This window comes from Nicotiana tomentosiformis, chromosome 2, assembly GCF_000390325.3.
Source record: "Nicotiana tomentosiformis chromosome 2, ASM39032v3, whole genome shotgun sequence".
NCBI lineage: Eukaryota > Viridiplantae > Streptophyta > Magnoliopsida > Solanales > Solanaceae > Nicotiana > Nicotiana tomentosiformis.
In genome coordinates, this window is record NC_090813.1 from 49,002,202 (window position 1) to 49,074,290 (window position 72,089).

Consider the following 72,089-nt stretch of genomic DNA (forward strand, 5'->3'; position numbering starts at 1 on the left):
CCACACATGAGACTAAGCACTGTCTACATTATTGCATAAGGCTAAACACTGCCTTCCTCGCATGAGACTAAGCACTGTCTCTCTTTCTCTCACAAGGCTAAGCACTGCCTCCATTAATTCATAAGGCTAAGCATCTCCTTCCCTTGCATGAGACTAAACTCTGTCTCCGCTACACTGCAAAAGATTAAGCATTATCTCTTTTCTTCGCAATGGGCTAAGCGTTGCCCTCATCTCAAATAAGACTAAGCCTTGTCTTGTCTCGTTTTAGCGAATGACTAAGCATCACTTGTTTCCTTGATCAAGAGATCGATATTACCACACACTTGCATTTCATGGGCTGAAACACCGCCACATTGTCCGAAGGCGTCATATTCCAAAGGCACCATCCTCATAGCCTGAAGATACCTCGCCATGGCCTCAGGATCTATCGAAATTGCACATCATTATTCAAAGGCGTCATAGTCCATAGGCACTATCCTCATGGCCCGAGGATATCATTTCATTGCCTGCAAATCCCTTATCAAACACTTTATGGCCCAGGACATCATGGTCTAAGGACATCATCCGCATCTTCCAAAGACAACTCTTATGATTCGAAGTGAATTTGCATCATGTTTAAATTTTCGCAATAACCCATATATATTCGCATGCATCGCGTTTTAAGTTTTGCAGATAACTCGGGAGGTAACCGTTCTACAAACAAGAGTAATTCTCGCTCCAGTTTGCGTTCACAACGTTCACATCCTTCGATCACCTCAAACGCAACCGATGATTAGTAATTGATTACCTTTTGTTCTATAACCATTCAAATATCTGCCTTGCACATCTGTAACATTCAATTTGCATTCATAACCCCACCTGAAATTATATGTTACTCACGACACTATCCTACTCAAAAAATCCTTTTTCGAAACACACGACCAATCTTATAACAACTCCATCGGTTTTGTTCGCCGTTGAATCCAGAACTACACACGGCATAATTCCCGTAACACTAGTGATATGTAGACAACTCAAGAACTAGGGTTTGGCCCCACGTTTTTCAAAACACATCATTCCTCACGCACTTCGGACAAAATTGGTCATCACTTTCTTTACCCGTTAACTCTTTCGTCATTCCCGGATAAAGAGGGGCAGCTGTTGATACCCAATATTTCCCTCATATTTTTCAAAAAATATATATACTTTAAAAACATTATTTTTGCATCATTACTCAATATACAAGAGTCATACAAGTATTTTCTATAATCTTCCATAATTGTTAAAGCTTTAAAATTGATTGTTTTGCATTAAATTACTTGAATATGTATTAATTACCCCTTTAAATTATTTTGTGATGCTTTAATCAACCAAATTTATTATTTAAAACAACATATATGCTTTACAATATTTTATTTCATTTTATATAATTTCATTTGCATTGTTTGTGCTATTTACACATTTTTGCGATTAATTGCATTTTAATATTTTATTCAAAGTCAAAATAACTTTTATATGTTTACAACCTCTAGATATTATTTTAAAATGATTATTTTCTTCAATAATATTTTTTACACTTATTTAGATAATTTTTATTAATTTTGTTTTCCTTAATTCCTTTATTTATTAAAGCTGGCCCAAACCAGGCCATTTTTCGGATTAATTGCCGGCCCAAACACCCCACCTTAGCCCAATAACTCCCCAGACCAAATCAAACCACCCACTTTTAAATAACTCGGTTGTGACCCGTTTAAACAACCCGCCCCATTCCCTGTCGATACCGGTCGTTGATCTCAAATGATCAACGACCCATAACAATTCCCTACCTTTCCTTATATCCCCCTAACCTAAACCTTAGGTACATTCCCACCTAAATAGCCGCCTCTGAAACCTCTCCATTCCACTCGTCTATGAGAAACCCTAGCAGCCATACCCTCAAATCCTCTCCGAATCCGGCCCCAAAATGGAATCAATCCATGATTTCTTTACCTTATACGTTCTGTCATCTTGTTACTTACATGATTTTGACTTCACCTAGTACTCGCCTATTCTTGGCAAGTACCAGGCCTTGAGTTATGAACAATCGTCCTCAATCTTAGAGACTTAGATGATATTTCATCTATATACACTCACTACCAGATTATACGGGTCCGATTACCAAGATCCTCGGCCAATCTTTGATTTCCGTCAAACTAGGGTTTGAAATTTCAATTTGTTCCTTTACTAGTTCTATTATCGATTGCATGTGATTTTCTTTCCTTATTTTTGTTTGATTAACTATTTTCCATATTTGCTTACTCGATTTCTGTAACCCCTCCCAAATTTCCCTTTTGGACAGACTTTAAATCACCTTAAGAACTATTCTTTCACTATCATTTTATTATGTACTATTCTGAAATTGAGCTCTCGGCTGGCTGAAAGCCAAGTCCACCAAATTTTGTTCACCTTCCTCCAGTGCAAGCACCGCTGGGAGTCCATTTTGAGGTTCCTATGAACTCTGAAGCCCTGGTGAGTTGAGGTTTTACTGTCCTTCAATAATCACAGCTATTCTGATAATTTTTGAGTTTTCCATCCTTTGTTTAGTTTGTCTGCAATTGGTTAGTGCCTTATACTCTCGCACTTCTATTTTTTTCTGTTCGTGTTCGTGTTATGTGCATTAGTGCTATTTGGATTTGCCTGATTTAATTTTAATATTATTTCCTTCGTATACAATTCTACTTGTTTTAGCACTACTCTGTAGTTCCCCTAGCTTCAATTCTATGCGAGTTCTGATTTTAACTCACATGTGGATAGCTAAATTGATTCATGATGTCTGCATGATTCGTAATTGAAACCTGATTAATGGTTGTTGAACTTTGTTTTGATTTCTTGTACCAAAACCCTTATGAAACTATGTTCTTGCTCAAATTGCTTTCTTCATGTTGAATCCTTTATGCATAATTTGCTATTTCTCTGCGAGTCTATCTAAATAATTAGCCTAATATGCAAGCCTTAATGCATGCTCATTAGGTGTGTCCAACCTGAATAATTTCTAATCATTATGCTTATGAATATTTGGTTACTTATACCTGTTTCTTATTCTGAGTTTGGTTCCTTGCCCTGTTATGTACTATTATGATAACCAACTCATGCCCAAAATGTGTTCTAATTCCTGTTGAGATATTCATGCCAACTTTTATCTTCCTAGAGTTCTAATTTTAGCTATGACCTGTTCCCATGCTATTTGTAACTCTATTGTGTGATTTTCCTGACTTGCTCCATCCTTTGTTTTTTAGTATTAGTTAATACTTTTAAAGTAAATCTCATAATCAACATTTTTGCCTATATATGGCCAACTAATACAAGGTTTGATGCTTGTCTGTCCTATTAATTTGAAAAATGACATGTCTTCTGTTTACTATAAGTTCTACTGGTATTGTAACTAATATTCAGCATGTTCCAGTTTTCTTATCCTCTACTAAGTGATTGCTTGATCATAAACCTATTCTATTATGTTGTTTTCACTAGGTCTTCGTGTTAAAACTTTCATATGAAGGCTATGCTCTACTTATTCTTGTCTATGACTATATTAAATTTCCATGTTTAAATCTTGTGCCTAAAGGTCTTTTAGGCTAATTCTGAATCAATTTTGAAACGACCCAACATGTTGTTTTTCCTTCTAGAACCCTATTCCCCTAGATAAGACTCCTCATATGTGCTTTTACTGTTATATGACTTGCGGAGATGGTTAGTTCGGGATTTTGAAAGGTTCGGGTTGAAATCGGAACACTTGGTTCCTTAGTTGGCTTCAAAAAGGCTAAGTTTGACTTCGGTCAACATTTTGAGATAACGACCCTGGAATCGGGATTTGACAGTTTCAATAGGTTCGTATGATGATTTTGGACTTGGGCGTATGTTCGAATCGGGTTTCGGACGACCCCGGAGTGTTTCGGCACCAAATAGTGAAAGTTGGCTCTTTGAAGGTTTTAAAGTTCTTTAAATTTGGTTTGGAGTAGGTTTCGGAATAATTAATGTCCGTTTGGAATTTGGAGCGTGGTAATAGTTCTGTATGGTGATTTAAGACTTACAAGCAAAATTTTGTGTCATTCCGATCAGTATAAGTATGATTCGGCGCATTCGGGGAAATTTAGAAACTTGAAGTTCATATTTTGATCCGATTCAGTTTTGTGGTGCGATTTTTAGCTTCGTTGTTGAATTGTGTGTTTCGAGAGTTTGAGCAAGTCCGTATTATTTTTACACATTTGTTGGCTCTTTTGGACGAGGTCCCGGGGGTTCACGCATTCGCGAAGGGCAGACAAGGCAAGCCTTCGCGTTCGCGAAGGGCATTTTTGAGGCCGTAGAATTTCTCCTTCGCGAAGAAGGGGTCAGCAGTGCTGGGCAGAATTCCTTAAAAATGGGGCTCAGCCATTTTTAGCCCCATTTCTTCCATTCTTGGGCGATTTTGGAGCTTTTTGAGAGGAGAATTCACCTAGCAACTTGGAGGTAAGTTAATTCTATCTATTGTGAGTTAAATACATAGATTATGGGTAGATTACAACATGTAAATTGTGGAAATCAAGGGTTTAGATGAGAAACCTAGGTTTTGATAAAAATGAGATTTTAACCACGGAAATGGTTATGGAATGAGATGAAGATTGTATATTTGAGTTCTTGAGATTATGGGTAACGATTTCCTCCGAATATTTCCGAAATACGGGCACGTGGGTCCGGGGTGAATTTTAGGAATTTTATCAATTTGGGTTGGATAATTAATCTAATACTCTTATTTTGAATTGTTAAGCATGTATTAATTATTTTATATAACATATAGCTAGTTTCGGATTTTTCGGCACCAAGTTGAGGCTTTAACGCAAAATTTGTGACCGAAAAGTGAACTTTGAGACGAGGTAAGTATCTTGTCTAACCTTGTAAGAATAAATTTATCCCATAGGTGATTTAAATTAATAATTGTTGCTAATTATGGGGGCTACGTACGCACGAGATTCTAAGAGTCGGTGCGTAGCTACTAATTATGCTATGTCTGGGTAGTTTATGACTCAAATCATGAATTACTTACAATAATTGCATCCTTTATTTAATTAAAGTACTAGAATTATATTGGAAATTGTTAGAGGAAATAGTAAAAGACCGAAATTTCACATACTTGAATTTTTGTGCAAATTACTTGATTGTTAATAGAATTTTTACATCCTTATGTGTTAGCCTTATAATAACTTCTCATTCTGGAGGTTCATAAGATAATGTCCTCCTTTCTTGTGGAGCGGGCCGAACGCCTCAGTAGTATAGATACATCTATGGATCGTTCCGCACTTCCCTCAGCAGTGTACACGACACTCTGGATCGGTCCGTACGACCTCAGCAGAAATCGTGCTTAATAATAATAATTACACGATACCTTGACATCCTATTGCAGCTTGTGAAGATAATTGATTAATTGGAAATTATTGAATTTGAAAGAATTATTAATTCCTGCTTGTTAAGAAAATTATTGTTATTCACATAAACCATGTCTATTTAAATATTTCTATGTTAATATTATTGACCCATAGTGAGTGTCAAAGTCGACCTCTCATCACTACTTCTTCAAGATTAGACTTAATACTTACTGGGTACATGTTGTTTACGTACTCATGCTACGCTTGCTGCACTTTTTGTGCAGGATCTTAGGCAGGAACCTTAGGCAGTCCTACCAGTGCACACAGATGCTATCCCGAGGCCTAGTGGTGAGTTGCTTCTCCTGAGCCGTTCCGCAGCACCTAGTGTCTCCCTTTGTATTTGTTTTCTGTCTATTTTGTGTTCAGACAGTATTTTGGATTTCTTTTGTATAATATACTAGATGCTCATATACTTGTGACACTAGGTTTTGGCACACACACTAGTAGAATTGTAGATTAAGTACTTTCTTGGTTTTATTTAATTAGATATTTTTTTATTTTTCTTAAATCTTGAAAGTAAGAAGAGTTTAATTACTCCAAAATTTATTAAAAGAGAAAATATATGTTTAATTTACTAGTTGGCTTGACTAGCTGTGATTCTGGGCGCCATCACGACCTATAGGTAAAATTAGGTCGTGAGAACATGGTATCAGAGCACTAGGTTCACGTAGGTCTCACAAGTTATGAGCAGGCCTCATAGAGTTGAGCACTATGAGGCGATGTTCTCTGAGTTTGAGCAGCTCTAGCAGGGTCAGATGTGAGTGACCGACTATGAGGCGATATTCTCTGAGTTGTCTCGCCATGCACTTATAATACTACCTACTGATGCAGTGAGAGTACAGAGGTTTGTTGCGGGTTTGCACACTGGCATTCAGGCCACTATGGCCCAAGAGGTTGAGATTTGGACTTCATATGAGTTGGTTGTGGAGACAGCCGGAGGATTGAGGGGGTGCGTCAGTGTAGCCGAGAGCAGGTAATGAGAGATAAGCGGTTTAGATATTCTAGAGAGTTCAAAGTTGGCCCGTCTTGGGGTTAAAGTTCAGTTCGTGAGAGGTCAGTCCAGCAGGCCCCTGTACCCAGCACCACCGCCTCCTCGGGATGCTCCAGTGTGACCTTATTTCAGTGCTATGCCAGAGAGTTCTTACCGCCCACCAGTTATTCAGAGTTTTTCTAGTGGGTATTCAGGTCATCAAGGCCAGACCTCAGGTCAGCAGTCCACCGTACCGAGGGGTTGTTTCGAGTGTGGAGATTTCAATCACATGCAGAGATTCTGCTCCAGGCTTCAGGGTAGTCCAGTGCAGCAGGGTCAGCAGACTGTGATTACTGCACTAGTTGCTCCACCAGTTGTCCAGCCGCCTAGAGGCGGAGGGAAGGTGGGTAGGGGCCGTCCTAAAGGTGGAGGCCAGCAAGGTGGAGGCCAGTCAGGTGGCACACCAGCTAGGTTCTATGCTTTTTTGGCCAGACCATATGCAAAGGCCTCAGATGCCGTAATCACAGGTACTATTTCTGTTTGCGGCAAAGATGCCTCGGTATTATTTGATCCAGGGTCTACATATTCTTATGTGTCATCTCTATTTTCTCATTTCCTGGGTGTTTTTCGTGAGTACTTGGGTACTCCTTCTTATGTGTCCACTCATGTGGGAGATTCTGTTATTGTGGATCAGATCTACTAGTCCTACATTGTTACATTTTGTGGTTATGAAACTAGAGCATACCTTTTGCTACTTGAGATGACCGACTTCGAGATCATTCTGGGCATGGACTGGTTATCTTCATATCATGACATCCTAGATTGCCATGCTTAGACTATTACTTTGGCGATGCCAAAGTTGCCTATATTGGAATGGAAGGGTTCGTTTGTCAGTATATTTAGTCGGGTTATTTCCTTTCTGAAGGCTCGACACATGGGCGAGAAGGGTTGTTTGGCTTATTTGGCTTATGTTAGGGACACTATTGCAGAGACTCCGGCGATTGATTCAGTGCACATAGTCCGAGAGTTCTCCGATGTGTTTCCTTCTAACCTTCTTGGCATGCCACCAGATCGTGATATTGACTTCTGTATTGACTTGGATCCAGGTACCCAGCCTATATCTATCCTACTGTATCGCATGGCTCCGAAAGAGTTGAAGGAGTTAAAAGAGCGGCTTGAGGAGTTACTAGCCAAAGGGTTCGTCAGATCGAGTGTCTCGCCATGGGGTGCACCAGTATTATTCGAGAAGAAGAAGGATGGAACTATGCGGCTGTGTATTGACTATCGCCAATTGAAAAAAGTTACCATTAAGAATAAGTACCGGTTGCCGCGTATTGATGATCTATTTGACAAGTTGCAGGGTGTTAGGGTGTTATCTAAGATTGACTTGAGATCGGGGTACCATCAATTGAAGATTCAAGATTCTGATGTTTCGAACACTGCTTTCCGGACTAGATATGGTAATTATGAATTTCTGGTGATGTCCTTCAGATTGGCTAACGCCCTGACATCATTTATAGTTTTGATGAACAGGGTGTTCAGGCAATATATTGATTCGTTTGTCATTGTCTTCATTGATGACATTTTGATCTACTCGCGTAGTAAGGAGGAGCACGAGCAACATATGAGTGTGGTGATTCAGACCTTGTGGGAACAAAAGCTATATGCTAAGTTCTCCAAGTGTGAGTTTTGGCGAGACTCTGTAGCATTTTTGGGGCATATTATGTCGGGAGAGGGTATTAAAGTTGATCCCAAAAAGATCGAGGCAATTTAGAATTGGCATTGTCTCACTTCAGCAGTTGAGATCAGGAGTTTCCTAGGGTTAGCAGGCTATTATCGTCGGTTCGTGGAGGGTTTTTCATCTATTGCAGCCCCTTTGACCAAATTAACCCAGAAGGGTGCTCCGTTCCGATGCTCCAATGATTGTAAGGTAAGCTTTCAGAAGCTCAAGACAAGATTGACTACAACACCAATGTTAGTATATTGCGATGCTTCACGCATCAGCTTGGGTTGTGTATTGATGCAGGAGGGGCGAGTTATTGCATATGCCTCTCGTCAGCTAAAGCCCCACGAGAAAAATTACCCAGTACATGATTTGGAGTTAACTGCGAGTGTTCACGCTCTTAAGATTTAGAGGCTTTATCTTTATGGGGTGTCTTGTGAGTTTTACACTGATCATTGCAGTTTGCAGCATTTGTTCAAATAGAGGGACCTAAATTTGAGGCAGCACATATGGGTTGAGTTACTAAAATATTATGATATTACTATCTTGTATCATCTGGGCAAAGCAAAAATAGTTACAGATGCCTTGAGTAGAAAGGAGGAGAGTATGGGTAGTTTGGCTTTTATTTCAGCAGAGGAGAGGCCATTAGCTTTGGATATTCAGTCCTTGGCTAGCAGACTTGTGAGGCTGGATATTTTAGATCCCAGCCGAGGTATTGCATGTGTTGTTGCCCAGTCTTTACTATTCGAGCAGATCAAGGCTCGCCAGTTTGATGATCCCCACTTATTGGTCCTTCGAGAAACAGTACTGCGGGGTGGTGCCAAGGAAGTTACTATTGGCAAGGATGGTGTTCTGTTACTCCAGGATCATCTATGTGTTCCTAATGTGGATGGGCTGATGGAAAAGATCCTAGAGCAAGCACACAGTTCTCGGTATTCTATTCATCCAGGTGCTACAAAGATGTATCGTGATCTGGGACAACACAATGGGTGGTGACGGATGAAGAAGGACATAGTTGAGTATGTAGCTAGGTGCCTAAATTGCCAGCAAGTTAAATATGAGCACCAGAGGCCAGGTGGCCTACTTCAGCAGTTGACAATACCGGAGTGGAAATGGGAACACATTACTATGGACTTTGAAGTTGGGTTGCCGCGGACCTTGCGGAAGTTTGATGCAGTTTGGGTCATTGTTGCAAGGTTGACCAAGTCGGCACACTTAATTCCGGTTGTGACTACGTATATTTCAAAGAGGTTGGCCCAGATTTATATTCAGAAAATAGTTCGGTTGCACGGTGTGCCAATTTCCATCATATCAGATAGAGGCCCTCAGTTTACATCACATTTCTAGAGAGCAGTACAGAGTGAATTGGGGACCCGTGTAGAGCTCAGCACAGCCTTTCATCCGCAGACCGACGGGCAGTCGAAGCGGACAGTTCAGATTTTGGAGGATATGCTCAGGGCATGTGTGATTGACTTCGGAGGTCAGTGGGATCGTTTCTTGCTTTTGGCCGAGTTTTCTTATAACAACAATTACCAATCCAGCATCGAGATGGCTCCATTTGAGGCTTTGTATGGTCGGTGATGTCGTTCGCCCATCAGATGGTTTGAGCCTAGCGAGGCTAAGTTATATGGTACGGATTTGGTGAAAGATGCCTTGGAAAAGGTAAAGTTAATTCAGGAGCGACTTCGTACAGCACAGTCTAGACAAAAGAGTTACACGGATCAGAAAGTGCGTGATTTATCATTTATGGTGGGTGAAAAAGTTCTCTTGAAAGTTTTGCCGATGAAGGGAATCATGAGATTTGGGAAGAAAGGAAAGTTGAGCCCAAGGTTTATAGTCCCACTTGAGGTGTTGAGACGAGTTGGGGAGGTTGCTTACGAGCTTGCGTTTCCTCCCAGTCTATCGGGAGTTCATCCAGTTTTCCATGTATCTACGCTTCGGAAGTATCATGTCGACCTGTCACATGTGTTAGATTTCAGCACAGTTCAGCTAGATAAGATCTTGGGTTATGAAAAGGAACCAGTTGCCATTGTTGATAGACAGGTTCGTCAGTTGAGGTCTAAGAAGATTTCTGTAGTAAAGGTCCAGTAGAGGAGCCAACCATTCGAGGAAGCGACTTGGGAGTCTGAGGAAGACATGTAAAGCAGATATCCACATTTATTCAGCACTCCAGGTATAATTCTAAACCCGTTTGAGGACGAACATTTGTTAAGATGTGGAGAATGTAACGATTCAACTGGTTGTTTTGCCTTCTAGAACCTTTTTCCCCTAGATAAGACTCCCCTTATGTGCTTTTACTATTATATGATGTTACAACCCAAATTCGCATACCATAGATCACGTCGTAAGTTAGTCGATGTAAATCCAAGAAGAGATTATCTTTGAGATGATAAGAAGTTAATCCTATTGGTCTTAAACGATACAAGGGTGTATAAGAGTGGTTAACAAATATTAGAAGTTAAACGAATCAAGGATTTTGTAACCCGTATTTTCGGGTAACACTAGAGGTGATTAACTGTCCCAAGAGGTCTTGTTTTAATTTATTTGAATCATATAATATCCGCATCATAAGTCTTGAAGTCAAGCGAGTTATGAAACAAAAGTTGATAAAAGTTGTCGCAACTTAGGTTTATAATTTTACTTAAACTTTAGGTCAAATGTTACTGCATTTTTCTCCCAATGTGCTTAGAATTATGGGGTTATCTACCTATCAAATTGAAGATCTATGAGTCTAGTTTCCAACGCATTAAACCGTTCATTGATACGATCTCGGAATAGAGAGATATTCGCGTTTTCGCGAGAGTGCGCCAAGCTGCTCTCTATGGGGCCCACAAAGGCGGTTTAAGACATATGGACATATATAAGATACCTCAACCCTGTTTTAAGTCATTATTTTTCAGTATATTCAGACCTTATAACCCTAAAAACAGTCTCTCAAGGTTCTCTCATGATCCAAGACCCAAACAAAGGGCAAACAACACAAATCAAATGTCGGGAATCCCGTGGCGCTAGTAAGTTTCTTGGTCTTCTTGTTGTTGCTGCTTTTTGTGTTGTTCCAGCTCGTGTGGGAGGTTGTTTTAAGTGTTTTATGTCCTGTAAATACACCTTCAAGTTTTTAATATCAACCCTAGGTGATTTGAAGTCTTCTAAAGTAATTCTAGTGCCGAAAAACCCGAATTAATTGCTAGTTTCGCTTCCTTGTTCTTGTGGCAGAATTGAAGGGATATTTCGTGGAAAATTAAGGACAAATTGGAGTTGTTCTTTCTGTTTAAAGGTAAGGAATCTCTTACTCTATATATATTTAAGATTATCCAAGTTGCAGCTAAGTCGTTGAAGCTAGAACTTGTGAAATATATATCGAAAAGCTTGGTAGTAATGTTGTTGGTTGGTGGACTATTTTGGAGGCTCAATATGATTATTAATGATGTTGTTTGGGCTGTTTGGTGATTGTATTGACTTGTGGAAGTCATATAAATAGGGGAGGTGCTGTCCGTTTCATCGTAAAATAGGTTGTGGTCGATACATAATAGTTACGACGCTTAAACGATAATGATAGTGTCATTTGTCTTATTGTAGACTAAGGAGTCGTGATATTTGCATAGCTTGAGGTTGGGCAGTATATACAAGGTATGTGAGTCTATCCCCTTCATTCTTTTGCACGACTCCGATTGTACATAATGTAATGAACGAGCTCCCAAAGATACTCTACTCTTAGAAGCTAGCAGTACTTACATTGCTGCCCTTCTTATGAAACGATTGGTATTGATGTTACTTCTCTTATTCTTATATTATCAATGTTGTTGGTAGTTCCTGATTCTTATAAGTTTCTTGATGAAGAGTTAATCCTAATAACGTGTACGAAGGATACCGACCTTACGTCACTCCGAAAGGTTCAAAATGTGATTCCAATGAGTCCAGCATGCATCATATATATGTATCTATTTTACTCTACCGAGCCGCGCTATAGTTGGCCGGGTATGGCACCTATTGTGCAACCACTGATCAGTTGGGTTTTACCGAGCTCCACGTGGCCGGGTACGATTCTACCGAGCCCTATGATGGCCGGGTACGTTTTACCGAGCCTATTATGGCCGGGTACGATATGATGATGGTGATGCCCACAAAGGCGTATGTTTTAAAAGTTTATGTATATATATGTATGTATCATGTATTTCACGTCAGTAGCCCTCAGAGGTACCCAGATGTCACAGGTTGTATATTCTCTATCCCTGTTTACATTACTGTTCTTACTTATGCTTTCTTGCCTCACATACTCAGTACTTTATTCGTACTGACGTCCTTTTTATTTGTGGACGCTGCATGTCGTGCTGCAGGTCCTGATAGACAGGTAGACGTAGCTCCCCCACCACAGTAGGCTGTCCAGTTCAGCGGTTATTGGCGAGATCCCTTCTCCGGACTTGCCGTGGTCTTGGTATGCATTTTTGTTATAGACATTATGGGTATGTCGGGGCCCTGTTCCGGCAATGTTGTAGCACTTATGTTCCTTTAGAGGCTCATAGACAGGTGTCGACTTATGTATGGTTTAGAATGCCTTTTCGGCTGATTTTTGTTGTATAGTCTTTCATGGCATCATGATAGCTCGTACCTTATATATAGTTTCTTGACAGTCTTGTCGTCCCATGTTATGTATGTTCATGACATTATCTTTCATTGTTGGATGTTCATGATCCATGTCTACTATTTATATTGATCTTGTCGGCCCTTAAAGATAATAAGGAAGGTTAGATAAAATGTACGTTGGTGCTCGGCAAGTATGGCCCGGGTGCTAGTCATGACCCTCCAGTTGGGTCGTGACAAACTTGGTATCAGAGCAAGTCTGTCCTAGGGGATGTCTATGAGCCGTGTCTAGTAGAGTTTTGATTATGGATGTGTAGCGCGCCACATTTATAATCAGGAGGCTACGTGACATCTAGGGTTGTTACCTTCTTCCTGAATCTAGATCGTGCGTAGAGTTGAGTAGTAAGTGTTCATATCTAATATTCACCTTGTTTTCTTTTAGCGATGCCTTCGACTAGGAAGCAAGCAATTAGTAAACGGCTTGATATAGCTGTGGGAGAGGGTAACATTCAGGTGCCTCCAGCCAGAGCAGGCCAAAGTGAGGCTCAGAGTGAGATGCCGTCTCATACCTCTCTGTCTCCTCCCGAGGATATTAGGAGGCACCCAGTACATCCAGTTCCTCCGTCTGGCACTACAGACCATGATATGCGCAGTGCGGTGCAATTGTTGACTAGCTTGGTAGCTGCTCAGGCTCAGAGGCAGAATACCGGTGCTGCTGATAAACCGGTTAGTGCGAGAGTTCGTGATTTTATTAATCTAGACCCTCCAGTGTTTACCGGATCAGACCCCAAGGAGGACCCACAAATATTTATTGATCAGATTCATCGTACATTGCGGGTTATGCATGCTAGTGATACGGAGGCAGTAGAGTTGGCTTCTTATCGGTTACGGGATTTAGCGGTTTTCTGGTATGATAGTTGGGAGAGATCTAGGGGTCCGAACGCTCCTCCAGCCGTGTGGAAGGAATTTTCTGAGGCCTTTCTTCGTCACTACTTGCCAGTTGAGATACGACGAGCTAGAGCTGATAAGTTCTTGAACCTTCGACAGGGTAATATGAGTGTACGAGAGTATAGTATACAGTTTGATTCTTTAGCAAGGTATGCTCCCCATATGGTGTCAGAGATGAGTGATAGGGTGCATCTGTTCGTGAACGGGTTGGGACCACATCTGATAAATGAGTGCACAACAGCCTCCTTGGTAGAGGGCATGGATATTTCCCGTATTCAGGCTTATGCCCAGACCCTAGAGGATCGTAAGCGCCAGCAAAGGGCAGATAGGGAGCAGGATAGGGGCCATCATAAGAGGTCGAGATTTGTAGGGTATTCTGATGAGTTCAGAGGCAGTATCAGGCCCCAATCTTCGAGGAGTTCGGCGCCACCTGTAGCTAGTGCTCCTCCAAAGTTTCAGAGGCCTCGGTATGATCGATTTACCTATTCTTGTTCAGGTCAGAGTTTGAGGGCATCAGGCTCACAATTTCATAGAGATACTAGTCAGACTAGACCCCCAACACCTCGTTGTGATCAGTGCGGCAAGGCCCACGTTGGACTGTGCCGTCGAGGTTCCGATGCGTGCTATTCTTGCGGACAGCGTGGCCATATGATGCGGGATTGTCCTAATAGAGGAGGTGGTGGTATGGCTCAACCGACTGGATCTGTGTCTAGTTCTTCCTCATCAGTTCGACCTCCAACATAAGGTTTTCAACAGTCGACAGGTCGTGGTAGAGGTAGAGGTTCAGTGTCGAGTTCGAGTGGTGCTCAAAATCGAACCTATGCTCTAGTAGGTCGACAAGATCTCGAGTCATCTCCGGATGTTGTTACAGGTATATTGTCTGTGTTTTCTTATGATGTATATGCGCTAATTGATCCAGGATCTATCTTATCATATGTTACACCCTTTGTGGCTAACAAGTTTGGCATTGAACCTGAATTGATAAGTAAACCACTTGCGGTATCCACTCCGATAGGAGATTCTGTGATTGCTAGAAGGGTATATAACGGTTGCACTGTGATGATTTGTAGTCGTCAAAACTCGGCAAATTTATTTGAGTTAGAAATGGTTGATTTCGATGTGATAATGGGAATGGACTGGTTGGCCTCATGCTATGCAAATGTTGATTGTCGTACGAAGATGGTTAAGTTTCAGTTTCCTTGTGAACCCGCCATTGAATGGAAGGGGAACATTGCTACGCCAAAAGGTAGGTTTATTTCCTATCTTAAGGCAAGGAAGATGATCTCAAAAGGTTACATTTATCATCTTGTTCGCGTTAGGGATGCGGAGGCGAAGCCGCCTACTCTACAATTAATCCCCGTGGTCAATGAATTTCTAGATGTTTTCCCAGATGAACTCCCAGGCCTTCCTCCTGAAAGGGAGATTGAGTTTAGCATTGATGCATTGCCTGACACTCAACCGATTTCTATCCCTCCATATAGGATAGCCCCGGCAGAGTTGCGAGAGTTGAAGGCACAGTTGAAGGACTTGTTGGATAAGGGTTTCATTAGGCCTAGCACTTCACCTTGGGGTGCGCCAGTCTTGTTCGTGCGGAAGAAAGATGGGTCGTTAAGGATGTGTATCGATTATCGACAGTTGAATAAGTTTACAATAAAGAACAAGTATCCACTTCCAAGAATTGATGACCTGTTTGACCAACTCCAGGGTGCCAAGTATTTCTCCAAGATTGACTTGCGTTCAGGGTATCATCAGGTGAGGGTTAAGGAGAAGGATATTCCAAAGACGGCCTTCCGGACAAGATATGGGCATTTTGAGTTCTTGGTGATGTCGTTCGGGCTAACAAATGCCCCAGCAGCTTTTATGGATCTCATGAATAGTGTATTCAGGCCCTATCTTGATGTGTTCGTGATCGTATTCATTGATGACATTCTGGTGTATTCTCGTTCGGAGGCGGAACATGCGGGCCACTTGCGGATAGTATTACAGACCCTTCAGGATCATAAGTTATATGCTAAGCTCTCTAAATGTGAATTCTGGCTGAACTCAGTAGCATTCCTTGGCCATGTGATATCTGATGAGGGTATTAGTGTCGACACTCAGAAGATCGATGCAGTGAAGAATTGGCCGAGACCTACAACACCGTCAGAAGTCCGCAGCTTCCTGGGGCTAGCAGGATATTATAGGCGGTTTGTAGAAGGGTTTTCCTCTATATCAGCACCATTGACTAAGTTAACACAGAAAGCTACCAAGTTCCAGTGGTCTGATGCTTGTGAACATAGTTTTCAGGAGCTAAAGAATCGATTGACATCCGCGCCAGTGCTCACTCTCCCAGAAGGAACAGAAGGTTATGTGGTATATTGTGATGCCTCAGGTATAGGTTTGGGGTGCGTATTGATGCAACGTGGGAAGGTAATTGCTTATGCATCAAGACAATTGAAGAAGCATGAAAAGAATTACCCGACTCATGATTTGGAATTGGCTGCAGTAATATATGCTTTGAAGATATGGCAGCACTACTTATACGGCATCCATGTTGACATCTACACAGATCACAAGAGTTTACAATACATCTTCAAGCAGAAGGAGTTGAATTTGAGGCAGCGTAGGTGGCTTGAATTACTGAAAGACTACGATGTCGAGATATTGTACCATCCCGGTAAAGCTAATGTTATGGCAGACGCTCTCAGCCGTAAGTCAATGGGAAGCTTAATACATATTGAGGCAGGTAGACAAGGGTTGACCAAAGAGCTTCACCAGCTGGCCAATATGAGAATTAGATTGTTGGACTCTGATGACGGAGGTGTTACTGTACAGAATACATCAGAATCATCTTTGGTAGCCGAGGTAAAAGCACGGCAATATGAAGATCCTACCTTAGTAAGATTGAGAGAGGGAATTCAGCAGTGTAAGATTACAGCTTTCAAGATTGGAGGAGATGGGACACTGAGATACCAGGGCAGATTATGTGTACCTAGTGTGGCAGGGTTGCGATAGAAGATTATGATTGAGATTCACCAGTCCCGATATTCTATCCATCCTGGTTCGACAAAGATGTATCATGATGTTAAGGAGCAGTATTGGTGGGATAACATGAAGAAGTCTATTGCAGAATTTGTAGCCCAGTGTCCTAATTGTCAACAAGTAAAGATCGAGCATCAGAAACCTAGTGGATTGATTCAGAATATAGAGATTTCGACCTGGAAATGGGAGGTGATTAATATGGACTTCATTATTGGATTACCTAGCTCTTATCATAAGTTTGACTCCATCTGGGTGATAGTTGATCGACTTACAAAATCTGCCCATTTTCTGCCAGTTAAGACAACTTACACGGCTGAAGATTATGCGAAATTGTATATCAAGGAGATTGTTAGGCTTCATGGTGTGCCGGTATCTATTATATCAGACTGAGGAGCTCAATTTACGGCTAACTTTTGGAGGTCTTTTCAGAAGGGTTTAGGCACACAAGTAAATCTCAGCACTGCATTCCATCCGCAGACTGACGGACAGGCTGAACGTACCATCCAGATGCTTGAAGATATGCTACGAGCATGTGTTCTAGATTTCAAGGGGAATTGGGATGACCATCTGGCACTTATAGAATTTTCCTACAATAATAGCTACCATTCCAGTATTAAAATGGCCCCGTATGAGGCACTGTACGGGAGGAGATATAGATCACCAGTTGGATGGCTTGAAGTCGGTGAGACAGAATTATATGGGCCAGATTTGATTCACCAAGCCATTGAGAAGGTGAAAATGATACAAGAGCGACTGAGGACGGCACAAAGCAGGCAAAAGTCTTATTCCGACGTCCGACGTCATGATCTGGAATTTGAGGTTGGTGATTGGGTTTTCCTGAAGATCTCGCCGATGAAGGGTGTTATGCATTTTGGGAAGAAGGGTAAGTTGAGTCCGCGGTATATTGGGCCGTACAAAATTCTTCGACGAATTGGACAGGTTGCTTACGAGTTAGAATTGCCATCTGAATTGGAATTTGTCCACCCGGTATTCCATGTATCTATGTTGAGGAAATGTATTGGAGACCCTTCTCGGGTCGTCCCTATCAAAGATGTACAAGTTACAAAGGATCTATCATATGATGAAGTGCCAGTGGCTATATTAGATCGACAAGTCCGCAAGCTGAGAACAAAGGATGTAGCTTCCGTGAAAGTATTATGGAGGAACAAGAATATAGAAGAAATGACATGGGAAGCAGAAGAGGAGATGAAGTCTAAATACCCTTACCTATTCCAGAGTGAAGATAACGAGGATGCCGGGGGAAAGAAGGACGCATTATAAGGTGAAACGGCTCTATGAGATAAGCAATAGCTTGTGAATACTCTTTTTTTTAATACAAAATGGTGATATGCAGATAATGTACATATCCATAATGCTTTGTATAGTCTTGTAAGGCCATAGGTTGGGTTTAACTGCTTGCAAGTTTGGCTAGTGTCCATTTTATGGGGGAAACTCAGCCGGAAATCTCCGTCGGAATCCACGATGAGTTAGACACCCCATAAACCCTTACATTCGAGGACGAATGTTCCTAAGGGGGAGAGGGTGTTACAACCCAAATTCGCATACCATAGATCACGTCGTAAGTTAGTCGATGTAAATCCAAGAAGAGATTATCTTTGAGATGATAAGAAGTTAATCCTATTGGTCTTAAACGATACAAGGGTGTATAAGAGTGGTTAACAAATATTAGAAGTTAAACGAATCAAGGATTTTGTAACCCGTATTTTCGGGTAACACTAGAGGTGATTAACTGTCCCAAGAGGTCTTGTTTTAATGTATTTGAATCATATAATATCCGCATCATAAGTCTTGAAGTCAAGCGAGTTATGAAACAAAAGTTGATAAAAGTTGTCGCAACTTAGGTTTATAATTTTACTTAAACTTTAGGTCAAATGTTACTGCATTTTTCTCCCAATGTGCTTGGAATTATGGGGTGATCTACCTATCAAATTGAAGATCTATGAGTCTAGTTTCCAACGCATTAAACCGTTCGTTGATACGATCTCGGAATAGAGAGATATTCGCGTTTTCACGAGAGTGCGCCAAGCTTCTCTCTATGGGGCCCACAAAGGCGGTTTAAGACATATGGACATATATAAGATACCTCAACCCCGTTTTAAGTCATTATTTTTCAGTATATTCAGACCTTATAACCCTAAAAACAGTCTCTCAAGGTTCTCTCATGATCCAAGACCCAAACAAAGGGCAAACAACACAAATCAAATGTCGGGAATCCCGTGGCGCTAGTAAGTTTCTTGTTCTTCTTGTTGTTGCTGATTTTTGTGTTGTTCCAGCTCGTGTGGGAGGTTGTTTTAAGTGTTTTATGTCCTGTAAATACACCTTCAAGTTTTTAATATCAACCCTAGGTGATTTGAAGTCTTATAAAGTAATTCTAGTGCCGAAAAACCCGAATTAATTGCTAGTTTCGCTTCCTTGTTCTTGTGGCAGAATTGAAGGGATAGTGGAAAATTAAGGACAAATTGGAGTTGTTCTTTCTGTTTAAAGGTAAGGAATCTCTTACTCTATATATATTTAAGATTATCCAAGTTGCAGCTAAGTCGTTGAAGCTAGAACTTGTGAAATATATATCGAAAAGCTTGGTAGTAATGTTGTTGGTTGGTGGACTATTTTGGAGGCTCAATATGATTATTAATGATGTTGTTTGGGCTGTTTGGTGATTGTATTGACTTGTGGAAGTCATATAAATAGGGGAAGTGCTGTCCGTTTCATCGTAAAATAGGTTGTGGTCGATACATAATAGTTACGACACTTAAACGATAATGATAGTGTCATTTGTCTTATTGTAGACTAAGGAGTCGTGATATTTGCATAGCTTGAGGTTGGGCAGTATATACAAGGTATGTGAGTCTATCCCCTTCATTCTTTTGCACGACTCCGATTGTACATAATGTAATGAACGAGCTCCCAAAGATACTCTACTCTTAGAAGCTAGCAGTACTTACATTGCTGCCCTTCTTATGAAACGATTGGTATTGATGTTACTTCTCTTATTCTTATATTATCAATGTTGTTGGTAGTTCCTGATTCTTATAAGTTTCTTGATGAAGAGTTAATCCTAATAACGTGTACGAAGGATACCGACCTTACGTCACTCCGAAAGGTTCAAAATGTGATTCCAATGAGTCCAGCATGCATCATATATATGTATCTATTTTACTCTACCGAGCCGCGCTATAGTTGGCCGGGTATGGCACCTATTGTGCAACCACTGATCAGTTGGGTTTTACCGAGCTCCACGTGGCCGGGTACGATTCTACCGAGCCCTATGATGGCCGGGTACGTTTTACCGAGCCTATTATGGCCGGGTACGATATGATGATGGTGATGCCCACAAAGGCGTATGTTTTAAAAGTTTATGTATATATATGTATGTATCATGTATTTCATGTCAGTAGCCCTCAGAGGTACCCAGATGTCACAGGTTGTATATTCTCTATCCCTGTTTACATTACTGTTCTTACTTATGCTTTCTTGCCTCACATACTCAGTACTTTATTCGTACTGACGTCCTTTTTATTTGTGGACGCTGCATGTCGTGCTGCAGGTCCTGATAGACAGGTAGACGTAGCTCCCCCACCACAGTAGGCTGTCCAGTTCAGCGGTTATTGGCGAGATCCCTTCTCCGGACTTGCCGTGGTCTTGGTATGCATTTTTGTTATAGACATTATGGGTATGTCGGGGCCCTGTTCCGGCAATGTTGTAGCACTTATGTTCCTTTAGAGGCTCATAGACAGGTGTCGACTTATGTATGGTTTAGAATGCCTTTTCGGCTGATTTTTGTTGTATAGTCTTTCATGGCATCATGATAGCTCGTACCTTATATATAGTTTCTTGACAGTCTTGTCGTCCCATGTTATGTATGTTCATGACATTATCTTTCATTGTTGGATGTTCATGATCCATGTCTACTATTTATATTGATATTGTCGGCCCTTAAAGATAATAAGGAAGGTTAGATAAAATGTACGTTGGTGCTCGGCAAGTATGGCCCGGGTGCTAGTCATGACCCTCCAGTTGGGTCGTGACATATGACTTGCGGGGATGGTTAGTTTGGGATTTGGAAGGGTTCGGGTTGAAATCGGAACACTTGGGTCCTTAGTTGGCTTTAAAAAGGATAAGTTTGACTTTGGTCAAAATTTTGAGAAAACAACCCCGTAATCAAGATTTGATGGTTCCAATAGGTTCGTATGATAATTTTGGACTTGGGCGTATGTTTGAATCGGGTTTCGGATGACCCAGGAGCGTTTTGGCACCAAATAGTGAAAGTAGGCTCTTTGAAGGTTTTAAAGTTCTTTAAATTTGATTTGGAGTAGGTTTCGGAGTAATTGAGGTCCGTTTGGAATTAGGAGCATGGGAATAGTTCCGTATGGTGATTTAAGACTAACACGCAAAATTTGGTGTCATTCCGATTAGTATAAGTATGATTCGGCGCGTTCGGAGGAATTTAGAAACTTGAAGTTCATATTTTGATCCAATTTGTTTTTGGGGTGCGATTCTTAGCTTCGTTGTTGAATTGCGTGTTTTGGGAGTTCGATCAAGTCCGTATTATGTTTATATACTTGTTAGCGGATTTTGACGAGGTCACCAGAGGGCTCTGGCTAGTTTTGAACCACCCGGAGCTAAGTTGGAAAAATAAGAAATTCAAGTTCTAGTTTCCTTCTTCGCGAACATGGAAGGACTCTCGCATTCGCGATAAAGGAAATATGGGGCTGCGCAATTGCCCTTCGTGTTCACGTGAAAGGTGACGCATTCGCGTTCGTGTATAAGGGGCTTGGACCAGGGTGAAATTACCCTACGCGCTCGCGAAGGGGCTCATGCGTTCGCGAAGGGAAGACCAGGCAAGCCTTCGCATTCGCGAGACCACTGTCGCGTTCACGAAGGGCATTTTTGAGGCAGTGGAATTTTGCATTCGCGAATGCGAGGCACTTGTCACGTTCGCGAAGAAGGGGTCAGCAGTGCTGAGCAGAATGCCTTAAAAACGGGGCTCATCCATTTTTAGCCCAATTCCTTCCATTCTTGGGCGATTTTGAAGCTTTTTGAGAGGAGTATTCACCTAGCAACTTGGAGGAGGTAATTTAATTCCATCTATTGTTAGTTAAATACATAGATTATGGGTAGATTATAACATGTAAATTGTGGAAATCAAGGGTTTATATGAAAAACTTAGGTTTTGATAAAAATGAGATTTTAACCACGAAAATGGTTAAGGAATGGGATGAAAATTGTATATTTGAGTTCTTGCGATCATGGGTAACAATTTCCTCTGAAAATTTTCGGAATCCGGGCACGTGGGCCCGAGGAGAATTTTAGGAATTTTATCAATTTGGGTTGGATAATTAATCTAATACTCTAATTTCGAATTGTTAAGCATGTATTAATTATTTTATATAACATCTGGCTAGTTTCAGAGTTTTCGGCACCAAGTTGAGGCTTTAACGCAAAATTTGTGATCAGAAACTGAATTTTGAGATGAGGTAAGTCTTTTGTCTAACCTTGTAAGAGGAAATTTACCCCATATGTGATTTAAATTAATAATTATTGCTAATTGTAGGGGCTACGCGCGCACGAGGTGACGAGAATTCGTGCGTAGCTTCTAATTATGCTATGTCCGGGTAGTTTATATAAGGCCCCGTGAAATTTTTCCAAAAAATCGGGGTTTTGTGATGCCGGGGTTGGCGTGGAGGTTAATAATTGAACAGTGCGCTGGGGAGTTGAAGGAAAATATTTGAAGAAATAGGCATTTCTGCGCCCCATTATGCGGACACATAATCACTCTGCGGGCTGCAGAGTGAGATAGTCTTCTGGGCCATTTTTGATGTCAATTTCGCCGCCCATTATGCGATCGCATAACCATTTCGCGGGCTGCACTCTGATCGGATACTGAGGTTTGAGATTTTTGCGGAGGGAGGTTCTGCGATGCATTATGCAACCGCAGAACAGGTCTGTAGGCCGCATAACGACAGCAGACCCAGATAGATTTTTCCAGTTGTTTTGGCTCCAAATTGTGTGGCCGATATGCGGACCTCATATCCATTATGCGGTCGCATATGCGATCGCAGATCCTGTCTCTGGGCTTCATTTTTGTGGTTTTTAAACCTGACCCTATCTCGTTAAAACATATGCCATGGTCCATATTTGAGCATATTTCTGATACATTTAGAGTGATAAAGAATGCTTAGTGTGGGGAGTAACCTTCAACCTAATATCCAACAATTCTCGCTCAATCCTTGAAGATTATCAAGAAAGTCCTCATCTTAAAAGAAAGAATATATACCCTAGCAAGATGATTTTTGGGTGTGGGAGTTGTTATCGTGCATGCATGTGATATCAAAGAATGTGGGAAGGTTGTAAGCTAATGATGGCAGAGAATGGGTTAGGGGAATGATGGAATCTTTCCTAAAAGGGCCTTCAAAACCTCACTGCACACCTAGTGCTTGATAATATGCTCAAATGAGCTAGAATCATTATCATATTCCTATTTTTGGTTCAACTTGTTATATTTCTAAAATAGACTGAAGTTGCTAAGAATTCCGGAGCGTTTTAAAGGTTTAAGGAAGCTCAATTGAGGTATGTTGACTAAATTCCTATCTTAGAATCGAATTCCACGGTGTTCATGTAAGTTATGAAAGACCTTAGTTGATCATTATGAAATCGGTTATCCCGAGTAATCTTGTGTTGAGAGATACATGTTCAATGTGTGTTTCAAATGAATTTATTCATGATGTGTTATGTTTTGAGTATATATATATATTTAAAGTGTGGCTGTGTGTGTTATAATTGTTACGATTTCAAGTTATACTTGAGTGACAGTTATCATGCCAAATTATGTGAACAAAATCTCTATATATGTCTAAGTCTCTTAATTGCTCTCATGTGTACCTAAAAGCCTTGAATTGAAGAGTCTTGTGGTCGATAATGGTAATGGTGTGTGAAAATGAAAAGGGGAGCATGAAATATGAAATTCGGCCAAGTGCCAAGAAAAGTATAATTGTGACCATAAGTGCCGATGAATTGAATTAATATGAAAGAAGTATGATGTGAGATGATTGACTGAAAAAGGTAATGTCTTGGGTGAGACGGCTTAGCCGATCGGGCCGTGATCGGACGCCATGCCGCACACATGGTGGTGACTGTGCTGGAAATGATAATTGAAATTGTAGTTATGGTTGATGTCTCAAATGAGATGACCTAGCCGGTCGGGTCGTGATCGAACTCTGTGTAAGAATACGGTGGTTTGTGAATTATGGTATATCGACTCTAAAGATCACCCAACCTAATAACATGGAAATTGAATTAAAAACTTATGTGATCCTTAACTTGATGGTTTAGTATTATTTGAACCTCTTATTGAATTCTTGATTGTTCCCCCCTTGTATTATTATTCATTCTATTGAGATGGTGCTTAGTTTTACATACTAGTACTATTCGACAGTACTAACGTCCCCTTTGCCGGGGGTGCTGCATCTTTAAATGGATGCAGGTGGTTCCATAGCAGGCCGTGTTGATCAACGATACTGGCACATCCTCTTCCCAACAGACTTGGTGAGCCCCACTTCATCCCGAGGTCATGTAGTGTACCTTTTGTTGATATCATTACTACATTTTGAGGTATAGCAGGGGCCTTGTTACCGGCACCGTAGAAATAACATGGGTTATACATGGGTGCTAAAGGAACAATTGAAGGATTTGTTAGAGAAGGGTTTCATCCGACCGAGTATGTTACCATGGAGCACACCGGTTCTCTTTGTGAGTAAGAAAGATGGGTCACTAAGGATGTGTATTGACTATCGACATCTCAACAAAGTTACAATAAAAAAACAAGTACCCATTACCAAGAATAAATGATTTGTTTGATCAGTTACAGGGCGCTAGGTACTTCTCCAAAATTAATTTATGGTCCGGGTACCACCAATTGAAGATCAGGGAGCAGGATATTCAGAAAACAGCTTTTAGGACTCGGTATGGGCACTTTGAATTTCTGGTAATGTCTTTTGGGCTAACAAATGCCTCGGCGGATTTTATGGATCTTATTAATCGGGTTTTCAAGCCTTTTCTCAATTCCTTTGTCATAGTATTCATTGATGATATTCTTGTGTATTCACGGGGTCGAGAGGACCATGCTGATCATCTCATGGCAGTTTTGCAGACTCTTCATCGGCACCAATTGTACGCGAAATTTTAAAAATGTGAATTTTGGCTCGAATCTGTCACATTCTTGGATCATGTTGTATCCACAGAAGGAATTAAGGTCGATCCTCAAAAGATTGCAGCGGTGAAGAATTGGCCTAGACCTACGACACCAACCGAGATTCGCAGTTTCTTGGGTTTAGCAGGGTATTACAGGATATTTGTGGAGGGTTTCTATACTCTTGCCTCTCCGTTGACTAAATTGAATCAAAAAGCGGTTAAGTTCCAATGGTCCGATACTTGTGAAAGGAGCTTCCAGGAGTTGAAATCAAGATGGATTACGGCGCCGGTGTTGACCCTGCCAGGGGGTACAGATGAGTTTGTGGTATATTCCGATGCTTCAAGGATTGGGATTGGATGTGTATTAATGCAACACGGAAAGGTTATAGCTTAGTCTTCTAGACAACTCAAGAATCATGAAAAGAACTATCCAACACATGACTTAGAACTTGCGGCGGTGGTTTTTGCATTGAAGATTTGGCGTGATTATTTGTATGGTGTCCATGTGGATGTATTCACGGACCACATGAGTCTTCAATATATTTTCAAACAAAAGGAGCTGAATCTGAGGCAGAGAAGATGGTTTGAGTTACTCAAGGATTACGGCATCGATATTCCATGTCACCCAGGGAAAGCCAATGTCGTGGCTGATGCTCTTAGCCAGAAATCTATGGGTAGTTTGGCTCACTTGGAGGCATATCGAAGGCTATTGGCCAGGGAGGTTCACCAGTTAGCTAGCTTGGGAGTTCGTCTTGCGGACTCTAGTGAAGGAGGGGTAATTGTGCACAATAGGGCTGAATCATTGCTCGTTGTGGAAGTCAAAGAGAAGCAATACAACAATCCATTTTTGGTGAAACTGAAGGAGGGGATTCAAAAACATAAAACTATGGCTTTTACTCTTGGCATGGATTGTCGCGCCCCGTTTTCTCGCGGAAGCGGGCCTCGACGTTGTGACAACGCTTTTAAATGGGTGGTATTAAAAGATGATAGTCGCCACCTAACAATTTTTAAGGTGCGTTAGGGCACCTATTATGCAGATAACTCTGTGTGACTAGTCAACGCCACCAAAAATCGGGTAAGGGCTCAAATTACCTCAAAGATAAGGTGTTAGGCACTCTTCGAGGTCCACAACTGTGGGTCCCGGCCGAACTTAAAACTATGTGGATTATGATTAGGCAAGATGATCAAAGAGAATGAAAGGTCAAAGAGTTTTAGTATAACACAATGAGAATTGATAGAAATTTTAAGAGCTACAAGGATATAACTATAACGGTCTATATATAAAGAAAAGGGGGGGGGGGGGGTTCATAAGGTTTTTAGCCAAAAGAATCACCCCGTGCAACATAAATAATACTTCGCAAATCCCTTGAGATAGGGAACTACTCATATTATTCAGCGGGCATAGACTATCATATCCTGCTACCCGATTACTATGTTAAAGTTGTTTACCTAAAGCGAGCTAGTTCAATTCTAAGTCGTACCCTATGCGTGCTCTACCCGTCCCATGCATATGGTCCACAAGGCATTGGACCTCTATTTAGGTGGTTCTAGACTATACTTAGGCTGCTCGAAATGATAAAAGTAAGTGACATACAAAACAAGTAGGACTTCATATAAAGGCAGTTAAAGGCTCAAGTTAGCCTCCACACTTAGACAACGAATGCATGCAAGAAGATTCAATATTATGAATAAGCAGTTTCAGAATTGAAGCAAATTAAAGTCATTAAGCCCCTATAGACATGGTTTCTACGTGACTCTGAATTCCAACATTATTGCTCTTAGTGGCTTAGGTGAAAGGAGCAATAAACTATTTGCAAGCTTAGAGCTATTAGCGCCAATTTTATAGATATGCGTCTTAGGAAGGTGACATGGTCCTATAGGCATGATTTCTAATAGTGGCATAGTTAAGCAATGAAACCGTGTTTGAGAGTCCAACATTAACATGTTGATCTCATAACCATTTTAAGTGAGTGATAATACCCTATAGGAAGGATTTCTAACGATTGACAATGGAAATTGATTTTTTCTACTTAGCCCCTATAGGCATATTTTCTAGACGAGCAATATGATAACAATAGCAATAGCAAATTAGCTAATTAAAGTCCTACAGGCATGATTTCTAGATGAAGATCGGTAGAACATAAGCTAGTATAATCCTATAGGCACGATGTCTAGTAACACATAGTAGTAGACATAGGAATAAATAAAGTACTTAAGCTCATGCTTTGATAGTAAACAAGTTGTGTGAGTGCGTGATTCCTCTAATGGCATGATTTCTACTAGTGTGCATGGAGAATAAAAAACATATATGGCAGGTTGATAACATGTAAATCATGCGAACCCTATAGACATGTTTTCTAGCCTTTCATGTAAACCTTAGAATATACCCATTTCCCCAATTTCACTAACACCCCAAATTGTTTATTATTACAAATTATTACAGGGCCAAAGAATGTAAATATAAATATTACACAAGAAATAATAGTAGGCCTACAGCAGGCCCAAAAGGAGACACCCAGTATTGCCTGGGCCTTCAACAAACTCTTTCTTCGCAAATGGGATGCTCAGATCCAAACAAGGGACTATACCCATCAACATAGCCCCAAAACCATAGAGGAACTCAGACCAAACCAAATAGTGTGTCAGAGTTCACAAAGGTCTCAAATGGACCCCTAGCATTGCTCACACTAGGGAGGTTAATAGAGAGAGTTTTGCTGGCCTTGGCTTTCAACCAGCCAAGAGTGATAGATTCAGAATAGTGTAAGTAACAAATGAGAGTGAGAGAACAATGATCAAATAATAGAACTTGAAGAGGTGCATTTATATTCAATTGACCATATGACCCAAATATTAGATTACACAGAAATCACTTAAACAAACCAGTTTGCATATTATACAAATAATATGAGGAAGAAAAGCTAAATGCCGGAAAGAGCTCAAGCTCCAGCAGCAAAGAGAAGCAGACATGACAGGGGTAATTAAACAAAGAACATTCAAGCAAAGAGAATCAACAAAATTCAAAGGACATGTTGATATCACAAGTTCAAGCGCTTAATAGATGAGACAGAAAACATTTTTTGTAGAAAGCAGGGGAATCAGGTTTTCTGAGATTACTACCATACAAAGGCACACAATGCCAAGCACTAACTTAAAGGAGTTAAAACCTAGAGGGTTCAAATTATTTTAGGCATCCATCACAATATCAGAAAGACAGACATGCCAACTTACATTATGACAAAAACAGTATCAAACATTGTAAGGAAACACAAATAAAGATTTCTACTCTAAAGGTCCCAACTAATCGCTAAAGATACAGGATTAAGCAGACCAAAGGCATAGTGAGTGCAAAATAGCATGGGAGCAGGTCACAGATAGAGTGAAGGTCTCAACATAGATTAGAGTATATTTTATTACAAGAATTTAGAATAAATTAGGGAAGTAAAGGTAAATACTCAGATACTAACATACGAGCTTAAGAGAGTCCAAATTGTTCCAGTTAAGCAAGTACAAATAACATATCTTAGAACTGGAAATTTCAAGTAAAATCAAATGCTAAAGAAGTTCACATCATAAACAAGTTCAATTCTAACAAGGTTGCACGTAGAGACAGCCTAGAAACACATTAGATCATGGAATTTCAGAGGTGTGATTACACAAGACATGAACATAGAAGAACAAAATTGTAAAAAACAAAGACAAGAGACTTACAAGTTACCAGTTGAATAAACAGACAACAAGAAAGAACAAACTCTACAGTACTCTGAATACCAATAAAGAACAAGAACCCAGAATCTTAATGCGTCAGAGTTCCCAAGGGCTTCAGATGAACCCCGGGCAGTGCTCGTACCAAAAAAAGTTAAAAAATTGAATTTCGGTGGCCTCGTCTTTCAGCCGGCCAATAACTAAAGTATAGAACAATAGAATGAGAGAATAATAGAACAACAACTTTAGTTTTTAGTGAATCTTCTGATTTTCCATCGTCCCATTCAAAGGGGAATGGGGAGGGATTTATATAGTGGTTAAATCAGACGAGTAAATAGGGAAAGAAGTCAATCAAACATAAACAAGGAAAGAAAAAATATACATGCAATCATAAAGCGATCAGTAAAAGAAAGAAATCAAAAATCACACCCTAATTAGGGTTCAACGTTTGAAAATCTGTCTACTGGTATGAGAAATCAACTATTCTTCCGTGTATATGGACGGGATATTGTCTAGATCTTAGCGATTGAAGTTGAACGCGTACAAATCTAAGAGAAGGTACTTTCCAAGTTTAGGAAAGTACTAAGTGACACCATAGTCTTGCAAGTAATACTGAGGTAACACGTAAAAGGTAAGAAAATCACAAATGGAATACATGATTGAGACGAATTCGGAGAAGATTGAGGGGGAGGCTAAGGCTTTTGAAGGAGGGAGGAGTGTTTAGAGGCGGCTGATGAAGGGAAATGGGGATTAGGGTTTGGATGAGGGGATATAAGGAGAGTGGGGGTTTTAATTCGGGCCATTGGTAATTTGAAATCAACGGCCAAGATTAAGAGGAAGGTGGGGCGGGTCATTATAAACGGGTTATGCCCAGATTTTTAAAGGGTCATTTGAGCTGCTGGGGATATTGGGCTAGGGGTTCGTTTGGACCTTAATTGGTCCGAAATTAATCCCAAAATGGGCTAGATTTTAAAATAGGAAATTAAGAGGAAAATAATTTAATAAAAAATAGTTAAATAAATTATAAAAATGCTGTTTATGCAAATTAATACTTTAAAAAAATAGAAGAAGATTATAAAAATGTAAGATACTATTTTGACCTTGAATAAAATGACAAATGCAATAAAAATTGTAAAATATAGGCTATATTTGCAAGATTGTGCAAATAGCTTAAAAATACTAATGTAATTATATAAGAATGAAGTAAAAACATTTGAAACGTGTATTATAGATGCAAAAAATAATAATTTTAGGTAATTAAGTCATCACAAAATAATTTCAAGAAGTAATTAATAAGTATTCAAGTAATTTAAATGTAAGAAAAAATCAATTTCAAAAATCTAAAAATTATGGAAAATCATAGAAAGTGTCTGTATAGATTTTATAAACTAAATAATGGTGCAAAATGATGTTTTGAAAGGTATATATACTATTTGAAAAAATATGAGGGCAAAATTGGGTATCAACAGCTGCCCATCTTTACCTGGGAATGATGAAAGAGTTGCCGGGTAAAGAAAATGATGACCAATTTTGGCCGAATTGAATGAGGAATGATACGATTTGAAAAAATGGGGGCTGAACCCTAGTTCCTGAGTTGCCTACATATCCCTGGAGTTACGGGAATCAGGTCGTGTGTAATTCTGGAGCCAAAGGTGAATGAAACCGATTGGAGGTGTTATAAGAATGGTCGTATGTCTCGGAAAGAGTTCTTTTGGATAGTATCTGATGAATTTATGCAGAGTCATGAATGTGAATTTGAAACGTTATGGATGTATCACAGAGCAAATATCCGAACGGTCATAGAGTGAAAGGCGGGAAATTGCTGGTAGTTGGTTATGTTTGAAGCAATTGAAGGATGTGAACGTTGTGAACGGAAACCAGAGCGAAGATTGCTCCCGTTTGTAGAACGGTTTCCTCCTGGGGTACCTGCAAAACTTAAAACACGGTGCATGTGAATATATATATATATATATATATATATATATATATATATATATATATATATATATATATAGGGTTATTGCGAAAGTTTAAACATGATGCAAATTCCCTTTGGACCATGAAGGTTATCTTTGGACGGTGAGGATGATGTCCTTAGACCATGACGTCCTGGGCCATGAAGCGTATGATAAGGGATTCGCGGGACATGAAATGGTGTCCTCGGGCCATGAGGATGGTGCCTCTGGACTATGACGTCTTTGAATAATGATGTGAAATTTTGAGAGATCCTCAGGCCATGGAATGATGTCTTCCGGCTATGAGGATGATGCCTTTGGACTATGATGCCTTTGGACAAAATGACGATGTTTCAACCCATGAAATGCAAAGATATGATGCTTGACCATATGCGAGGACGATACAAGACAAGGCTTAGTCTTGTGTGAGATGAGGTCGGCGCTTAGCCCTAAGTTACCAAAGAGATAGTGCTAGGTCTTAGGTAGCGTAGTGGAGATATTATTCAGTTCTCACGCAAGGAAAGGCAATTCTTAACCTTATACAGTTAGGGAGGCAGTGCTTAGCCTCATGCAAGAAGGGGAGACAATGCTCAGTATCATACAGGGAAAGGCAATGCTTAGCCTTATGCAATTAGGGAGGCAGTGCTTAGCCTCATGAAAGAAGAGGAGATAACGCTTAGTCTCATGCATGGAAAGGCAGTGCTTAGCTTTATGCAATTAGGGAGACAATGCTTAGCCTCATGCAAGAAGAGGAGACAATGCTTAGTCTCATACAGAGAAAGGTAGTGTTTAGCCTTACGCAATTAGGGAGGCAATGCTTAGCCTCGTGCAAGAAATGGAAACAATGCTTAGTCTCATATAGGCAGTGCCTAGCCTTATGCAATTATGGAGGCAATGCTTAGCCTCATGCAAGAAGAGGAGACAATGCTTAGTCTCATACAGGAAGTGTTTAGCCTTATGCAATTATAGAGGCAATGCTTGGCCTTATGTAAGAAGAAGAGACAATGCTTATTCTCATGCAGGCAATGCTTAGCCTTATGCAATTATGAAGGCAATGCTTAGCCTCATGCAAGAAGAGGAGACAATGCTTAGTCTCATGCAGGAAGTTCTTAGCCTTATGCAATTATGGAGGCAATGCTTAGCCTTATGCAAGAAGAGTAGACAATGCTTAGTCTCATGCAAGGAAAGGCAATGCATAGCCTTATGCGGGAAAAGCAAAGGATAGCTGTGAGAGGGTGAAGTATTTCTTAGCTTGATGTGTTGCATTTGGCAACCTTGTCGTTATGAAGATAGTGATTTTGCTGTGTGTATATATTTGCAAATATTCCTGTTGTGTTCGTTGTGCCTTCATTCAAATAAAAATTATGAGTTTTGCGGGGGAAAGGTTGGTTCGTACTCTTGACTCCTTGCTTTGCCTTCACTCTTGTCTTGCAGCCCTATTTGATTTACCATGGGTATCATCCAACTGTCATAGAAACAAAGTTTTTGAAACAATATGTATGCATTTGACAAATTATTTGCAAAAATATAGTTATTTGAAATGTGTTTGTGAGATCAAATAATCTTGATGAACCAATTACATTGCAACCTCTTCGCCTTAGAATTTTGAGGGTCCTCCTCAAAATTCTGCCCCAGTTTAAATGTATACTCTTGACAATACGTTTTGGTTGTTCCACACATGACGATGTCGACTTGAATTTACGATCTTTCCCCAGTTTCTGATAATGGGAAAATAAAGATCTTATTAAGATGTGACCGAACCCACAGGGCTGCCTACGTATCCCCTCTTAAACGGGAATCAGGTCAAGTGTAGTTTAGTTACATCAAGTGAAGAAATGTAAACAATCCTAAACATAGTATCTCTTGACTGCATCTGCGTTGATATGTTTTGGCCAAATCTCTCCATCCATTTCTGCAAGTATGAGTGCTCCTTCTGTTAATACTCGGTGAACCATGTAGGGACCTTGCCAGTTGGGTGAGAACTTCCCCTTGGCTTCATCCTGATGTGAATTGCCTTGGTCTGACTTTTTTGTTGAAAGCTCTTACAATTATGTTCTGATAGAGTTGACCATGACATATTGCATTCATTCTCTTCCCATCAATGATAGCCAGTTGTTCATAGCGGCTCTGTACCCATTCTGCATCGCTGAGCTCGGCTTCTTGTATAATTCTCAAAAAAGGTATTTCTACTTCAGCAGGAATAATTGCTTCAGTGCCATAAACCAATAGGTAAGTATTTTCCCCAGTTGAAGTGTGAACCGTGGTACGACACCCGAGCAGAGCAAATGGCAACTTCTCGTGCCATTTCTTGTAATAGGTAAGGATTTGCCCCAGTTGATGTTCTTGTTGGCGGCCTCTACAGCTCCTTTCATTTGCAGCCTGTATGCCGTGGAATTCTTATGCCTGATCTTGAAAGTTTCTTACATGGCCTTCATTAGGTCACTGTTGAGATTGGTGGAATTGTCGGTAATCTTCTTAGTTACGCTTTTGTAAGATGCGGCTTCAACCCATTTTGTGAAATAATCTATGGCCACTAGAATGAACCTATGCCCATTTGAAGCAGCGGGTTCGATTGGGCCGATGACATCCATGCCCCAAGCGGAGAAAGGCCAGGGCACACTTGTTGCGTTGAGTTCATTGGGTGGCACTCGTATCATATCAACATGTATCTGGCATTGGTGACACTTCTGCATATATGTGATGCAGTCTGTTTCCATAGTCATCCAGAAATACCATGCTCTTAGTATTTTCTTTGCTAAGACGAAGCCATTCATGTGCGGTCCGCAAGTTCCGGCATGTATCTGCTCGAGCAATATGGATGCTTCTTTGGCATCGACGCACCGTAGTAACCCCAAGTCAGGAGTCCTTCTATACAAGATTCATCCATTTTGAAAGAAGTGGTTGGCTAATCTTCGAAGTGTGCATTTCTGAGTATGGGTGGCGTGCTCTGGATATTCTCCCTTTGCCAAATATTCCTTGATGTCGTAGAACCACGAGTTTCCATCGCTCACTTCTTCAACATGAGCACAATAAGCTGGCTGTTTATGGATTCCTATTTGGATATGATTAATGAAATTCTTGTCTGGATGTTGTATCATGGAAGACAAAGTGTCTAATGCATCTGCGAACGCATTCTGAACCCTCGAAACATGCTTGAATTCTATCTTGCTGAACCTTTTGATCAGCTCTTGTACACAGTGCAAATATGGCAATATTTTGGTGTTCTTTGTAGCCCATTCTCCTAAAACCTGATGCACCAACATATCGGAATCTCCAATTACCAGTAGCTCTTGAACATTCATGTCAATGGCCAACCTGAGTCCCAAGATATAAGCCTTATATTCTGCCATATTGTTGGTGTATGGAAACCTGAGTTTTGCAGATACCGGATAGTGTTGGCCGGTTTTTGATACCAAAACTGCTTTGATACCTACTCCTTTGAAGTTTTCTGCTTCGTCAAAGAACATTCTCCAAACATCAAATGCTTTGGTGATATCTTCTCCCACGAACGACACAACCTCATCGGGAAAATATGTCTTCAATGGTTCGTATTCTCCGTCTACGAGATTTTCTGCCAGATGATCTGCCAATGCTTGTCCTTTGATCGCCTTCTGAGTTACATAGACGATGTCAAACTCGCTTAGCAATATTTTCCACTTTGCTAACTTACCCGTAGGCATGGGCTTCCAAAAGATAGATTTCAATGGATCCATCCTTGATATGGGCTATGTAGTGTATGCACATAAATAATGCCTCAATTTATGAGCTGTCCATGTCAAAGCACACCAAGTGCATTCCAACAAAGAGTACTAGGCTTCATAGGGCATGAATTTCTTTCTCATATAGTATATTGCCTACTCCTTTCTTCTAGTTTTATCATGTTATCCCAAAACGCAACCAAAAACTCCGTCAAATACAGACAAATAAAGCAGCAGTGATCTTCCCGGCTCTGGTGGGACCAGAACGGGTGATTTGGATAGATACTCCTTGATTTTGTCGAAGTCTTTATGGCATTCTTTAGTCCAACTTCTTGTGGCCTCTTTCCTCAGCATTTTGAAGATCGGCTCACATATCACTGTTGATTGTGCTATGAAGTGACTGATATAATTGAGACACCCTAAAAAGCTCATCACATCCTTCTTATTCTCTGACGATGGCAAGTCTTGGATTGCTTTGACTTTTGATGTGTCCAACTCAATCCCTCTGCGACTGACGATGAATCCTAACAATTTTCCGGCAGGGACTCTGAAAGCACAGTTTGCGGGATTCAATTTCAGATTATACTTTCGAAGCCGATTGAAGGATTTCCTCAGATCCGCTATGTGGTCCGTACTCCTTTTGGATTTGATGATAACGTCATCCATATACACTTCTATCTCTTTGTGTATCATGTCATGGAAAATAGTTGTCATAGCTCTCATGTAGGTGGCTCCGGCATTTTTCAGACCAAATGGCATCATTTTATAACAATATATCCCCTATGGCTTGATGAAGGCTGTCTTTTCGGCATCCTCCTCATCCATCCAGATCTGATGGTACCCCACCAAGCAATCCACAAAGGATTGGAGTTCATGTTTGGCACAATTATCGATCAATATGTGTATATTGGGCAACAAAAAAATCATCTTTGTGATTTTCTCTGTTTAGATCTCTGTAATCAACACATACTCTGACTTTCCCATCTTTCTTCAGAACTGGCACAATGTTGGCCAACCAAGTCGGGTACTCGACCACTCTAAGAACCTTGGCTTTGATCTACTTGGTGACCTCCTCTTTTATCTTCAAACTCATATCTGGCTTGAGTTTTCTGAGCTTCTGCTTTATCGGTGTACATATAGGATTAGTGGGCAACTTGTGAGCTACTATGGATGTGCTCAAACCTGTCATATCATCGTAGGACCATGCAAAGATATATTCATATTCCTTTAGGAATCTGATGTACTCTTCTTTCTCTGATGGTGATAGATGAATGCTTATGCGTGTTTCCTTGACCAGTTCGGAATCCCCTAAGTTAACTACTTCAGTTTCGTCCAAATTGGACTTTGGCTTGTTTTCAAAATTTTCCACTTCTCTGATGATTTCCTCAGGTATCGTATCATCTTCCATGTCTTCTGAATCACTATCCTTGTGTTGTGTTGTCTAATTACATGTCACAGTCACAAGTTCATCGGGATAGGTAATAATAACACTGTAAAAATAGAAAATGTAGAGAATAATAGTAAATACGAAAAGTAGCAATGCATTAATTGAAATCTTTAAAATCTTAACAAATGCGGCTCGATGACTCGAGCAATTATTTCAAAATAAAATACTGAAAATGTCTCAAATGCTTAAAAATAATTGATGCTAATCTGCCGAGCTACCCAGGAACTCGACGGGCCCGGGATGGTGCAACAGTCCAGTTTTTTAGAACAGCTCCTTTCCCCACGGTTTGAATGGTAAGGTCCTTCTCCTCCTCCTCCTCCTCCTCAACTATCGCACTTCAATCCATATCTTCTTCATCCAGAAATAGTTTCCTCATGCCAGATAAGACTTCATCTTCCTCGGATCCCCACATTATGTCAGCTTGATGAAATGTCTGGTGCAGAGGTGGTACTAGTTGTTCCAGTGGATAATAAGGACCACGCCATGGCAGCGACCAATCCCGGTACTCTTGCCAAGTATATTCATATCCGAGCCCAAAGGTTGTGCCATGATGTTGTGGTTATACGGGTTTGGTGATCCCTAGGAGGTTTTTGCCGAGACCCTTGGAAGGTTCATATCCTATCCATATTAATATGATTTCTATCTTATTACTCCACCATCGATCCTTTTCTATTGTGTTGACTCGCTCAATGCGATGGTACGTTTCTCCACCCAGTTTCTTTCTATTCTCGATGACTGGAACAGTCTGATTGGTGCAGATGGGGTTACTTCCATCCCTATGGATAATCACTTCTTGATGATTTCATTCAAACTTCACAGCCTGATGCAGAGTAGAAGCCACTGCCCCAACGGCGTGTATCCAGGGTCGTCCCAATAATAGATTATAGGTAGCAGATATATCCAGCACTTGAAACTCAACATCAAACTAGGTCGAGCCTATTTGTAGGTTGAGGTTGATTTCTCCGATTGAGGCTCTTTGGGATCCATCAAATGCCTTTACATTCATACTTCCCATCCGTATCTCGTGCAGGCCTTTACCCAACCTTTTTAGAGTAGTCAGTGGACATATATTGAGACTTGAACCCCCATCTATCAGGATTTTGGTGATGAACTTATCCTCAAATTGCATTGTGATGTGTAGTGCCCTGTTATGACTTAATCCTTCTGGTGGTAATTCATCCTCGTGAAAGGTGATTTTGTGGCTTTCCAGTACCTGCACGACCATATTAGCCATCTCCCCACTAGTGATGTTGGTGGGTACATGAGCTTCACTCAGCACTTTTATCAAGGCATTCCCTTGCTTGTGCCTTTCTCCAAAGGTCATCAAGGCCAGTCTCAACAACAGGTGGCTTAGATGCAGCTTCCTTGCTTGTTCCTCCCAAGTGCTCAGGTGTATAAACTCTGCCAGCTCTAGTCATCCCTTGCGCCGCACCTGTTTCCTCTATTTTTGTTTTTCCTTTCCTCTTTGCTTTTGGAACATAATCCCATGGGATAGCATCAGACTTGTAAGATGGTGTGGGAGCTACCATCACAGTGAATGGTGTGGTTACCTCGACTTCAAATGGTGCTTGGGTTTGTACCATAACAGGTGTGAGGGTGACTAGAGATGTTTTAGGATCATCTCCCTCTCGATTGAGTCCAATTTACCCTTCCGGATCTCATTCCTCTTCAGTCTCTATCATGTTCATTCCCTCACCTCTGTGATCCGGGAGAGGATTGTTACGAACATTTAGTGCAGCTTCCTTTGCATGTATGACTTTAGTGTCGATTAATGTCTGAATCTTGTCCTTCAGTGTGAGACACTCATCAATGGTATGACCCTTCATGACTAAATGATATGCACATGTTTTATTGGGGTTAACCCACTGAGAAGAACTCTCCATGGCAACGGCAAGAATGGGAGTGACATAACCAGCAACCTTTAGTCTCTCGTATAGTTGGTCTATGGGTTCATCAATCAGGGTGTATTGTCTAGGTGGTTTGCGGTCGAAGTTTGGTCTTGGTTTTTGGTAATTTTGGCGGGCGGGTGGTGGTGAGTGATAATTTGCGGCTTGAGTGTTATAGGCATGGTAGGTGGTAGAAGGTTGTTGGTATCTGGGGGGGGTGAAGGCTGGTATGTGGGTCGAGGCGTTTGGTAGGTAGGTGGAGGTGTTTGGTATGTGAGAGGAGACTTGATTGCAATGCTTTATTCGTGGCCAGCAGTGCCTCAAAATTTGTCACCATCCTACTCTTAATCCCTTTTTCTATTCTTTCTCCCAGCTTGATGATGTCGGAGAATTTGTGATTTTCAATAACCATCAACCTTTCATAGTATTGCAGGTCTTGAGCCCTGATGAAGAACTTATTCATTTGTTCTTCTTCGAGTGTTGGTCTTACTTTCGCGGCTTCAGATCTCCATCGAGTAGCATATTCACGAAAGGTTTCTGTTGGTTTCTTCTTGAGATTTTGAATATAGAAAACGTCTGGGGCTTTTACTGTGTTGAACCTGAATATGTCCATGAAATCTGACGCTATGCTTACCTAATTAACCAACTTCTTTGGGTTCTGACGGATATACCAAGACAACACATCTCCGGTGAGGCTTCACATGAATAGTTTCGTTGGGATTCCTTCATCTTTTCTCACTCCTACAAGTTTGTCATAATACATCCTCAGATGCACTTTCGGATCACCAGTTCCATCGAACATTTTGAACTTGGGAGGTTTGTAACCCTCAGGCAGTTCCACATCTGGCTGAATGCACAAGTCCTCATAGTTTAAACCTCCAATGCCTTTACCACCTTCAACACTTTGAACTCTACCAGTGAGTTTCTTGAGTTCTTCTGCCATGTTCTTAATAAGCATGTCTTTCTCAGTTGATTTAGGTATGTATAGGGTTTGTTGTGGGGTGTGGGGTAAGGTCTCCACATATGTCGGGTTGCTCTGGTGGACTCCGGGGATCTGAGCATAAGGATGATCATTTGTTGAGTTTTGGAGGTCAGAAGTGGGTTGTGGTATATTCTGGGGAGTGTGATAAGTGGTAGTTTGCGGGTATTGAGTTGGGTGATGGTGTTGTTGTTAAGGAGTTGGTACTGGAGGAGGATTAAGGATTTGGGTAGGTGTTGGGTACTGGTGTGGTGCAAGAGGGTTTGGTGGCGGGTTTAGGTTTTGTGGCTTTTGTGGTGGTGCTTTGTTCTGGGTGTTTTGGTTTTGTTGGTTAATATCAGGGACATTTAGAGTGAGAGACAGGTTTGCCAAGTTCTAGAACTGCTCAAGTTCTCCTTCTAACTCCAAAATCTTTTGTTCCAGATGCAAGACCAGTTCATTATGCGCCGGGGTGCTTCGACCATCTTAAGTTTCGACACTCTCTGCTATGGTGGCGTTATCCTTTCTGATACCGCTCATATCATCCATCTTCGCTCTTCCTTTGTTCTTGCTCTTGGGATCGCTTGGTGGAGGAGGAGGTGGAGGATCTCTGGATCTAGTGTGATATGCTGACGATAGCAGTATGCACGAACCAACCTTGGGGAATGGGAATAATCAAAAGAAAGAAAAAGCAAAAGGTAACCAAGTCAGTAAGGGATATTTGAAAGAATGCTTGCAGTATTTAAACATGTTCTTTAAAATCATGCAATAATTCGCGTCCTAATTGGGGACCTCATTGTGCCCGAGGTAGGCCTAAGCGACATATAGACTTGGAAAAAATTGATGCCAATATTGCGTCATTTCATTAATGTGAAAACGAGCCAAACCTTTACTAAATCGACAATAATAATGAAGTTACTAATGGCATTTAGCCTTATTATAATCAAAATCTAAACTAAGCTAGAAAACAGTAAAGAACATCATTTGCTAAATCTATTTGGTCCCTGAGGGACCTTCTCCATGCTTGGCTCTTTTGACTCCATCAATCAAGTTCCCCAAGTCGCGCATATCCAATAATAAATAAGCCTTGTCTAGATGCCCTCCTTCGCTGCCATCTGTGTTTTGACAATCTGCAAGCCTCTTTCTCATCTTCCCTTCGAGCTTCATCACTCCCAGTTCCAGATATTCTAACCTTTTTGTTGCCTTGGTGGCGATTCCCTTCCATTCATTTATAGCTTCCATGTCTATTTTATGCTGTTCCAGATGCCTGAAATCCGACTCAAAAACCCTTTTGCGAAGCCTTCTATACTTGACCTGTGCCTCAGCAGCAGCATCAATGATCCTATTTCCCAAATTGGCCTTTGGCCTGACGTCTCCCGCTATATCATCTGCCAACCATGATGGATAGAAATACACGTGACCGGCATGGTACCTGTCTGGCTCGATAGTCTCTTTTTCCATAATGACCTTCTAGTTCCATATATGTTGTGGCTCGAACTTAAAAGGAATGATGTCCCCTTTTGAAATCTGCCTTGTACTGGACCATGTTGGAAACCTGAGGTATGACCTGTTTTCTTCCTGCTTGTCTCATTACCCTTATAGGAGCATAAGGATAAATGCCTCACAACCTGATCAATACTAAATGAGTAGTATCCCTTGACCTGATGATGAACTCACTGCTAGGAAACCAGTAAAATATCCAATGTAACTTCTCGTATGTTAGATTGCTGAAGAAACGTACCCAACTTACAGCACTTTCGGGCTATGCAAACCTATCTAGGATGCATGTCGTTTTCTTTGGATGGTGGTAAGCTATGTAGTCATTCAATGGCCGTCGCAGAAGCTCATGACGATATTCTCCTCGATGAAAGTGTTCCAATAACCAGACTTGCAATAATGGATTACAACCTTCAAAATGTTCGAACCCCTGCTTGCATCGATCTAGAGAGCGGTATAGTTCAGCTAGGATCATAGGGATGATGGTGTAGGTTTGCCCCTCGATGCCTTCCATTAAAGTTCTTGCAACCATAGCTAAACGAATGTGAATCCTTCACCCTTTCATTGGAAATATCAACAAACCCAAGAAGCAAATGATGAATACATAAACTCGGCGGTGCGTCCAACCTAAGGAGGTAATGGCAAGTTTCTCATGATGAAGACGGTATGACTTAATATGCCCATAACGCTCATAAAGAAACCCAAAAAGGATGTAGGATTTCTTTAATCAAAGCAATTCTTCATTTTTCTTAAAGCCCATCATCTTTAGAAAACCGCGAGGGGTGCGATTCTATTGTACTAGTAACCCCAGACTATCCCATGGCAGCTTAGTAAAAACTTCGGGAGTCATTTCTATGTCACCAAATCGGAAGACCGCTCTTTTCTCATCCCAGAACATGATAGCAGCTTCAATCAAAGCTCTATTTGGTTGGATATTAAGCAAAGACAGCAAGTCACTGAGTACTTTTCTCACATAATTCTTGTCGCAAGGCACAAGGTCTTTCCACTAGTCAAGTAGCAGAGGTGGAATGTTTTGGACCATCATGAACCTGTGGACTTCGTGCTTCATTTTCTGCAAACAAATAAAGTTAGTCCTTTCCCCCTCCAAATTCGACCACTTACACAATAATGATCAACATATTGGCACATTTTCTCCAAGTAATGGACATAACATGGTAGTTTCCATTGGGACTATAGAAATTCCGTCGGACTTTGGAAAAGGCTTATCTTAGCGGGCTATTACGTTAACAACGTTCTAACCTGTACTAGGTTTAACATGATGCATGTACGTTTGATATTAGAGTAAGTGTAACGACCCGACCGGTCATTTTGAACATTTGCACTTCGCTCGGTTGTTTGTGTTACAACCCAAATTCGCATATCATAGATCACGCCGTAAGGTAGTCGACGTAAATCCAAGAAGAGATTATCTTTGAGATGATAATAAGTTAATCCTATTGGTCTTAAACGATACAAGGGTGTATAAGAGTGGTTAACAAGTATTTGAAGTTAAACGAATCAAGGATGTTGTAACCCGTATTTTCGGATAACACTAGAGGTGATTAATTGTCCCAAGAGGTAATGTTTTAATGTATTTAAATCATATAATATCCGTATCATAAGTCTTGAAGTCAAGCGAGTTATGAAACAAAAGTTGATAAAAGTTGTCGCAACTTAGGTTTATAATTTTACTTAAACTTTAGGTCAAATGTTATTGCATTTTTCTCCAAATGTGCTTGGAATTATGGGGTGATCTACCTATCAAATTGAAGATCTATGAGTCTAGTTTCCAACGCATTAAACCGTTCGTCGATACGATCTCGGAATAGAGAGATATTCGCGTTTTCGCGAGAGTGCGCCAAGCTGCTCTCTATGGGGCCCACAAAGGCGGTTTAAGACATTTGGACATATATAAGATAACTCAACCCCGTTTTAAGTCATTATTTTTCAGTATATTCAGACCTTATAACCCTAAAAACATTCTCTCAAGGTTCTCTCATGATCCAAGACCCAAACAAAGGGCAAACAACACAAATCAAATGTCGGGAATCCCGTGGTGCTAGTAAGTTTCTTGTTTTTCTTGTTGTTGCTGATTTTTGTGTTGTTCCAGCTCGTGTGGGAGGTTGTTTTAAGTGCTTTATTTTCTGTAAATACACCTTCAAGTTTTTAAAATCAACCCTAGGTGATTTCAAGTCTTCTAAAGTAATTCTAGTGCCGAAAAACCCGAATTAATTGCTAGTTTCGCTTCCTTGTTCTTGTGGCAGAATTGAAGGGATATTTCGTGGAAAATTAAGGTCAAATTGGAGTTGTTCTTTCTGTTTAAAGGTAAGGAACCTCTTACTCTATATATATTTAAGATTATCCAAGTTGCAGCTAAGTCGTTGAAGCTAGAACTTGTGAAATATATATCGAAAGGCTTGGTAGTAATGTTGTTGGTTGGTGGACTGTTTTGGAGGCTCAATATGATTATTAATGATGTTGTTTGGGCTGTTTGGTGATTGTATTGACTTGTGTGAAGTCATATAAATAGGGGAGGTGCTGTCCATTTCATCGTAAAATAGGTTGTGGTCGATACATAATAGTTACGACGCTTAAACGAAAATGATAGTGTCATTTGTCTTATTGTAGACTAAGGAGTCGTGACATTTGCATAGCTTGAGGTTGGGCAGTATATACAAGGTATGTGAGGCTATCCCCTTCATTATTTTGCACGACTCCAATTGTACATAATGTAATGAACGAGCTCCCAAAGATACTCTACTCTTAGAAGCTAGCAGTACTTACATTGCTGCCCTTCTTATGAAACGATTAATATTGATGTTACTTCTCTTATTCTTATATTATCAATGTTGTTGGTAGCTCCTTATTCTTATAAGATTCTTGATGAAGGGTTAATCCTAATAACATGTACGAAGGATACCGACCTTACGTCACTCCAAAAGGTTCAAAATGTGATTCCAATGAGTCCAGCATGCATCATATATATGTATCTATTTTACTCTACCGAGCCACGCTATAGTTGGCCGGGTATGGCACCTATTGTGCAACCACTGATCAGTTGGGTTTTACCGAGCTCCACGTGGCCGGGTACGATTCTACCGAGCCCTATGATGGCCGGGTACGTTTTACCGAGCCTATTACGGCCGGGTATGATATGATGATGATGATGCCCACAAAGGCATATGTTTTAAAAGTTTATGTATATATATATGTATGTATCATGTATTTCATGTTAGTAGCCCTCAGAGGTACCCAGATGTCACAGGTTGTATATTCCCTATCACTGTTTACATTATTGTTCTTACTTATGCTATTCTGCCTTACATACTCAGTACTTTATTCGTACTGACGTCCTTTTATTTGTGGACCCTGCATGTCGTGCTGCAGGTCCTGATAGACGGGTAGACGCAGCTCCCCCATCACAGTAGGCTATCCGGTTCAGCGTTATTGGCAAGATCCTTTCTCCGGACTTGCCGTGGTCTTGGTATGCATTTTTGTTATTGACATTATGGGTATGTCGGGGCCCTGTTCCGGCAATGTTGTAGCACTGATGTAACTTTAGAGGCTCATAGACAGGTGTCGACTTATGTATGGTTTAGAATGCCTTGTCGGCTGATTTTTTGTTGTATAGTCTTTCATGGCATCATGTTAGCTCGTACCTTATATATAGTTCTTGACAGTCTTGTCGTCCCATGTTATGTATGTTCATGACATTATCTTTCATTGTTGGATGTTCATGATCCATGTCTACTATTTATATTGATCTTGTCGGCCCTTAAAGATAATAAGGAAGGTTAGATAAAATGTACGTTGGTGCTCGGCAAGTATGGCCCGGGTGCTAGTCATGACCCTCCAGTTGGGTCGTGACAAACTTGGTATCAGAGCAAGTCTGTCCTAGGATTGTCTATGAGCCGTGTCTAGTAGAGTTTTGATTATGGATGTGTAGCGCGCCACATTTATAATCAGGAGGCTACGTGACATCTAGGGTTGTTACCTTCTTCCTAAATCTAGATCGTTCGTAGAGTTGAGTCGTAAATGTTCATATCTAATATTCACATTGATTTCTTTCAGCGATGCCTTCGACTAGGAAGCAAGCGATTAGTAAACGGCTTGATATAGCTGTGGGCGAGGGTAACATTCAGGTGCCTCCAGCCAGAGCAGGCCAAAGTGAGGCTCAGAGTGAGATGCCATCTCATACCTCTCCGTCTCCTCCAGAGGATATTAGGAGGCACCCAGTACATCCAGTTCCACCGTCTGGCACTACAGACCACGATATGCGCAGTGCGGTGCAGTTGTTGACTAGCTTGGTAGCTGCTCAGGCTCAGAGGCAGAATACCGGTGCTACTGATAAACCGATTAGTGCGAGAGTTCGTGATTTTATTAATCTAGACCCTCCAGTGTTTACCGGATCAGACCCCAAGGAGGACCCGCAAACATTTATTAATCAGGTTCATTGTACATTGTGGGTTATGCATGCTAGTGATACGGAGGCAGTAGAGTTGGCTTCTTATCAGTTACGGGATTTAGCGATTTTATAGTATGATAGTTGGGAGAGATTTAGGGGTCCAAATGCTCCTCCAGTCGTGTGGAAGGAATTTTCTGAGGCCTTTCTTCGTCACTACTTGCCAGCTGAGATACGACGAGCTAGAGCTGATAAGTTCTTGAACCTTCGACAGGGTAATATGAGTGTACGAGAGTATAGTATACAGTTTGATTCTTTAGCAAGGTATACTCCCCATATGGTGGCCGAGATGAGTGATAGGGTGCACCTGTTCGTGAACGGGTTGGGACCACATCTGATAAATGAGTGCACAACAGCCTCCTTGGTAGAGGTCATGGATATTTCCCGTATTCAGGCTTATGCCCAGACCCTTCAGGATCATAAGTTATATGCTAAGCTCTCTAAATGTGAATTCTTGCTGAACTCAGTAGCATTCCTTGGCCATGTGATATCTGATGAGGGTATTAGTGTCAACACTCAGAAGATCGATGCAGTGAAGAATTGGCCGAGACCTACAACACCGTCAGAAGTTCGCAGCTTCCTGGGGCTAACAGGATATTATAGGCGGTTTGTAGAAGGGTTTTCCTCTATATCAGCACCATTGACTAAGTTAACACAGAAAGCTACCAAGTTCCAGTGGTCTGATGCTTGTGAACATAGTTTTCAGGAGCTAAAGAATCGATTGACATCCGCGCCAGTGCTCACTCTCCCAGAAGGAACAGAAGGTTATGTGGTATATTGTGATGCCTCAGGTATAGGTTTGGGGTGCGCATTGATGCAACGTGGGAAGGTGATTGCTTATGCATCAAGACAATTGAAGAAGCATGAAAAGAATTACCCGACTCATGATTTGGAATTGGCTGCAGTAATATATGCTTTGAAGATATGGCGGCACTACTTATACGGCGTCCATGTTGACATCTACACAGATCACAAGAGTTTACAATACATCTTCAAGCAGAAGGAGTTGAATTTGAGGCAGCGTAGGTGTCTTGAATTACTGAAAGACTACGACATCAAGATATTGCACCATCCTGGTAAAGCCAATGTTGTGGCAGACGCTCTCAGCCGGAAATCTCCGTCGGAATCCACGATGAGTTAGACACCCCATAAACCCTTACATTCGAGGACGAATGTTCCTAAGGGGGAGAGGATGTTACAACCCAAATTCGCATATCATAGATCACGCCGTAAGGTAGTCGACGTAAATCCAAGAAGAGATTATCTTTGAGATGATAATAAGTTAATCCTATTGGTCTTAAACGATACAAGGGTGTATAAGAGTGGTTAACAAGTATTTGAAGTTAAACGAATCAAGGATGTTGTAACCCGTATTTTCGGATAACACTAGAGGTGATTAATTGTCCCAAGAGGTAATGTTTTAATGTATTTAAATCATATAATATCCGTATCATAAGTCTTGAAGTCAAGCGAGTTATGAAACAAAAGTTGATAAAAGTTGTCGCAACTTAGGTTTATAATTTTACTTAAACTTTAGGTCAAATGTTATTGCATTTTTCTCCAAATGTGCTTGGAATTATGGGGTGATCTACCTATCAAATTGAAGATCTATGAGTCTAGTTTCCAACGCATTAAACCGTTCGTCGATACGATCTCGGAATAGAGAGATATTCGCGTTTTCGCGAGAGTGCGCCAAGCTGCTCTCTATGGGGCCCACAAAGGCGGTTTAAGACATTTGGACATATATAAGATAACTCAACCCCGTTTTAAGTCATTATTTTTCAGTATATTCAGACCTTATAACCCTAAAAACATTCTCTCAAGGTTCTCTCATGATCCAAGACCCAAACAAAGGGCAAACAACACAAATCAAATGTCGGGAATCCCGTGGTGCTAGTAAGTTTCTTGTTTTTCTTGTTGTTGCTGATTTTTGTGTTGTTCCAGCTCGTGTGGGAGGTTGTTTTAAGTGCTTTATTTTCTGTAAATACACCTTCAAGTTTTTAAAATCAACCCTAGGTGATTTCAAGTCTTCTAAAGTAATTCTAGTGCCGAAAAACCCGAATTAATTGCTAGTTTCGCTTCCTTGTTCTTGTGGCAGAATTGAAGGGATATTTCGTGGAAAATTAAGGTCAAATTGGAGTTGTTCTTTCTGTTTAAAGGTAAGGAACCTCTTACTCTATATATATTTAAGATTATCCAAGTTGCAGCTAAGTCGTTGAAGCTAGAACTTGTGAAATATATATCGAAAGGCTTGGTAGTAATGTTGTTGGTTGGTGGACTGTTTTGGAGGCTCAATATGATTATTAATGATGTTGTTTGGGCTGTTTGGTGATTGTATTGACTTGTGTGAAGTCATATAAATAGGGGAGGTGCTGTCCATTTCATCGTAAAATAGGTTGTGGTCGATACATAATAGTTACGACGCTTAAACGAAAATGATAGTGTCATTTGTCTTATTGTAGACTAAGGAGTCGTGACATTTGCATAGCTTGAGGTTGGGCAGTATATACAAGGTATGTGAGGCTATCCCCTTCATTATTTTGCACGACTCCAATTGTACATAATGTAATGAACGAGCTCCCAAAGATACTCTACTCTTAGAAGCTAGCAGTACTTACATTGCTGCCCTTCTTATGAAACGATTAATATTGATGTTACTTCTCTTATTCTTATATTATCAATGTTGTTGGTAGCTCCTTATTCTTATAAGATTCTTGATGAAGGGTTAATCCTAATAACATGTACGAAGGATACCGACCTTACGTCACTCCAAAAGGTTCAAAATGTGATTCCAATGAGTCCAGCATGCATCATATATATGTATCTATTTTACTCTACCGAGCCACGCTATAGTTGGCCGGGTATGGCACCTATTGTGCAACCACTGATCAGTTGGGTTTTACCGAGCTCCACGTGGCCGGGTACGATTCTACCGAGCCCTATGATGGCCGGGTACGTTTTACCGAGCCTATTACGGCCGGGTATGATATGATGATGATGATGCCCACAAAGGCATATGTTTTAAAAGTTTATGTATATATATATGTATGTATCATGTATTTCATGTTAGTAGCCCTCAGAGGTACCCAGATGTCACAGGTTGTATATTCCCTATCACTGTTTACATTATTGTTCTTACTTATGCTATTCTGCCTTACATACTCAGTACTTTATTCGTACTGACGTCCTTTTATTTGTGGACCCTGCATGTCGTGCTGCAGGTCCTGATAGACGGGTAGACGCAGCTCCCCCATCACAGTAGGCTATCCGGTTCAGCGTTATTGGCAAGATCCTTTCTCCGGACTTGCCGTGGTCTTGGTATGCATTTTTGTTATTGACATTATGGGTATGTCGGGGCCCTGTTCCGGCAATGTTGTAGCACTGATGTAACTTTAGAGGCTCATAGACAGGTGTCGACTTATGTATGGTTTAGAATGCCTTGTCGGCTGATTTTTTGTTGTATAGTCTTTCATGGCATCATGTTAGCTCGTACCTTATATATAGTTCTTGACAGTCTTGTCGTCCCATGTTATGTATGTTCATGACATTATCTTTCATTGTTGGATGTTCATGATCCATGTCTACTATTTATATTGATCTTGTCGGCCCTTAAAGATAATAAGGAAGGTTAGATAAAATGTACGTTGGTGCTCGGCAAGTATGGCCCGGGTGCTAGTCATGACCCTCCAGTTGGGTCGTGACAGTTTGAGGGCATGAGTAGCTCTGCATGATGTACTTTGACTTATGTGAATCATCGGTTTTGGGTCGCAAGTATTTCGGATTGGAATTGGAAGAAGGAATTTCATTGTTGAAGCTTTAAATTGAGACAGTTAACCAAAATTTGACTCTTTAGCATTTGACCTCAGATTGGAATTTTGATGGTTCTGTTAGCTTCGTTAGGTGATTTTGGACTTAGGAGTATGTCCGGAATATGATTTGGAGGTCCGTGGTAGAAATTAGGCTTGAATTGGTGAAATTGGAAATTTGGCAATTTCGGTCTGCAGTGAAAAATTTGATATCGGGGTCGGAATGGAATTCTGGAAGTTTTAGTAGGTTTGTAGTGTCATTTGTGACGTGTGTGTAAAATTTGAGGTCATTCGGATGTAGTTTGGTTGGTTTCCGCATCAGTTGCCGAATTTAGAAATTTAGAACTTCTTAGGCTTGAATCCGAGGGTAATTTGGTGTTTGGGAACCGCAGGTGCAAGTTTTGCAGGTACGGAATTTAGTCGCAGGTGCGGGGTTTGGAAGCCTAGGGTTATATCGTAGAAGCGGATGAGGGGTCGCACCTGTGAGACCGCAGGTGCAAAGAGGTGATCGCCGGTGCAGGTTATAGGACCTTAAGTGACTTCCGCAGATGCGAGCTTTTGGGCGCAGAAGCAGAGGCCGCAGGTGCGCTATCTGGACCACAGATACAGTTTTGCTGGGCAGAAAGGCATAAATTAAACCCTTCGCAAATTTTTGGTCATTCTTCACAATTTCAACTCGGTTTTTGGAGCTTTTGGAGGGTTTTGAAGAGGGAATCAAGGGTATTTCATTGAGGTAAGTTACTTGAGCCTAATACTCGTATATATAGTGATTTTCCCATTGTTTAATCATTGTAATTAGTGAAAATGAGGGGTTAGGGCTTGGAATTGTTGGAGAGTAATTTAAGGATTTGAAGGACCAAACGATGTCGGATTTTGATGTATTTCATATGGTTAGACTCGTGAGTGAATGAGCTTTCTAGTTTTGTGAATTTTGTCGGATTTTGAGACGTGGGCCCGGGGGCCGGGTTTGAGCAAATTTCGGGTTTTGGTCTAATTTTGAAGCTTTTCTTGAGGAATTCATTCCATTAGCGTATATTGATGGTATTGTACTGATTTTGAATAGATTTGGAGCATTTGGAGGCCGAGTCCAGAGGCAAGAGCATTGCAGGGTCGAGGTTTGACCGGTTTGAGGTAAGTAACGATTGTAAATATAGTCCCGAGGGTACGAAACCCCGAATTTTGTATCATTCTACTATTTTGAGGTGACGCACATGCTAGGTGACGGGAGTGTGGGCGTGCACCATTGGGGATTTGTGACTTGGTCCATCCCGTAGCAACTGTAAAGTTGCATATTTTATTGAAACCATATGATACTTATATATTTTAGAAAGAATTTCTATAAATTGGGCTGAATGCCACGTTTGGGCCTTGCACCAATGTTGTTTGGACCCTTAGGGGTTGTTTCTTACCATCCTCTCATTGTTTTCGATTGAAAATCTATACTCAGTCATGTAATACTTGTTTACCGCATAACTCAGTTTTATGACTTTATTTTGATGCATATAAATGTTTTGGGCCGAATGCCCTGTTTTACTAAAATGCCTGAGTGGCTTGAGAGGTTTATGACTGAGTGAGGCCGAGGGCCTGATTTGTGAGGATGAGTTTGGATCGGGGCTGCCCGCCTGCAGCATACTTTATTATTATAGCACGTGAGTTGTCCATGCAGTACGTGAGTTATCCGTGCAGATTATAGAGCTTGGGCTGAAGGAGCCCCTCCGGAGTTTGTACACACCCCAGTGAGCACAGGTACCTACTGAGTGTGAGTGCCGAGTGCTGAATAACTGGGAGACATGAGTGATTGTAAGGCATGCCCGAGTGGAAAGAGTGATTGTGAGGTATGCCCGAGTGGCAAGAGTGATTGTGAGGTATGCCCGAGTGACACGAGTGACTGTGTGGTTTGCCCGAGGGGTTGTATATGAGTGATGTTTTGCCCGAGGGGCTGTTTATGATTTTATCATTTTTTTGCTCACCATTGCATTGAGCCTTTTTTTGAAAAACTGTTGGAAAAATATTTTAAAATGATTTTTACTGGAACCGGGTTTAAACTAGATGATTTGAATCAAACACTGATTTTTAAAGCATGTTGTACTTTACTGAGTTTTTATGATATGAATGTTATATGCTTTATTGCTCGTCACTACTGCTCAGTATTTATTTATTGTTGTTACTTACTGAGTTGGCATACTCACGTTACTCCTTGCACCTTGTGTGCAGATCCAGGTGTAGCTTGACATGGTAGCAGTTGTTGATTTTTTTTTTCGGGTTACAAATTTTCTCGGAGATAGCAATGTAGTTGTTGGCGATCGCAGCCCCTGCTCTTCTCGCTCTTATCTTCCTCTAGTTTTATTTAGCTATTTTTACATGTTGAGTTAGCCTTGATATTGTTAGACAGATTGTAGTAGATGCTCATGACTAGTGACACCCTGATGTTGGGCTTTTCCTTCCGCACTTTTATTTTGATTTGAACTCCTTTACAAAGGTTTTTATGTTAAATAACATTGAAATTATCTTTGAAATGAAAATATTGGTTTGTTTTGGAAATGAGTCGTTCTTGCCTAGTTCCACGATAGGCGCCATCACGACAGGGGTTAGTTTGGGTCGTGACAGATTGGTATCAGAGCCTAGGTTACATAGGTTTCACGAGTCATGAGCGAGTTTAGTAGAGTCTTGCGGATCGGTACGGAGACGTCTGTACTTATCTTCGAGAGGCTGCAGAACCCTTAGAAAAATTTCACTTTCTTTTATTCTATCGTGCGAAATTGATTCAGCTTGAGACATAACTCTTTGAATCCCTTCCACGCATCTCGTATGCGCACATGAGCACTCGGTATCAGTTGTGCATCGCCGGTTTTGTGATTCTATGAACGAGGTTTGAGAGGTGTATTATGTTTTTTGGTGATGGGCTAGTCTGGAGGACTTGAGGCCAGGTTTAAACCATAGTTTTGGCTCGGTAGCTTCAGTTGTAACCTATACATTTGGACTCATATGTCCGATAATATCCCTTCGAGTGGAATTCTGGCTCAATGAGCAGTGGAATGGCTTTGTGATGAGTATGACTTAACTGCGGGAAGTGTTAAGACTATGTGAATGTGACGAGAAGTGTTTTCTTGAAATGTAAAGGAAGGCCATTAGGTGCTTGATTTTTGTTTTGATGCGACGTACCATCTCGGGTGTGAATGTTTTGAAGGATATTTCACGTTGTTACATTTTGGGGCAAATTAAATTCTCATGTCTGTCAATGAGTTTGAACACAAGAAGAGTAAGTGGTTGTGTATTAATGGTGGTTGCGAATGGGTATTTTGATGTTGATGGCCCGGGAAAGATAATCTTTGAAGAGACTTAGAGTCGGTAACATTTTATTGGTTCAGGTGCGACAGAAATACATTTCGATTTGATGCAGCATATGGGTAGCAAAGTATGAGGGAAGACATGGCGGGAAGTGTTTCGCAGTGGTTGAAGTACTAGCAGGTCAAGTAGGAGAAGAAGAGGTTGAGAAGTTTCTTAAAGGAGACGATTTAACCGAAGTAAGAGTGGCAGATTAGCATATGAATTCACTAGTAGGGTAGTCATGCGCCTTGAGAAAGTGTAGAATGGTTTGGAATCGTGTTAATATGTGAATCGTCCTGCAGACTCTATTTGGAGTGATGGTTAGTGTACAAAGGAAAAATTAAATATGGCAGAAAGGAGTGTGTTTGAAATGAATAGAGGCGTGAAGATCTGATTATCGTATCAGGTGCAATATGACTTGAGTTTGGAAGGTATTGTTAACGTACAATTGATGTCAATAAGGAAAGTGTAGACTTATATAAATAGTGGACGAGCATGAACTCAGGAGAATTTACAAATTTCATGGTCGTTGCACTCACTGCAGTGTCATTGGGAGATGTCGGTAAGGAATTCCACATGTGGGTTATCTCCTGTGTGCAGCTAGCAGTGGTGTGATGTTGATGAAGCTTTTGCGAAGAATATTACTGTTACAACCCAAATTCGCATACCATAGATCACGTCGTAAGTTAGTCGATGTAAATCCAAGAAGAGATTATCTTTGAGATGATAAGAAGTTAATCCTATTGGTCTTAAACGATACAAGGGTGTATAAGAGTGGTTAACAAATATTAGAAGTTAAACGAATCAAGGATGTTGTAACCCGTATTTTCGGGTAACACTAGAGGTGATTAACTGTCCCAAGAGGTCTTGTTTTAATGTATTTGAATCATATAATATCTGCATCATAAGTCTTGAAGTCAAGCGAGTTATGAAACAAAAGTTGATAAAAGTTGTCGCAACTTAGGTTTATAATTTTACTTAAACTTTAGGTCAAATGTTACTGCATTTTTCTCCCAATGTGCTTGGAATTATGGGGTGATCTACCTATAAAATTGAAGATCTATGAGTCTAGTTTCCAACGCATTAAACCGTTCGTTGATACGATCTCGGAATAGAGAGATATTTCGCATTTTCGCGAGAGTGCGCCAAGCTGCTCTCTATGGGGCCCACAAAGGCGGTTTAAGACATTTGGACATATATAAGATAACTCAACCCCGTTTTAAGTCATTATTTTTCAGTATATTCAGACCTTATAACCCTAAAAACATTCTCTCAAGGTTCTCTCATGATCCAAGACCCAAACAAAGGGCAAACAACACAAATTAAATGTCGGGAATCCCGTGGTGCTAGTAAGTTTCTTGTTTTTCTTGTTGTTGCTGATTTTTGTGTTGTTCCAGCTCGTGTGGGAGGTTGTTTTAAGTGTTTTATGTCCTGTAAATACACCTCCAAGTTTTTAATATAAACCCTAGGTGATTTCAAGTCTTCTAAAGTAATTCTAGTGCCGAAAAACCCGAATTAATTGCTAGTTTCGCTTCCTTGTTCTTGTGGCAGAATTGAAGGGATATTTCGTGGAAAATTAAGGTCAAATTGGAGTTGTTCTTTCTGTTTAAAGGTAATGAACCTCTTACTCTATATATATTTAAGATTATCCAAGTTGTGGCTAAGTCGTTGATGCTAGAACTTGTGAAATATATATCGAAAGGCTTGGTAGTAATGTTGTTAGTTGGTGGACTGTTTTGGAGGCTCAATATGATTATTAATGATGTTGTTTGGGCTGTTTGGTGATTGTATTGACTTGTGTGAAGTCATATAAATAGGGGAGGTGCTGTCCGTTTCATCGTAAAATAGGTTGCGGTCGATACATAATAGTTACGACGCTTAAACGATAATGATAGTGTCATTTCTTTTATTGTAGACTAAGGAGTCGTGACATTTGCATAGCTTGAGGTTGGGCAGTATATACAAGGTATGTGAGGCTATCCCCTTCATTCTTTTGCACGACTCCGATTGTACATAATGTAATGAACGAGCTCCCAAAGATACTCTACTCTTAAAAGCTAGCAGTACTTACATTGCTGCCCTTCTTATGAAACGATTGATATTGATGTTACTTCTCTTATTCTTATATTATCAATGTTGTTGGTAGTTCCTGATTCTTATAAGATTCTTGATGAAGAGTTAATCCTAATAATGTGTACGAAGGATACCAACCTTATGTCACTCCGAAAGGTTCAAAATGTGATTCCAATGAGTCCAGCATGCATCATATATATGTATCTATTTTACTCTACCGAGCCGCGCTATAGTCGGCCGGGTACGGCACCTATTGTGCAACCACTGATCAGTTGGGTTTTACCGAGCTCCACGTGGCCGGGTACGATTCTACCGAGCCCTATGATGGCCGGGTACGTTTTACCGAGCCTATTATGGCCGGGTACGATATGATGATGATGATGCCCACAAAGGCATATGTTTTAAACGTTTATGTATATATATATGTATGTATCATGTATTTCATGTCAGTAGCCCTCAGAGGTACCCAGATGTCACAGGTTGTATATTCCCTATCACTGTTTACATTATTGTTCTTACTTATGCTATTCTGCCTTACATACTCAGTACTTTATTCGTACTGACGTCCTTTTTATTTGTGGACGCTGCATGTCATGCTGCAGGTCCTGATAGACGGGTAGACGCAGCTACCCCATCACAGTAGGCTATCCAGTTCAGCGTTATTGGCAAGATCCTTTCTCCGGACTTGCCGTGGTCTTGGTATGCATTTTTGTTATAGACATTATGGGTATGTCGGGGCCCTGTTCCGGCAATGTTGTAGCACTTATGTTCTTTTAGAGGCTCATAGACAGGTGTCGACTCATGTATGGTTTGGAATGCCTTGTCGGCTGATTTTTGTTGTATAGTCTTTCATGACACCATGGTAGCTCGTACCTTATATATAGTTTCTTGACAGTCTTGTCGTCCCATGTTACGTATGTTCATGACATTATCTTTCATTGTTGGATGTTCATGATCCATGTCTTTCATTTATATTGGTCTTGTCGGCCCTTAAAGATAATAAGGAAGGTTAGATAAAATGTACGTTGGTGCTCGGCAAGTATGGCCCGGGTGCTAGTCATGACCCTCCAGTTGGGTCGTGACAAACTTGGTATCAGAGCAAGTCTGTCCTAGGGGTTGTCTATGAGCCGTGTCTAGTAGAGTTTTGATTATGGATGTGTAGCGCGCCACATTTATAATCAGGAGGCTACATGACATCTAGGGTTGTTACCTTCTTCCTAAATCTAGATCGTGCGTAGAGTTGAGTCGTAAGTGTTCATATCTAATATTCACATTGTTTTCTTTCAGCGATGCCTTCGACTAGGAAGCAAGCGATTAGTAAACGGCTTGATACAGCTGTGGGCGAGGGTAACATTCAGGTCCCTCCAGCCAGAGCAGGCCAAAGTGAGGCTCAGAGTGAGATGCCGTCTCATACCTCTCCGTCTCCTCCCGAGGATATTAGGAGGCACCCAGTACATCCAGTTCCTCCGTCTGGCACTACAGACCATGATATGCGCAGTGCGGTGCAATTGTTGACTAGCTTGGTAGCTGCTCAGGCTCAGAGGCAGAATACCGGTGCTGCTGATAAACCGGTTAGTGCGAGAGTTCATGATTTTATTAATCTAGACCCTCCAGTGTTTACCGGATCAGACCCCAAGGAGGACCCACAAATATTTATTGATCAGATTCATCGTACATTGCGGGTTATGCATGCTAGTGATACGGAGGCAGTAGAGTTGGCTTCTTATCGGTTACGGGATTTAGCGGTTTTCTGGTATGATAGTTGGGAGAGATCTAGGGGTCTGAACGCTCCTCCAGCCGTGTGGAAGGAATTTTCTGAGGCCTTTCTTCGTCACTACTTGCCAGTTGAGATACGACGAGCTAGAGCTGATAAGTTCTTGAACCTTCGACAGGGTAATATGAGTGTACGAGAGTATAGTATACAATTTGATTCTTTAGCAAGGTATGCTCCCCATATGGTGGCCGAAATGAGTGATAGGGTGCATCTGTTCGTGAACGGGTTGGGACCACATCTGATAAATGAGTGCACAACAGCCTCCTTGGTAGAGGGCATGGATATTTCCCGTATTCAGGCTTATGCCCAGACCCTAGAGGATCGTAAGCGCCAGCAAAGGGCAGATAGGGAGCAGGATAGGGGCCAGCATAAGAGGGCGAGATTTGCAGGGTATTCTGATGAGTTCAGAGGCAGTATCAGGCCCCAATCTTCGAGGAGTTCGGCGCCACCTGTAGCTAGTGCTCCTCCACAGTTTCAGAGGCCTCGGTATGATCGATTTACCTATTCTGGTTCAGGTCAGAGTTCGAGGGCATCAGGTTCACAATTTCATAGAGATACGAGTCAGACGAGACCCCCAACACCTCGTTGTGATCAGTGCGGCAAGGCCCACTTTGGACTGTGCCGTCGAGGTTTCGATGCGTGCTATTCTTGCGGACAGCCTGGCCATATGATGCGGGATTGTCCTAACAGAGGAGGTGGTGGTATGGCTCGACCGACTGGATCTGTGTCTGGTTCTTCCTCATCAGTTCGACCTCCAGCACAAGGTTTTCAGCAGTCGACAGGTCGTGGTAGAGGTAGAGGTTCAGTGCCAAGTTCGAGTGGTGCTCAAAATCGAACCTATGCTCTAGTTGGTCGACAAGATCTTGAATCATCTCCGGATGTTGTTACAGGTATATTGTCTGTGTTTTCTTATGATGTATATGCGCTAATTGATCCAGGATCTACCTTATCATATGTTACACCCTTTGTGGCTAATAAGTTTGGCATTGAACCTGAATTGATAAGTAAACCACTTACGGTATCCACTCCGATAGGAGATTCTGTGATTGCTAGAAGGGTTTATAAAGGTTGCACTGTGATGATTTGTAGTCGTCAAACCTCGGCAAATTTATTTGAGTTAGAAATGGTTGATTTCGATGTGATAATGGGAATGGACTGGTTGGCCTCATGCTATGCAACTGTTGACTATCGTACGAAGATGGTTAGGTTTCAGTTTCCGGGTGAACCCACCATTGAATGGAAGGGGAACATTGCTATGCCGAAAGGTAGGTTTATTTCCTATCTTAAGGCAAGGAAGATGATCTCAAAAGGTTACATTTATCATCTTGTTCGTGTTAGGGATGTGGAGGCGAAGCCGCCTACTCTACAATCCATCCCCGTGGTCAATGAATTTCCAGATGTTTTCCCAGATGAACTCCCAGGCCTTCCTCCTGAAAGGGAGATTGAGTTTAGCATTGATGCGTTGCCTGACACTCAACCGATCTCTATCCCTCCATACAGGATGGCCCCGGCAGAGTTGCGAGAGTTGAAGGCGCAGTTGAAGGACTTGCTGGATAAGGGTTTCATTAGGCCTAGCACTTCACCTTGGGGTGCACCAGTCTTGTTCGTGCGGAAGAAAGATGGGTCGTTAAGGATGTGTATCGATTATCGACAGTTGAATAAGTTTACAATAAAGAACAAGTATCCACTTCCAAGGATTGATGACCTGTTTGACCAACTCCAGGGTGCCAAGTATTTCTCCAAGATTGACTTGCGTTCAGGGTATCATCAGGTAAGGGTTAAGGATAAGGATATTCCAAAGACGGCCTTCCGGACAAGATATGGGCACTTTGAGTTCTTGGTGATGTCGTTCGGGCTAACAAATGCCCCAGCAGCTTTTATGGATCTCATGAATAGTGTATTCAGGCCCTATCTTGATGTGTTCGTGATCGTATTCATTGATGACATTCTGGTGTATTCTCGTTCGGAGGCGGAACATGCGGGCCACTTGCGGATAGTGTTTTATGTCCTGTAAATACACCTCCAAGTTTTTAATATAAACCCTAGGTGATTTCAAGTCTTCTAAAGTAATTCTAGTGCCGAAAAACTCGAATTAATTGCTAGTTTCGCTTCCTTGTTCTTGTGGCAGAATTGAAGGGATATTTCGTGGAAAATTAAGGTCAAATTGGAGTTGTTCTTTCTGTTTAAAGGTAATGAACCTCTTACTCTATATATATTTAAGATTATCCAAGTTGTGGCTAAGTCGTTGATGCTAGAACTTGTGAAATATATATCGAAAGGCTTGGTAGTAATGTTGTTAGTTGGTGGACTGTTTTGGAGGCTCAATATGATTATTAATGATGTTGTTTGGGCTGTTTGGTGATTGTATTGACTTGTGTGAAGTCATATAAATAGGGGAGGTGCTGTCCGTTTCATCGTAAAATAGGTTGCGGTCGATACATAATAGTTACGACGCTTAAACGATAATGATAGTGTCATTTCTTTTATTGTAGACTAAGGAGTCGTGACATTTGCATAGCTTGAGGTTGGGCAGTATATACAAGGTATGTGAGGCTATCCCCTTCATTCTTTTGCACGACTCCGATTGTACATAATGTAATGAACGAGCTCCCAAAGATACTCTACTCTTAAAAGCTAGCAGTACTTACATTGCTGCCCTTCTTATGAAACGATTGATATTGATGTTACTTCTCTTATTCTTATATTATCAATGTTGTTGGTAGTTCCTGATTCTTATAAGATTCTTGATGAAGAGTTAATCCTAATAATGTGTACGAAGGATACCAACCTTATGTCACTCCGAAAGGTTCAAAATGTGATTCCAATGAGTCCAGCATGCATCATATATATGTATCTATTTTACTCTACCGAGCCGCGCTATAGTCGGCCGGGTACGGCACCTATTGTGCAACCACTGATCAGTTGGGTTTTACCGAGCTCCACGTGGCCGGGTACGATTCTACCGAGCCCTATGATGGCCGGGTACGTTTTACCGAGCCTATTATGGCCGGGTACGATATGATGATGATGATGCCCACAAAGGCATATGTTTTAAACGTTTATGTATATATATATGTATGTATCATGTATTTCATGTCAGTAGCCCTCAGAGGTACCCAGATGTCACAGGTTGTATATTCCCTATCACTGTTTACATTATTGTTCTTACTTATGCTATTCTGCCTTACATACTCAGTACTTTATTCGTACTGACGTCCTTTTTATTTGTGGACGCTGCATGTCGTGCTGCAGGTCCTGATAGACGGGTAGACGCAGCTCCCCCATCACAGTAGGCTATCCGGTTCAGCGTTATTGGCAAGATCCTTTCTCCGGACTTGCCGTGGTCTTGGTATGCATTTTTGTTATAGACATTATGTGTATGTCGGGGCCCTGTTCCGGCAATGTTGTAGCACTTATGTTCTTTTAGAGGCTCATAGACAGGTGTCGACTCATGTATGGTTTGGAATTCCTTGTCGGCTGATTTTTGTTGTATAGTCTTTCATGACACCATGGTAGCTCGTACCTTATATATAGTTTCTTGACAGTCTTGTCGTCCCATGTTACGTATGTTCATGACATTATCTTTCATTGTTGGATGTTCATGATCCATGTCTTTCATTTATATTGGTCTTGTCGGCCCTTAAAGATAATAAGGAAGGTTAGATAAAATGTACGTTGGTGCTCGGCAAGTATGGCCCGGGTGCTAGTCATGACCCTCCAGTTGGGTCGTGACAAACTTGGTATCAGAGCAAGTCTGTCCTAGGGGTTGTCTATGAGCCGTGTCTAGTAGAGTTTTGATTATGGATGTGTAGCGCGCCACATTTATAATCAGGAGGCTACATGACATCTAGGGTTGTTACCTTCTTCCTAAATCTAGATCGTGCGTAGAGTTGAGTCGTAAGTGTTCATATCTAATATTCACATTGTTTTCTTTCAGCGATGCCTTCGACTCAGTTATGAGTTGCAGAGGTCGAGATCGAGGATAACTCGGGTAAAGGAATTTCTGGACACAAGTTGTATTACACTCTATGGTTATAGGAGGACCATAAAAATAATTGAGTGGTTATTCACAGAGAATTTAGTGTACATGGAGCGGGAATTTGCTCGGTTGTGTAGGAGTGAGGGTTACTCTTTATTACCTTGGGTGTTGGTGTGCTTAATGGGGCACATGTTGTTTCGGTCCATTTGGTCGGTTAATTCGACAATGGATTCAAGTTTTATAAATATGGCTAGAAAATTGGGAGTTGCATTGAACGGTGTCGAACTCGTTGCATCTTATATCATTGTGAATTATGCATTTTAGTATCAAGAAGGTGAAGGAAACAGTTTTAGGTTCACATAAAGTCTCTTCGGAGTAAGAATTTTTGGTTGTGGAACCTTTGAAATACATAAAAAGGGAATTCGGCGGCTTATAAGCCTTAGGGCGGTGTGATTCTATGCTAGAGTTCGTGGGGCAAGTTTTAGTTAAGGATAGTAGTGTTCTAAGAAGGAAATAAAATAGCAATTTAAAGGTAATTTGGAAAGGACTTGGGGAAATAGGACAGTTTGGAAGTTGGTTGGGGTAGCATAGTAATGGGTATGATCGGTTATTTGTGTAATTATGACGTGGCTAGTATCTATAGGTGTTTCGTGGCAATGCTCCCGGATTTGGCAACCTGTGTGGCTTGGTGAAGTTAGAGGAATTCGGTTCAGATAGCTTGGTTATGTGCAAATGGATTTCAAAGTGTTCATGATGGGTTCTACCATGGTTTGAATCGGATAATTTCTACCGATGCACGGAGCATATTGTGTGTTATGATTTCCTCCTAGAAAGAAGCAAGAAAGAGGTTTTTGACTAATAAGGTATGTAATTTGCTAGTGACTCAGAGTTGATAATGGAATTCTTATGCTTGTCACATGATGGCATAATAGATGTGGTGTGTTGTGCGGGAATAGGATTTACATGTACCAGGTCACAGTTCAGTTTTGAAGGGAAGGACATAAATTTTTAGGCAACATGAATGGTTTTCGATGACTAGATAAATGATATTACTATCTGGTATAGCCTGATGAGAGTGTACATTTCAGAAAGGGCAGTGTGTTTTGATTTATGGGTACTTCGCTGGTATTGCGGCACTCTCCAGGTTGATCGACTGTTGATATTCAAATTTTTTCCAAGTGGCACGGAAGAAGTTTCAAAGTATTTCTCGTGGGATGATTGTGTATGAGCGAGGTGTTAGGCATTCGGGTGGTGGAGGTGGAATCAAATAGGGTGATTCATGTGTTCTATGGAATTGAAGATTGGGAGTTCTCATGAGTAGATTATTTCATGATGGTGCACTGTGAAGTTGTGGCCGGAGCTCGCCAGATGATAGAAGGTGTTATGATTCCGTCATTGTGGACTTTCGGAGGTTGTTTATCTATTGGTGGCTAACCATAGTTGATTCGGGTCCCATTGGTAGGCCCAATTCGGATGTGTATTCTACACCAAGCCAGATTGATTGGCTTCATACTGCTATTATTAAAGGATGTGCCATTCGGTTGATGTGAAGCCTATTCGTGCTCTGAAATGATCAGTGAGTTACTCTTCTATGCTACGAGGAGTTGTGATTCGTGGTTATATGCACATATGGTGAGGTTCTATTGTGGCCTTATAACGAAATTTGAGCGAGAATAGTATTGGATATTGCTTGGTTGATGACGTATTGGTCATGTTCTTTCGAGTTTTATGTGGCATGGTGTCGTTTGCTTCTTTGTGGTTATGGTAATGCAGTTTGGGTACTTAATATCGAATTGCGCATGGTTATTGATTTTAGCAGGGTGGCTTGGGGTGTTTCATATGGACCGGTATTTGGATAGGGTCACGTATTGCAGCAGAATTATGTGGAAATATGATCCCTTGGGTAAGATTCGTATGTTATGGTCCTGCGGTGTGTGATGGGTTCTTAGCATTGCGTCGGGGTGGTACTCGTCGAGCTTGCGGAACGGTTCTCCTGTTTGGGTCATTGTTATGATTGGGTACATTTGGAATGTTGCTATTTGGTGCACGGATTGCACGGTTTGTGGCTTTAAATTGTATTGATGTGTCATGTCACTAGAACGGTCGTGTTCCAGGAGACGAGGTCATTGGGCCTAGAATAGATGCTATCAGATTTGATTGTGGTGTAATTAGGAGGATAATATCGGAAGTCGGCTTTGAAATTGGCTATAGTTCTTGTAGAAGGGACGAGAGCTCCAAGACCTGATGGTATAATGAATGGTTATGAATTCGGTATGCTTCTTTCATCATCGGCATTGTACGAAGGTTTTAGAATGAGGGTTTGTCTGATATGAGGTTTATTACTGGCACTGGATTGATTTGAGTCGATACTGTGATTTGAAATCATTGCTTCGAGCATTCGAGCTATGCGGTATTTGAATTTGAGTATTTGAGTTATGGTTACGGCTTTTGGTACAGATTGTTCAGACTTATACGGTATGTAGATGCAAACTTCTCATCTTATAGGAAATTTATGATGTTGGAAATTTGATTCGAAGGCTTGTGGGCTAGGTTGAATTGAGAAATTTCAGTTATGCTGTGCAATCGGACCTGTATGGGATAGGGTGACGTGGGATCACCCCCGGGTATGTGCATGTGAAACCTACACAGCGATTTGATGGCTTTTGGAACAACTCTGGGCACGTTCGAGGACGAACACATGTTTAAGTGGGGGAGGATGTAACGACCCGACCGGTCGTTTTGAACATTTGCACTTCGCTCGGTTGTTTGGGGGCATGAGTAGCTCCGTATGATGTACTTTGACTTGTGTGAATCGTTGGTTTTGGGTCGCAGGTATTTCATAATCGAATTGGAAGAAGGAATTTCATTGTTGAAGCTTTAAATTGGGAGAGTTGACAAAAATTTGACTCTTTAGAATTTGACCTAGGATTGGAATTTCGATGGTTCTATTAGCTCCGTTAGTTGATTTTGGACTTAGGAGTGCATCGGGAATGTGATTTGGAGGTCCGTGGTAGAATTAGGCTTGATATCGGGGTCGGAATGGAATTCTAGAAGTTGGAGTAGGTTTGTAGTGTCATTTGTGAAGTGTGTGTAAAATTTGAGGTCATTCGGACGTGGTTTGGTTGGTTTTGGCATCGATTGCCGAATTTGGAAATTTAGAAGTTCTTAGGCTTGAATCCGAGGATAATTTGGTGTTTGGATATTGTTTTGAGTGATTCGAAGGTTCGACTAAGTTTGTATGTTGATATAGGACTTGTTGGTATTTTTGGTTGAGGGCCTCGGGATGATTTCGGAAGGTTAACGGGAAGTTTGAAGTTAGAAAAATGCAGCTGGTGCTGCTGTTCTGGTGTGGCCGCACCTGCAGGTTTGGAACCGCGGGTGCAAGTTTTGCAGGTGCGGAATTTAGTCGCAGGTGCGGGGTTTAAAAGCCTGGTATTTTATCGTAGAAGCGGATGAGGGGTCGCACTTTTGAGACCGCAGGTGCGAAGAGGTGATCGCACTTGTGACTTCCGCAGATGCGGGCTTTTGGGCGCAGAAACGGAGGCTGCAGGTGCGCTATCTGGACCGCAGATGCGGTTTTGCTGGGCAGAAAGGCATAAATTGAACCCTTCGCGAATGTTTGGTCATTCTTCACAATTTCAACTCGGTTTTTGGAGCTTTTGGAGGGTTTTGAAGAGGTAATCAAGGGTATTTCATTGAGGTAAGTTACTTGAGCCTAATACTCGTATATATAGTGATTTTCCTGTTGTTTAATCATTGTAATTAGTGAAAATGAGGGGTTAGGGCTTGGAATTTTTGGAGAGTAATTTAAGGATTTTAAGGACCAAACAATGTCGGATTTTGATGAATTTGGTATGGTTAGACTCGTGAGTGAATGAGCTTTCTAGTTTTGTGAATTTTGTCGGATTTTGAGACGTGGCCCCGGGGGCCGGGTTTGAGCCAATTTCGGGTTTTGGTCTAATTTTGAAGCTTTTCTTGTGGAATTCATTCCATTAGCGTATATTGATGGTATTGTACTGATTGTGAATAGATTTGGAGCATTTGGAGGCCGAGTGCAGAGGCAAGAGCATTGCAGGGCCGAGATTTGACCGGTTTGAGGTAAGTAACGATTGTAAATCTAGTCCTGAGGGTACGAAAACCCGGATTTTGTATCATTCTACTATTTTGAGGTGACGCACATGCTAGGTGACGGGAGTGTGGGCGTGCACCGTTGGGGATTTGTGACTTGGTCCGTCCCGTAGCAACTATAAAGTTGCATATTTTGTTGAAACCATATGATACTTATATGTTTTAGAAAGAATATCTGTAAATTGGGCTGAATGCCACGTTTGGGACTTGCGCCAATGCTGTTTGGACCCTTAGGGGTTGTTTCTTGCCATCCTCTCATTGTTTTTGATTGAAAATCTATACTCAGTCATGTTATACTTGTTTACCGCATAACTCAGTTTTATGACTCTATTTTGATGCATATAAATGTTTTGGGCTGAATACCCTGTTTTACTGAAATGCCCGAGTGGCTTGAGAGGTTTATGACTGAGTGAGGCCGAGGGCCTGATTTGTGAGGATGAGTGTGAATCGGGGCTGCCCTCCAGCAGCATACTTTATTATTGTAGCACGTGAGTTGTTCGTGCAGCACGTGAGTTGTCCGTGTAGATTATAGCGCTTGGGCTGAAGGAGCCCCTCCAAGGTCTGTACGCACCCCCAGTGAGTGCATGTACCTACTGAGTGCGAGTGCCGAGTGCTGAGTGACTGGGAGGCATGAGTGATTGTGAGGTGAGTGGCAAGAGTGATTGTGAGGTATGCCCGAGTGGCAAGAGTGATTGTGAGGTATGCCCGAGTGGCACGAGTGACTGTGAGGTTTGCCCCAGGGGCTGTATATGAGTGATGTTTTGCCCGAGGGGATGTTTATGATTTCATCATTGTTTTTGCTCACTTTTTCATTGAGCCTTTGTTTGAAAAACTGTTGGAAAAATATCTTTAAATGATTTTTACTGGAACAGGGTTTAAACGAGATGATTTGAATCAAAACACTGATTTTTAAAGCATGTTGTACTTTACTGAGTTTTCATTATATGAATGTTATATGCTTTATTGCTCATCACTACTGCTCAGTCTTTATTTATTGTTGTTACTTACTGAGTTGGCGTAATCATGTTACTCCCTGCACCTTGTGTGCAGATCCAGGTGTAGCAGGACACGGTAGCGGCTGTTGATTTTTTTTCTGGTTACAGATTTTCTCGGAGATAGCAAGGTAGCTGTTGGAGATCGCAGCCCCTGCTCTTCTCCCTCTTGTCTTCCTCTAGTTGTATTTAGCTATTTTTCAGGCTGAGTTAGCCTTGATATTGTTAAACAGATTGTAGTAGATGCTCATGACTAGTGACACCCCGATGTCGGGCTTTTCCTTCCGCACTTTTATTTTGATTTGAACTCCTTTACGAAGGTTTTTGTGTTAAATAATATTGAAATTATCTTTGAAATGAAAACATCGGTTTGTTTTGGAAATGAGTCGGCTTGCCTAGTTCCACGATAGGCGCCATCATGACAGGGGTTAGTTTGGGTCGTGACAGTAAGGTTTCTATAATGGCCCAGACCGGTACTCCCAAGTGGACAACTTGAGAGGGAAAGGCACGTGACCGTCGATTGCACCGCTGATCGACTAGTCTACTGCAAAATATGCCTTTCTGATTTAAAAAGGGTAATTTTGGAAGAGCGCGGACACTCATCAAGCGCCATTATGTTGATAATTGGCACTGGTGGAGTATGATGCGGAGCATGCTTTATGCAGAAATAAGACGCTGTCAAGTATTTGCATGACAAATATGTAAAAGTAGTAAATACAATACTAAGGTAAACATAGAAAGGAAAGACAAAAAGAAAGAGTCAGTTTAGTTCGTGGAATATATGCAAGAATGTAATAAAACAGATATGGGAATAGGGATGGGGGATGCATGATATGGCAATCTTAGGCAAGATGAAATGAAAAGTGGCCATAGCAAATAAAGGTGAACGGGAAAGGGATGTGCATGTCATAACAGATTTAAATAAAGGTGAACGGGGAAGAGATGTGCATGTCATAATAAATTTAAACAAATAAAGGTGAATAGGGGAAGGGATATCTATGTAATAGCAAATTTAAACATATAAAAGTGAATAAGGGAAGTGCATGTAATAAAGAAAGTAATCCACATAAGTCAAGTTCATTATGGTAAGAGCCTGAGTATACCCAGCAGAGTCGCCATGCTGTCGCGTCCCGTTTTCTCGCTAAAGCGGGCATCGACATTGTGACAACTCTTTTAAATGGGTGGTATTAAAAGAGGAGAGTCGCCACCTAATGATTTTTAAGGTGTGTTAGGGCACCTATTATGCAGATAACTCTATTTGACTAGTTAACGCCACCAAAGATCGGGTAAGGGCTCAAATTACCTCAAAGAGAAGGTGTTAGGCACTCTTCGAGTTCCACAACTGTGGGTCCCGACCAAACTTAAAACTATGTGGATTATGATTAGGCAAGATGATCAAAGAGAATAAAAGGTCAAAGAGTTTTAATATAACACAATGAGAATTGATAGAAATCTTAAGAGTTACAAGGATATAACTATAACAGTCTATATATAAAGAAAAGAAAAGGGGAGGGGGGTCCTATGTTTTTTAGTCTAAAGGATCACCCCGTGCAACATAGATAATACCTTTGTCCCTTTGCGAATATGCGAATAATACCTAAGACTTCCGTGCTGGCTTTGCTTCTTTCTCATTTTTAAATTTACTTACAGATTTCACAAAACTTGAAGTAAAAGAAATAGAAAAAATTTGGGTTGTGGATGCTAATACCAGGAAGCTACACAAAATGATTCTTAAGGTTCAGGCTTTATGGAGCATAGTTATGCAAGTTTCCCTGCCAGCATAATATAGAAACAGTGGGTTGTTTGGCTTGAAGAAGCCACCATACTTTGTTATAATGTGAATGGCCTATTTGAAGATCTCTTGCTAGAATTAGATTGAAGAGTAGCAGATAAACGGGTGGTATGTGACAAACTGCTTTCTAATTATATGATAGACGTACCAAATGCAATAGATGCAATAGACTTAGAGGGCAAGCCTTAGATAGTCAGTGCGGACCAAAATGCGACCTCTCCAAAAATTCTACAATCTGCGAAATTAAACTACGGCCACAGAAACACTATCCTACTACCAGCTACCCTACTTAGCAAACTGCAGATCGCACAAATTTAAGTGCGACCGCACATTTCGAGAACAATCGAACAAGTCATAAGTTTTACCTAGGTTTTGCAAAAACTTGTGCAAATCTACTTGGCAACATGGTATATAAATACAAATTAGTTAACCCAACCCCTTCTAGCATGTTTTAACAATTACCCATTCCAAAACTACCCCACATGGATACAAGGATGGAATATAATAACAGGTGGTCTAAAAAGAATCTAAAAAGGAAAACTAAATTTAAAAATTAAAATGAAACAAAATTAACACAAAATGAAGTATACCATATGATGTAAATGTGTGTTTGAAAATGCTAGATCCTCAGGTAGACTCTCAGTGCAACAGTAGTTTCTCAAAAGTGTGAAATGAGGCCTAAAGTTCTATTTATACTCAGAGCATTTGAGAGGTTAAAGAGTCGAGTGCGGTCGCACAATTTCAAGAGCGGTCCACACTCTTCTACAGGCTTTCAATGGTCTTCTACTCATGTGCGATCCGCACAATTTCAAGTGCGGCCGCACAATTCTTCCAGAGGACGCAAAATTACCCCGCACTGATAAGCAAAAGTTCAGAGACCCTGTCATTTGACATCTAAACTAGCACCAGTAAGTGCGGTCTGCAGATAAAATCTACGACGGCACAATGGAAAAGTGTGGTCCGCAATTTTCTGCTTCACTTACACAACTTTGTCCACTATTTTTTCATCTAACACTCATCCTACAGCACACTTCAAATCAAGTTAAAAATAACAAAGAACATCTAACTACAAAAAGAAAAAGGAAAAGAACTTTGGTTGCCTCCCAAGAAGCGCCTTATTTAACGTCACGACACAACGCAATGTCATAGCATCCTCAAGCAAAGTAAATGACCCCCACCACATGGCTCTCTCCAAATTTTCCCAAGTAGTTATTCACTCGGTGACCATTGACACAAAATATTTCATTGTTCTTATTCTTCAAATCCAATGCACCAAAGGGTGTCACACAAACAATTTCAAACGGACCACTCCACTTGGACTTAAGCTTTCCGGGAAACATCCTCAACCTTTAGTTAAACAACAATACAAGATCACTGGCCTTGAACTCTTTGTTCCAAATGTACTTGTCATGAAGATATTTCATCTTTTCTTTATACAAGGATGAACTCTCATACGCATGGTACCGGAATCTATCCAATTCATTCAAGTGTGCAACTCGCAAGTTAGCGGCTACATCCCAATCCAGATTCAATTTCTTCAAGGCTTACATTGCCTTGTGCTCTAGTTCCACCGGAAGATGACAAGCTTTACCGAAGACATTCCGATAGGTATTTTGGAAGCCTTCTTATAAGCCTATAACACATCATCAAGCTTTTTGAACCAATTTGTCCAATTTGCATTCACCGTTTTAGACAAGATACTCTTTATCTCCCGGTTGGAGACTTCCACTTGACCAGTAGCTTATGGATGATAGGGAGTCATGACCTTATGAGTAACACCATGCTTGATAAGTAAAGTGTCAAAATCCTTGTTGCAAAAGTGTGACCCTCCATTGCTTATGATTTCATGTGGAGTACGAAATCTTGTAAAAATATTCTTTTTCAGGAAAGCCACTACACTTCTCGCCTCTTTGTTGGGTAAGGAGACGGCCTCAACCCATTTGGATACATAATCCACTGCAACCAAAATGTAAGTATTTCCATAAGAACTCACAAAAGTCCCCATAAATTCAATGCCCCAAACATAAAAAATATCAATCTCCAAGATGGTTGTGAGTGGCATCTCATTTTGCTTTGAAATTCCACCGGCCCATTGACATTCATCGCATCTTTTCACTAAGTCATTTGCATCTTTGTAAAGAGTAAGCCAATAGAAACCACAACATAGAAGTTTGGTCGTTATTGCTCCACCATGATGACCACCATATGGCGAAGAATGACAAGTGCCAAGAATGTTACCTTGCTATTCTTCCGGTACACACCTTCTAATCACCCCATCCGTACAAATATGAAAAAGGTATATCTCATCCCAATAGTAATCCTGAGAATATATTTTGAGTTTCTTTCTTTGGTTTGAAGAGAACTCATCCGAAATTATACCACTCACAAAAAATTTGCTAAGTCCGCAAATCATGGTACCTCTTTCATTGATAGTGCCAAAAGTTTCTCATCAGGGAAAGAGTTATTGATTTCAAGGCCAACATGTAGCCTCCATTCTTCATCCAAACAAGACAAGTGGTCCGACACTTGGTTTTCACTACCTTTCTTATCTTGAATATCAATATCAAATTCTTGCAATAAAAGCATACATCTCATCAACCGGGCTTTATATTGCTTTTTACTCATAAGATAGCAAAGCGCCGCATGATCCACATGGACAATAACTTTGGCACCCATAAAGTACGGGCAGCACTTCTTAATTACAAACTCAATAGTAAGGAGCTCTTTATCCGTAACGGTATAATTGACTTGGGCATCGTTCATAGTATTAGTAGCATAGTAAATCGGATGAAAATCTTTGTTGATATGTTGCCCCAAAACAACCCTAACCGCTAGATCACTTGCATCACACATGAGCTCAAATGGCAAACTCCAATTTGGAGCGGTAATTATAGGAGTAGTTGTCAACTTGAGCTTCAATTGTTCAAAAGCCCTCATACAATCATCATTTAAATGAAACTTAGCATCATTCTCAAGAAGCATACACAATGGGTTCACCACTTTAGAGAAATCTTTGATAAAGCGCCAGTAGAAACCTGCATGGCCTAAGAAACTCCGTACACCCTTCACCGAAGTTGGGGGTGGAGGCTTAGAAATCACCTCAATATTTGCCTTGTCAACTTCAATTCCATTCTTTAAGATCTTATGGACAAGGACAATGCCCTCCTCAACCATGAAATGACATTTCTTCCGATTAAGCACCAAATTGGTCTCTTTACATCTAGCCAACACTTTGTCCAAATTTGCAAGATAATCATCAAAAGAATCCTCAACCACCGAGAAGTCATCCATCAAGACTTCAAGGTAAGCCATACAACATATCAGTGAAAATAGCCATCATACGCCGATGAAAAGTCATCGGTGCATTGCACAAACGAAAAGGCATCCTCTTGAAAGCAAAAGTACCATAAGTACATGTAAAGGTTATTTTATCTTGATCTTCCATAGCAATAAAATTTTGGTTGTAGCCCGAGTACCCATCAATAAAATAATAGAAAGCACAGTCGGCCAATCTATCGAGCCTTTGGTCCATAAAAGGAAGTGGAAAGTGATCCTTCCTTAGGACTTTGTTGAGCTTACGATAATCCATACAAAATCTCCAACTGGTCACCGTTCTTGTTGGAATCAACTCATTCTTCTCATTGGTAACAACCATCATGCCCCCTTCTTTTGGGCACATTGATTCAGAGAGGTCCATGAACTCTATGGAGACGGGATAGACAACCCCGCATCCAACCACTTGATAATCTCATTCTTGACCACTTATTACATAGCCTTATTGAGTCTTCTTTAATGTTTAATGGACGGTGTAGCACCATCCTCCAACTTGATCTTATACATGCAAAATGCGGGGCTTATATCCCGAAATTCCGCCAATATCCACCCAATAGCCTTCTTCCTCTTTTGCAACAATGACAATGTAGAATCAACCTGCGCGTTAGTCGAACAAGAGGAAAGAATAACTGGTAAAGTACAACAAGGGTCAAGAAATTCATACCGAAGGTGTGATTGCAATGGCTTCAACTCCAAAGTAGGTGGCTCTTCAATAGAAGGTTTTGTAGGAGGAGTCTTCCTATTCTCAAGATAAATCTAAAGATGATTTCCGGGGTGCATAGTTTTAAGACCCCATTCCTTGCAAAGAGTACACACATTCCATAAAACCATCCATCTCACCATCATCAAAGTTGAGCAAAACGGCTTCCAACATATCACCAACATTTATGGTTGCACTTATATCAGCAACAATAACATCGGTCACCAAATCAACAAAAAAGAACACACCTCATTGCTATTTGGTAGCCGCATAGACTTGCACACATTGAATACTACGTTTTCATCACCAAGTCGAAAAGTGAGTTCTCCAGCTTCCACATCACAATGAGCCTTACCCGTAGCAAGGAAAGGTATCCCAAGAATAATAGGCACTTCATAATCAACATCACCATCTGGAATAACAAAGTCCACCAAAAGAATGAACTTATCAACCCCGACCAAAACCTCCTCAATCACTCCAATGGTCTCTTCATGGTATGATCGTCCATTTGCAACCTCATAGATTTGGATCTTGGTTTCCCAATTCCCAATGTTTTAAACACCGAGTAGGGTATCAAATTGATACTCGCCCCAAGATCATAAAGAGATTTGGAAAAATCGGCACTCCTAAGTGTACAAGGAATCGTGAAAGCACCCGGATCCTACAACCTAGGAGCCATGAAATGAACAATTGCACTCACTTGATGAGTGACTTTGATAGTTTTAAAATTCATCGACCTCTTCTTGGTCACAAGATCTTTCATAGACTTGGCATAACCGGGCATTTTTTACAAAGCTTCTATCATTGGCACATTAATAGAGAGATTTTTCATTATTTGAATGAACTTCTTGAATTTATTCTCACCATATTTCTTGGCAAGCCTTTGAGGATAGGGAGGTGGAGGCTTAGGCAATGGTGCCTTAGCCTTTTGCACTACCGGCTTCGGTATGTCAATGATGTGCTCCCTAAATAGGTTCACCTCTTCTTGAGTTTCTTCCACACTATCATCAATGTCAATCCAAACATCATCACTTGATTGAACATCATTGTTTGGATTTTCGTCTTCTTCTATCATTTGCTCATCATCCACAAGTCGCCTTTTATTTGAAGTGGGTGCATTCCCGCATCTTCCACTTTTTGTGATAATTTCCATAGCATGCCATGTGTTGTTACCACCCTTTAGGTTTATCACCGTATCACTTGGTAGTGCACCCTTAGGATGAGTATTAAGAGATTGAGAGATTTTCCCCATTTGAACTTCAATATTAAGGATTGATGTGGTATGTGAGGCAGTTGAGCATTCGAATCGGCATTCTTTTCCTTCATTTTCTTGAACATGTTCTCAATACAGCCCATCTTATTATTTGAAGAACTTGAACCATGGGAAGGATAAGGAGGTGGGTTTCTAGGTTGTTGGTACATTGGGGGCCTTTGAAAACCTGAACCCCAATTTTCTTGATTGTTATTATTTACCCAACCACCTTGATTATTGCCTCTGCAATTTTCTTGGTTCTTTCTACTCCAATTTCCTTGGTTGTTGTTATTGTGCCAATTCCCTTGATTGTTAGAACTCCAATTGCCTTGGTTATTAAGTATTCGCCATTTTTGTTGATTGGGGCCTTGGAAATTATTCTTTTGCCCTTAGTAATTGTCCACATATTACACCTCTTCCTCTTGCTCATGATAAAATTTATCTTGATCAAAACTACCATCATCTC

The 72,089-nt window shown here is 41.0% G+C and overlaps 4 protein-coding genes across 4 annotated transcripts; 1 reads left to right on the forward strand and 3 right to left on the reverse strand.

Moving 5' to 3' along the window:
• Positions 1-6,673: 6,673 nt before the first annotated feature.
• On the forward strand, positions 6,674-9,103 carry LOC138904750 (uncharacterized). The gene is made up of 5 exons (XM_070193256.1): positions 6,674-6,943; positions 7,310-7,490; positions 7,536-8,066; positions 8,181-8,314; positions 8,591-9,103. Exons 1-5 carry the CDS (start codon positions 6,674-6,676, stop codon positions 9,101-9,103), a joined length of 1,629 nt encoding a protein of 542 aa, XP_070049357.1.
• A 23,411-nt stretch (positions 9,104-32,514) lies between these two features.
• On the reverse strand, positions 32,515-33,236 carry LOC138904751 (uncharacterized). Its single transcript, XM_070193257.1, has 2 exons — positions 33,003-33,236; positions 32,515-32,898 (listed from the first exon to the last, which is right to left on the reverse strand). Exons 1-2 carry the CDS (start codon positions 33,234-33,236, stop codon positions 32,515-32,517), a joined length of 618 nt encoding a protein of 205 aa, XP_070049358.1.
• Positions 33,237-33,398: 162 nt separating this feature from the next.
• Positions 33,399-34,232, reverse strand: LOC138904752 (uncharacterized). Its single transcript, XM_070193258.1, has one exon. It carries the CDS (start codon positions 34,230-34,232, stop codon positions 33,399-33,401), a length of 834 nt encoding a protein of 277 aa, XP_070049359.1.
• Positions 34,233-35,274: 1,042 nt separating this feature from the next.
• On the reverse strand, positions 35,275-35,625 carry LOC138904753 (uncharacterized). The gene has a single exon (XM_070193259.1). The coding sequence runs from the start codon at positions 35,623-35,625 to the stop codon at positions 35,275-35,277; it is 351 nt and encodes a 116-aa protein (XP_070049360.1).
• Positions 35,626-72,089: the final 36,464 nt, after the last annotated feature.

What these genes read in the sequence shown, in the direction of transcription:
- LOC138904753 (XM_070193259.1), bottom strand. Translation starts at nt 35,625, where the DNA reads ATGGAAGATGATACGATACCTGAGGAAATCATCAGAGAAGTGGAAAAT.
- LOC138904750 (XM_070193256.1), top strand. Translation starts at nt 6,674, where the DNA reads ATGCAGAGATTCTGCTCCAGGCTTCAGGGTAGTCCAGTGCAGCAGGGT. An exon ending in ATATGCTAAGTTCTCCAAGT is followed by an intron (nt 8,067 to 8,180) that starts GTGAGTTTTGGC and finishes GTCTCACTTCAG; the next exon opens with CAGTTGAGATCAGGAGTTTC. An exon ending in GATGCTCCAATGATTGTAAG is followed by an intron (nt 8,315 to 8,590) that starts GTAAGCTTTCAG and finishes TTGTTCAAATAG; the next exon opens with AGGGACCTAAATTTGAGGCA.
- LOC138904751 (XM_070193257.1), bottom strand. Translation starts at nt 33,236, where the DNA reads ATGGAAACAGACTGCATCACATATATGCAGAAGTGTCACCAATGCCAG. An exon ending in AAGCCGCATCTTACAAAAGC is followed by an intron (nt 32,899 to 33,002) that starts GTAACTAAGAAG and finishes CACGGCATACAG; the next exon opens with GCTGCAAATGAAAGGAGCTG.
- LOC138904752 (XM_070193258.1), bottom strand. Translation starts at nt 34,232, where the DNA reads ATGGATCCATTGAAATCTATCTTTTGGAAGCCCATGCCTACGGGTAAG.